Source organism: Euprymna scolopes, chromosome 2 (assembly GCF_053919585.1).
Source record: "Euprymna scolopes isolate OS-2025 chromosome 2, ASM5391958v1, whole genome shotgun sequence".
NCBI lineage: Eukaryota > Metazoa > Mollusca > Cephalopoda > Sepiida > Sepiolidae > Euprymna > Euprymna scolopes.
This window is the reverse complement of record NC_136483.1, coordinates 111,879,495-111,946,698: the sequence shown is the minus strand read 5'-3', so window position 1 is coordinate 111,946,698 and position 67,204 is coordinate 111,879,495. Positions and strand designations below refer to the sequence as shown.

Below are 67,204 nucleotides of genomic sequence, written 5' to 3'. Positions count from 1 at the left end.
AGGTCTTTGATATGTCAAGAGCAATTGCCCTAGAAAGGTAGCATCCGTCAAGAGATTCGCTAATCCTATGAGTTATAACAGAACGGAAACCATAGTGCGTGTCACTAAGAAGGTTATTTTTGCTGAGATAGTTGATTGCTTCTCTATCTAACACAGATTCCAGCAACTTACTCACGACGCACAGCAGATTGTCCTGTACTGAGAGGGGGATGAGCGATCACCTGAATTCTTAAATACAGGGCATACTGATGAGATTTTCCAGGGTGATGGGAAGCAATTCTCCTTAAGACAACGTTTAAACAGTTTTGTAAGTATGGGCGCTTGTTCTGGTTGAAGTTTTTTGAGTACTATAATTGGAATACCGTCAGAGCCGGTTGCTTTACTGGAATCAGGGATTTTGATTAGCTTGGCAACATCACGTACAGATATTTGCATAACACATAGCGTGTTTTCTGACACAAGAGGAATATTGGGGGTTAGCGGCCTTGGTCGCAAAGGGTAGAACTAGCTGCAAAGTTCTTGGCAAAGAGTTTGGCTTTGCTTGATGCTAACGAGATTACCTCAGGTTTATTGATGATAGTTGAGATAGAGCACACGCTTCTGTTCAGGATTCTGTTTGCTATGCCAAAACTGGTGGGAAGCCGCTGCTCATCTACTTTGGACTTAACAGACTGAGCATACTACTCTCTTGTATTCTTTATTACTTTTTACAGTAGTTGCTGGCATTCCTGAAAGCGACTTTAGTCTCAATACATCTATTATGTTGGAAGCAATGGAAAAGGTGATTTCTGTTCGCAATAGCAGTAGCACATTCTGGAGAGAACCACGGCTGGCTATTAGATTTTTGCTGGAACATTTTGGTGGTATGAAACGGTCTATATTTACAATTAACCATTATGTCAGGTTTGATACTATAGGAGACACATCCTTTTTAAACATGGAACGCACAGGTAGATCTGATATAAATGTACGGAAGCTATCCTAGTCAGCCATAGAGTATTGATATACTGTACGATGGTGAGATACATCTGAGGACTTATTACATTTCATTTTTATCTTAATTGATACAACAGAGTGGTCGGAAGATCCAAGTGGAGACAGAACGGAAGCTGAACAGAGTTCGCGGCAAATTGTAAGAAAAAGTCTAGGAGACTTGCATACTACTCGTCAGTATCGGGCACACGAGTGGGTTCATGAACAAAACCTGAGTGAGGTCATAAGCAATGAAGAAATCATGACAGAATCTGCCCTCATCATCGGTCTTGTTTGAGTGAGTTAACCATTCCACATTGTGAACATTGAAGTCTCAACAGATATGAGTATTAGCTGAAGGATAAACAGATAGGATGTGGTCAATTTTCTTAGATATGCTTTTAAAGATAGTAACTCTGCTATTGTGGTGGCGATAGAGAGTATATATAACATGATTACATATGATTCATCTAAAGCTAGTGATGTCACAAACGCCTAATTTCCTTTATTAATAATAGTTATTCAATAGAAAAAATCATACATTTTGTCAGAATATACCACAGGTTTATTTCATCACAAAGTATACTTCTTATATGTAATCATAACATTTAATATTACAGTTTCGCCTTAATATTTGGAATCAGCCGAAAAGTGATCAATTTCGACATTTGTTTCTTTAAAGATTTAATATAGCAATCCTATGATTGCTCTATTACATATTATATTTGAAGCATCAGCTTAAGATTAAAATAAGATGTGATAGGAAAAGAGTGTATTCCACAGAATTGATAAGAGGTAGATACAAACAGCAAGCTTAATAATGCAAAAATGTTAGATAATGGGGGTAACAGCATCCAGAAAAAAGAAAACTGGGTTGGACTCTGACGCAAAGATCATCTTCATCTTTGAACTCTGATGGAAAATAAGACCAAAAAGACGCACCTGGGTTGAACTCTGGCGCAGAAGCAAAGATCAACACAAACTAGACACAGCGAGTGAAACAATAAACAATGCAAACCAAAATTTATGAATCTGAAATCAGGATTCGGAAAGGAATACGAACTCGATCAAAACAAAAGTTTCAACGAAAAGGTCAGTCACTACCCAGGAGACAGACGCATATTAACCGAATTTTGCTGTCAACATTAATCCCGCAAACCCCCATTCTCTCTCTCTCTCTCTCTCTCTCTCTCTCTCTCTCTCTCTCTCTCTCTATCTCTCTATCTATCTATCTATCTATCTTTGCAGCTCCAAACCACACGTCATGTGTCAAATAAAGTCGGTTGTTTTTTTATAAAAACTTATCATTTTATTTGTTAAACCCAACATTACATAACATACGCGATTAAAAGAGAAAAGGAGGTTTACCGATTAAATATACAGCCATATTTAACAGGAATACACATTGGAGTAAAGTATTGTAAGAATGGATCGATGTATTTAGTTATAAGATTAAGCAAATAATCCCTTGATAATACGGTTAACTAGAAGAATACTCGTTCCAGGACAGTAAAACTTAATTTTCCGAATAAAAGAGTTTAAATGTTTCATTACGAAAATCAAAATCAAGAAATAATCAAATATTTAATATTGATTGATCAAGTCTATCAAAATACTCAATCTCGCTTAGTTATCGAAATCAAACTTGAATCAGGAAGAGTCGCTTTGTGAGCCAATCATCTGCGTACATTGACTACATAAGCGACAATACTGACGCACGATCTTTATGATCTATATGCAGAGATTCAACTCGCTAAATAAACAAATGACTTAACTGGTTTAACGTCTGGCTAATTACGAAATGGGTCGGTGTTCCGTAAAATAAAACTAAACCAAACACCCTAAATAAATATTAGAAGATATGAAACACAAGTTGACGTTGATAAATTTACAACTCAAAAAGGTTTATTGAATCACTTAATAAAAAGAGTTTGTTTAAAAGATGCCAGACGCCTGAAAAAGATTCTCAGATTTCAAAGAAAATCTTCAAAATGAGTATGATGAAGCTAAGCTAAAAGCAACAACTGGCAAAGCTGTTGAAATTTCTAGAAACATGAACACTTTAAAGTTGATAGTTTAACCTTTGGTATATAACTAGAATACCCGTCCCATAGTGAGTAAAATTAATCTCCTGAATACAACAGTTTAGCACCATTTTTGCCCCTTTATGAAGGCTATAATTGAAAAATAATGCGTCTAAACCTTATCTCTAAAATCCTTATTCAAATTTTGGTTTTAAGAACATCCATTGCATGATTTGGATTTTAGGTCTACTTCACAAAATCTCGAGCTATGCAATAGCTGGAAATGTCTCCTTAATTATTAAATCATTTCTCTCTGATAGGTTCATAACAGTAGTGGTTGATGGGCAGAAATCAGAAGCTCACAGTATTAATGCTGGGTCCAACTCTCTTCCTGATCTACATTAATGATCTTCCAAATCATATCCTTAGATCTTTTGTAGTCATTTATGCTTACGACACTACCATCTATGACAGCATATCAAAGACCGTAAACGACCAAGTTCTCTCCGATTCTCTCTCCTCTGATCTTGTGCACGTGGTACAATGGGGAAAGAGGTGACTGGTTACTTTTAATGCATCCAAAACTAAGCTTCTATATTTACATCATCAACGTTCTGATCCCTATCTGGCCTCAATTGAAATAAATGGCTCTCATCTTGGGGAGGCTTCATGTTTTGACAAGCTTCTGGGCTTGACCTTTACTCCTGATCTGAAATGAAACACGTACATCAAATCTGTTGCCAAGTCGCTGGAAAAATGGTGGGATCCTTCTATCGATCCAGTAGATATCTCACTGCTGATGTAACTCTCTATTTATATAAGAGCCAGGTACGTCCAAGGATGGAGCACTGTTGCCACATCTGGTCAGGAGCTACTAGAAAAACTTATTCTGTTTTTGTAAAGTTCAAAATAGATAGTAGGAGATGTCCTTTTCTCTTTCCTACAAACTTCTTTCTCACGGAAAAGACGTTGCGAGCCTGTCTCTGCTTTATCGTCATTTTCATGGCACCACCTCGCCAAAATTCTTTCACAAGAAACACTTGTCTAATCTGTGCATAAACCTAACTGCACACCTGTGGAACTTTCTTACGTTTGCCTGCTTAACAGTTGACTACAATATGGTCGTCTTCAAGTCCAACACAAACAAGTTCTTGATGAGCCGTTTCCCTTAAGTAATCCACTTTACCAAATTTCCACTACTACCGATTACTACGATATTGCCCCATTGATTACTGTACACTCTTTAACTTTCATCCTCGAGTGGCCTCTGGGCCTTGATAAGTGGTGGTGGTGTCTATGTAAAAAAAGAAGTATATGGGACCTTCAACAGACATGAATGGTCAGGTTAATTTTTCTCAAATGGGTTTCTGATGAGAATGAATATGATGTTTGTTATGTAGATAACGACACAGATTGACGGTCTGGTTGTGTTGTATCCAGTCAGTTCTATAGTGCTAGTTTCACTTACGAATGTTGGCAACCTTCACACGCTCCTTCCTACAAGAATACACACAACAGAATCAAACTAGTAAACAAAGTTGTACAATGCTGGTATTGCATCTTTGCTATGAAAATATAATAAAATAAAATGAAAGGAAATGATGGGGGTTGTTCTCCAGCAAAGATACGTCACTTAGCTTCTTCCCCATCAAGTGGCAACTTATGAGAGAGTCGGTTCCCACATGATACAAAGCTGTATATAGGCTAGTTTTCTTATATTCCCAAGTCAAAAGTGTTATTAGCGAATTAGTTTTGGCGGGGTAAAAGAAAGACAAAGCATATATCGGAGGTAACGGAAAGATGACGATAACGAAGAAGAATATTTTCTATATTTTTTGGTTGTCAAACACAAGAAAGTCAAACACAGTTTTTAGTAGAATTCTCAGTGCTGTATCAGTTTGAATAGTCACATACATCATTTCTTTCTTTTTTCCTTCTTTCTTTTTGGAATAGGATAACACCCGTAAACTTATTCAAAATTCCAAAGCAAAAACATTAGAAGCGACAAGAAAGCAAGTTATTCAAATCAAATAATATATATTGAATACCGCTTTAAAAACCAAGCTTCTATCTCTACATTATCTACGCTCTGGTGCAAATCTGGCATCAATTGAAATGAATGGCTCTCGTCTTGGGGAGGTTTCAGGTTTTGACAAGCTTCTAGGCTTGAGCTTTACTCCTGATCTGAAATGGAACACCTATTGCCAAGGTTGCTGGAAAAATAGTGCAATCCTACTACCGCTGCTCCAGTAGATATCTCACTCCTGATGCAATTCTATACCTATATAAAAGCCAGGTACAGCCAACGATGGAGTACTGTTGCCACATTTGGGCGGGAGCTGCTAGAAGTAGCGTATCCTGTCTTGATAGAGCTCAAAATAGACTTCGTAACTTAATGGGGGATGCCCTTTTCTTTTCCCTGCAACCTCTTTCCCACAGAAGAGACGTAGCGAGCCTGCCTCTGCTTTATCATTATTTTCATGGCAAGTGATCATCTGAGTTTCAATCTATGGTCTCCCCTCGCCAAACTTTCACGAAAATCACTCGTCTGGCCGAAACCACTATCAATAATTTCCCACACTCCTTGTCTGTGCGTAGACTTAAATGTGGATTCCACGAACAAAGCTTCCTTCTTAGAACTACACGCCTGTGGAATTCTCTTCCGATTGCCTGCTTTCCAGCTGACTACAATCTGATTGTATTTAAGTCTAACGTAAACAAGTTCTTGATGAACCGTCCCCCTACGTAATCCAATTTACTAAATTCTCACTACCTATGTTCACTACGCTATAATCACGTTGATTAATGTATACCCTTATCCTCAAGTGGCCTCCGGGTCTTGATAAGTGGTGATTCCTGTGTAAAAACAAATAACGACAGTATTTTCCTTTAAAAGGAGATTTTTTATTTCTTCTATCTTTTCTCCCCCCTCTCACTCTCTCTCACTCTCTATTTCTCTCTCTTTCTCTCTCTCTTTCTCTCTTTAGATGTAAGAGAAAATTAATTTTACGCCCATTATATTTTAAAAGCATTAGAAAGAAGAATCTATAAAAACAAATTATCGAGTAACCTTTCCTCGTATGTACATGCATATCGTAATCCTTTGCTTCTAGAATGATCGATTTAAAAATGATGGCTTTGTGCTGTTAATTTATCTCTTGTCTCTCTTTCTTTTTATCCAACAATGAAAGCGTCTTCATTTTTCTTCGTTATTGTATAACTTTTTTCAAGACAATTAGAAAATCTGTTTGCTTTCTGTGGATGATTGATGAATAAATGATGGCCTTGTGCTATTCATTTCTTTTTCGTCCTTTTCTTTCTCCAATGGAAAATGAGTTTCCATTTTCTTTCCGTTTCTTTAACGTCTGGCTAATACGATTAGGAATAAAAATCCGCGTTTTATTCCCCACAATTGTCGAATCTTGACCAGAGTAAAAAGTCCAGTTCATCCGCCCCGTATTGACCACTGACTGGTACTAATTTTTTCTTCGCAATCGCGCCACGTGGTGAGTTCTTCATCCACGTTTAACAATCGGCCAATCAGATTTTAGTATTTGTTGCTAAGCGTCATTTCCTAAAATAGCTCCCCTAAAGCCTAGACTACTTGATCATGACATCAGAATTGTCGAATTTGTTTCTATGCGTAAGTTCTTAAAATTACTCAAGCTCGCGCGTCGCACAGCCGATATCACTTATTGGGGTCGTCCGAACAGAGTGTCGTCATAGGTGGTTCATATGAATTTATTTTTTATTATGGATCAAATTTAATGCAAATCTAAAATATCTGAATTTTCAAATGGGAGATTATGACACCTAAAAAACATTTAAAATACTCCAGAGGGTTATATTTAATAATTGTTATCTACCTATACTTACCTACACTTAAAATTTCACAACTTACCTACATTTACCTACATTTAAAATTTCACAACTTACCTACATTTACCTACACTTAAAATTTCACAACTTACCTACATTTACTTATACTTAAAATTTCACAACTTACCTACATTTACCTACACTTAAAATTTCACAACTTACCTACATTTACCTACACTTAAAATTTCAAAACTATTGGAATTATCCAAATTTACACGGAAGGTTTCCATTCCATTCTTGCTCCTTTTGCATGAAAGTAAACTAAATACAGCCCACATTTACATCTAGCAGCTGTATTTTAAAAATATTAGTGATTTAGTTTCGTCTTTAATTCCCCTACTCCCAATGCAATAAAAGCTATGGTGGCTCAATGTGACCCCCCCTAATTAATTGGATGTCTTCAAGTCCAACATAAACAAATTCCTGATAAACCGCCCCTTAAATAAGACACTTTATCAAATTTCCATTACTAACGATTACTACGATATTATCCCATTGATTAGTGTACACGCAATAACTTTTATCCCCAAGTGGCTTCCAGGCCTTGGTAAGTGGTGACTACCATGTAAAATATATATATATATATATATATATATATATATATATATATATATATATATATATATATATTTTATATATATATATATATATATATATATATACGCACCTAAATACAAATAAAATCATAATTATTACTGAATACGCACTATATATGTAATACTTAGCTTTATACGAACAGGGATTAGCTGCAATAGATGCTACTAATCATGATTTAGTTTATTGCAACTCCCCCCAATGTTCCGTTATCCGTTGTCATATTAACATGAAACCTATTTCACGGTTATCCTTAGGTAAATCCAGAGATACAGTTTATAAAGGTTCATGCTAAAATGATCACTTCTGACAATCCTATCTTAAATACAGGGTGTCCCAAAAGAAGCTAATGGTTAAAAAAAATTCATAACTTTCTTAATTTTTCATATTTTTCTTTTATTTTTCCAGATCGTCTAGAGTAACCCTTCCAAGATTATCATGAGTAGTTACACTACCGAGGAGTAGATATTTATCGTAGAGTCCTATTTTCCGTTGAATGAGTCAATATCAGAAACCCAAAGAGAATTTCGTCGAAACTTCAACACAAGAAATTCCTGTACTCCCAATGGAATAAAAGCTATGGTGGCTCGATTTCATGAGCAAGGATCTCCGTGACACTCCTACGGCAAGAAGTGATGAGAATCGGCAGAGAGTGTGGTTGAGAATCCATCCACATCAGTAAAAAGGAGATCAAGTCAAATTGGGGTCTCTCGATCAATGTGGTTCCAGCAGGACGGTGCAACGGCGCATACGGCACGAAAAACATTAAATCTGTTCCAGAAGATATTCGGCAACCGAATAATTTCTCGTGGCTGTGAGATAAATTGGCCACCTCGCTCGCCAGACCTCACATGTGCAGATTTCTTCCTTTGGGATTACCTCAAAGAGCGGGTATACGCAAACAAACCAGCGACAATAAATGCACTTAAAAACAATATAGAGGAGGGAATTAGGGCCATAAGCCCTGAAACATTAAGTGATGTGCTGAACAATGCCCTGCAGAGAGCACAAGAGTGTGAAAATGAAAATGGCGGATATTTGAGTAACATCATTTTTCATAACTAAACTTAAACCTCGTAAAAAATATACCCTAGATTAAGTTGTACAAATAAAATTAGAATAAGTAAACTATGATATCGTACTATATCTCAAAAAATCACGGAGAGGCTCATCTACCTACATATGAAAATTGGTAAGCATAACTTAAATATTGAGGAAGTTGATCAAATTTAAAACCCGTCAGCTTCTTTTGGGATACCTCGTATAACAGCAAATAACGCACAGTAGTGGGGCTTCTATTGTTTTTCGCATTTGATTCTTGGTCGCCATCTTGGTTACTGATCTGAACTACGCCGCCATCTTTGTTCAACACAATGTCTCAAAACTTAACAGTTCGAAAGATGAAGTTAAGTCACGGCGTTGTTTATTTAGCGACTTATTTATGAAAATGATCTAATATAAAAAAAAAATCAATATAAATAATAAGTGACTATGAATAATTTATGATTATAAATAACCCAGTGTAAACAAACCACTCAACTAGATAATTTAGATTATGATTTGCGCCCCGCAGGATTAACAATATAAGCTTAAAGGGTTGGAATTTTCACGGACTGATTAAATAATTTATTCTCTCCAACTTGAATATACGAACTTTGCCTAAATAACAAATTAAAATAAATGAAAGAAAGAAAAAGAAATATAAGAAATCTCCGAGAAAATAATGAAGAGAGAAGGGCATTTATTTTAGTTTGATGAGCCCCTATTCCAATGCAGAAAATAAATAAATGAGAAATTACAGCAAAGAGAGAACGGATAATAATTCTAAGACCCAACGTGGATGATAATCCTTGCGTGTGACACCATCCATCAATAATGAATAAACAAAAGCTTCTATCATCCTATCTTTATAGGATCAATGATGATATATATATGTATATATATTGTGCGTGTGTTACAAGCTGACCCGTGTCCTGGCGTTGCCCAGCGAAGGAAATTAACTCAAGAAACTCAATGGATAAGTGGGACTTAAGTGGATCAAATTAAAGGTTTCTCTTATTGTCTGCTAATTCAAAAATCTTTCTGTTTCTTTCTTTTGGTTTTAGAATGTGCTATTTGTTTACTGGCTAAACTTTTGATGAAAATGTTATCTCATCTGCTTCTGCAGAGAAGAACTTTTTGCTTGGAAAACATCAACAAAAATTGAGGTTGAGGTGAGACATAATGGCCGACCTCACGTTGAAAGAAACACTCATTTGGCTCATTGTTTCAAATATTCAATAATTTGAATAGATTTGGACGAATGTAACATGTAACACCACATCCATCAATAATGAATAAATAAAAGCTTCTATCATCCTATCTTTATAGGTTCAATGATTATATATATATATATATATATATATATATATATATATATATATATATGCATCTGTGCGTATGCATATATATATAGATATATAGATATATGTATATTATTTTTTATTAAAGTTATTATTTATTATTTAATTAGCATTTTCATTAATAATTATTAATATTATTATTAAAGTTATTTCATCGCCATTGTAATTTAGTAGTAGTAGGAGGAGGAGGGTATCTAGTATTAGTATCAGGTATATTATTATTATTATTATTATTATTATTATTATTTCTATTGTTAGCGTTGTTTGTACCTATGATTATTCTTTCAATAAACAAAACAATTATTTCAATCCATCATCCCTGTATCTGTCTGAAAAATACGCTGAATTAAATCATTTAAATAGAAAAAAAAACATAAGGCAGAAATGTATCACGACGCGTGAACTCCCATTTTTACAAAGCGGCGATCTTTTAAAAATTGCTTAACTGAAACTGACGGTATTATACTGGTCAGTGTGTGGGGAGGGGGTGTAGTAATCCACATATGGTACTGTTTCGTTGTATAACAACTTATCGGTGATTAGCACCTTTCCCTAGCAGGGGATTAAACATACAACCATCGCGTAGGTAGCCAGCAGTTCTAATCACTGGACCATGGATCAGTGCTCGTAAACGTTTTATCAAATGCCTATTAAATAAATATTCGCCCATCGCTTTAACATATATGTGTGTGTGTGTGTGTGTGTGTGTGTGTGTGTGTGTGTGTGTGTGTGTGTATCGCTCCCACCTATTTGTGTAATCTGTTTCTTCACAAATTTGACCGTATTTTCCCCGCCTATTTTCGATATTTTCCTCATTTAGACTTCTGTCATTATTTGTAACTATTTTCGCTAATCAAATAAAAGAAAATAACACGTCATTCGCTAGAAAGGAAAAAGGCAGAACGCACTACAAAATGTATGAAAAGAAATTCCCCTAAACCTTTAAAAGGTTTTCAGTTAAAAACAGAAACACAAGTCGTGCCGTTAAGAATATGCTTGAAAATTGTGCTTTTTTTTTCTGATCCAATTTTTTCCACAGAATAACATTCATTTTCAAATGTTAATTCATCAATGCAATCATTTGATTTTAACATTTCACATCTGACCCACTTCTAATTAAACTAGATGTTAAAAAAAAATAAAAATGGATAATTTATAAAGATCGCAGTCATGGAAGAAAGCAAGAGAAAATCTTTTTAAACATTACAAATAGTTTGATGTTGTTTATTTATAATATTTATTAATAATAATATTTGATAATAATACTATTTATTAATAATAATTTTATATTAATAATAATATTTATTAATAATAATATAACTAAACGATAAATTATTTCCATTAAAAATCTAGTATTATGCATTTAAAATTGAGAAAAGCACGTTGGAAAAGTGTCAACGCTCTGCAAAAGAAGTCGAAGTAAAACAAAATGGCTACTGAATTTGAACTGATGTATTTATCTAACAACGAAACTCACGTTTTTATTGGAAATGATGTCTCATTTAATAATATTTATTAATAATAATAATAATAATAATAATAATAATAATAATAATAATAATAATAATAATAATAATGATGATGATATTTAACAAAAACATCATAAAATATACTTTTAATGCCTAAGCAGGTTTTTCTTTGGTTCTTGCATTGTCACGATCTTTATAAATGACCAAAAACTGACAAGAGAAGCAACATGAAAAACATTTTAGCATCCAGTGTTGCATAGCCGGGAGTGTTCTTCGATTCCCACGGTGCATCCACTTCATCGACGAAATACGTTGGTCGAATTTATCTGGTCACAGTGTTGAGGTTCAATCTTCTTAATAACAGCTTTCACAGACGTAATTACCTCCGCCAAAGAAATTATGCTTTCGTGCGAATTTCTTGGTTGGTTTGTATACTACCTAGCACTCACATCACTTGATCATTCGTCCCTAGATTTGATCCAAATATTAGTCTAGCTTAGAAATTATTTAATTTTGAGATATCCAAGTAAAAGTTTATGTTCAAGTTCACGAAAAGGTGAAGGTCAAACTTTTGAGATAGCTTCAGTTTTGTTCATCGTAGAAAATCGCTACTTGGTCAATATTGTAGCCAGAAATGTCCCACATCTGTTATGTCTTTGACCTTTAATCGTGACTTTGAACAGTTTAATCAACATCGAAACTTTGACAGAGTTTCAAGTTATGATATTTCCAAATTTGATACGTGGATCTGATACTCTTTGATAGCATACAACATTTCAGCCTTATCTAATAAATAGTTTTTGATCAATCAATGTTTTTTATGGCATAACTTTGGGATTACAATATGAAGAAGGAAAGTCTATCTAAGACTTTAGCACATAGTAATTGTCTGCATTTTTAAGATGAGGTGTTTTCATTTATTGAGATTGTCGGACTGACTTCCTCATCTTGGTTGTTATAGTTGTATATGGAGTCCGAACACGGTACCCCGTAATAATAATAATGGGTTGGGTTCGAGACTCCTAACAAACGGTTCCTCAGTTCGATACAAAACACCTGATGAAGGCCGGAGGGCAAAACGGCCGAAACGTTGTGACTATAACAACCAAGATGAGGAAGTCAGTCCGACAATCTCAATAAACTTTAGCACATCTTTGCATTTTCAGATTGAGGAGTGCATTCGCACAACTACCGTGTTCTTATTGATAAGGAATCATAAACAAACGGGGAGGTAACTGTGGTTTAGTGAGTAACGACACGGACTGACGACCTGAGTGTCCTAAGTTCGAATCCGGTTCGTTCCGCAAAAATCACGTGATCCCTGCCGCAATCCTTGATGTCTTCCTAGACAGAATTCTGACTAGGAAAATATCGGAGAAACCAATGTCAACGATAGAATTTGCATATTTATACGATATGATAATTAACAAACGAAAGTGGGTTTTTATAATCTCTTTGGAATTTTATTCTTTCTTGATAGCATACATGCATATGCATAAAAGGCCTAATCCCTTCTTCCATGAGAGAAGGCAGCATCTATCCAAACACACACAGAGACACCCACCCCACACACACATATAAAACTTCGATAAAATCTGCATGAAATAAAACTTCCTGAACACTACTAGAATTTACCACCAATAACGCTAAGTTCTTCTAGGAACCCGTTATTGATATGGCGAGTTGGATACAGTGCATAAGTTCAGGACATTGTGTTTCATCTCCAAAGAAAAAATTAACTAAAAGATGTTGCGTAGCGAGCCAGAAACGTGGCTTAGGCCTAAGAGAGCTCTTTAGTCGATGAATCCCAGTAACATTAGCGTGTTTAAGGTAGATGCGTGATTCTTCTGCTGAAATAGAACCCTATCCCAAACTGGCGTCGGATAAAGATGTTAGAGGCTAATTAATTTTTAAAGCATTCCACTAGTCTTCACTCCTAACTTTCATTAATTGCTTGTTTCTTCAACGTTACCAATTTATTTCGCAATTTCTAATTGTTTATCACGTTCATTAATTTTTCCCCGTTTGAAATATTTGAATGTTCAAATAAAAGACAACGCCAATATTATCCGCCCTACTCCAAAGAAACTGAAATTTGGCAAATATTTATTGCTTGATGTTTAGCATTAAAATTTTACAAAAGTCAGAGGTTTTTGAATTTTTAAAAGGGCTTCAATTAACTCCCCTTTTCTCCCGTTAAGTGAAACTAAATTAAACAAAATATAATTCCCATTAATAACCTTTATTCCTAGCAGTTGTGTTCCAAAATTCATAATGATCAATTAATTTGTTTAGGAGCGAATTTTTTACACAGAAATATATATGTGTGTGTGTGTGTGTGTGTGTGTGTGTGTGTGTGTGTGTGTGTGTGTGTGTGTGTGTGTGTGTGTGTGTGTGTGTGTGTGTGTGTGTGTGTGTGTGTGTGTGTGTGTGCGTGCGTGCGTGACAAACTTTATATGACTGGAGATACGTTCTAGATTCAGTAGAAAAAAATGTGCAAAATATATATTTTGTGGTGGCTATTTTGAAATCAAAAATGGTATTTGTGCAAATAGAGTCGATCATACGTTACAATATCATTGTATTTTAACGTAATAAATGTAACATGGATATATAACGTGTGGACCTAGTGTATATTTGAAATGAAAATGAAAAAATATATATAATTGTTTATCAAATGAAAATGTACTAATAGAAGGAAGCAGCAAATCGATCATAAAGAACACAAAATATACATCGTATATTTCGGCGTATAAGACGACCCTTAAAGTTAAAAAAATCATATTTAAAAAACAATATTTCATAAGATACCGGGCGTTGCAATCTCTAGCCTAGGCTAAACAAACATGGTTTTGTGATTTAGCAGTCGTCTTATACAACCGATATATGATAAATTTATTAAAATTTGCTCCAATTTTGTACCTCGTCTTATACGCCGTATATGCGGTATTTAATTATGTATTTTAAGTATGGGTAAAAATGACTAAAAAAACAGACTCCCTTTGCTTCTTAAAAGCGGTTTGTCATAATTATTTTAAGTTTACATCTAAATTTTGATTGTGTGTGAACAACACCAGATTAAAGTTAATCTCTAAATGGAAAAAAATCTATATTTACGTGTTTAAAACAAGTTACAGTGAAAAATGTTGGAAAAAAACACAAAGTTTTGTTCGAATTTCAAATTCGAATAAATCAATCTTAAAGATCTCTGAAAAATGAATTATCAGTTTTCTGAAACCATTTCAACGATGATTATTCAATTAAAATCTTAAAATATCAAATTAAAAAAATGTACATATTTTTTTAATCTAAAAATTACATTAAACCAAAAAAAAGGCGATTTACGATATAAAGAAATTTTCGTTTAAATCCCGATAATTTCCACAAAAGTACGGACCACAGAAAGTGTAATAATTTCGTTTAATTTAATTTTGTTGTGATAGGAAATACATATTTAATTAGAATGTTTTTGTTGTGATAGGAAATACTTATTTAATTAGAATATTTTTGAATTTACACAAGTAAGAATTTATTTATTTTTCTCTAAAAAAACGTTCCATAAGTTATAAGCTATTATTCAATAATCATCTAAAATTAATGATGACGTTTTTTTACCAATGTTTTTCTTTAGACTTTGAAATAAAACGTTTGTAAAATGTTGTTCAAAAAGTCAATTTGGGCAATTACATTAATCGATGTATTCTCAAATTCTATTATTGCTTTAAAAATAAGCTAAAATAATTCTTTATTAATGATTAACTAGAATTCAGTTTTGAAAGAAAATTATTATATATTATATAATGAAAGTTATGACATTACTTTTTTATTTTTTCGACATTCTGTTTATCTATACTTCTTCAAATTAATCGTTAGTAGAAACTATATCGTTTTTATTTTATTTTATTTTTTATTAATGACACGGAATCTTAAATTTTTGCATTTTTTTTTTTTAATTTAGTTTTAAGATTATAAAAACAATACTTACGTTGATGTTTAGACGTTTATGTGTACCAGGGAAATGTAATATTGCATTTATAATTTCTCCGGGAACTGTTATTATTAAAATCAGAGGAACTATTTTTGCAATTATATTATTATTTGTGAAAATATTGAATAAAAAATGTTTAATTCAATGATAATATCATTAGTTCGAGAAATTAATCTTTTTTTTCGAGTGATATTGATTTCATTAACATGGACTTTAAGGGATTTTTCGTAATGTTGCTGAATTTTTTTTTATTGTTAACACTTACGGTGCTTTATTCAATTAAAATAGTAAAATAGCAAAACTGTATTCATGTTATTTTTCAGTATTTAAAGCTGTTGGCATCATGCTCACATCTTTTCTGTAATAAGGTTACAAAAAGATTCATATATCTAACAGGACTAGCAGATATATGCTCCACCTACTTGCATATTTTTGCTAGCATGACGAATATTCATGTAATACATATACTACACGGCCTTCCAGCCAAACAAAAGGGTTATTTTTGGGAAGGATGGTATTATAAAAAAAAAGGACACATACTACACCACCCCAACACATACTACACCACCCCAACACATACTACACCACCCCAACACATACTACACCACCCCAACCGCACATGAGAAGGTAATACCGATGAGTATGATTTCCTAACAATAGAACAGATATTACATCAGCCCGTACAAATGTCAAATATAATATATTAGTTTGAAATAGTAAAGCGAATAGAGTATTAAGATTGTATTAATTGAGCATATAATTTAATATAAGTCATGATAAAGTTTCGCCTTCAGACGGACAGATACCAAATCTCCATTAGTAAGAGATAAGGTAATAGATTGTTTTCAAATTCCTAAAATAATGTTTTCGTTCAAGTAACACGCACACGCACGCACACACACGCACACACACACACACATACACACACACACACACACACATATATATATATATTGTTTTTAAATTCCTCATTTTCTTTGTTTACTCAAACATTTTAAACATGCATGCTTAATTGTATTTAACTTTGATCTTTAAAAATGTGACTGAATTTCTCTCAATGGATTTAAATGCACACCACGTGTATGTTTGTTTGCGTTTTTTATGAATGAATGAGTAGATTTTTAAACACATGCATGCGTCTCCGCACCCAAATACATGCATACATATATACATAAACACACACACACACACATATATATATATATATATATATATATATTTAATGGAAGTACTTGCAATAATGACGACGCATTTGTAAATATATATATATATAAATATGTGTGTGTGTGTGTGTGTGTGTGTGTGTGTGTGTGTGTGTGTGTGTGTGTGTGTGTGTGTGTGTGTGTGTGTGTGTGTGTGTGTTTCTTTGTCTGGCGTTTGGAAATGGTTTAATGTCTATTTAGTTTTATCTGTCAATCAAATTTTTTCATCGTAGCTTGTTTCGTTATATTTTTTTATTTTTGTTTTAATTCAACTTTTTCTTTTATTTTATACTCTTTTTAAGAAATCTCCAAACTTCTTTAATCTTGTCTTCTAGTCTTCTTTTCGTGCATTTTGATGATGCGGATCCTTTTTCCCGAAAAAAAAACGACATGGAATTCACCATGGTCCACACCCCAGTCTCAATCCTAAAAAATACAAATCCCCTCCTCCCCCACCACCACCAAAAAAACAATTTAAGAAAAGTGATTGAAAGTGAGGAGATAAGAACTAAAGATGGTTCGCCGTTTTAAAAGACAGACTCAAAAGTTTCTTGGTTTTATTTCGGTTTTTCAATGTTTGTTAACATTTTGTTTTCGTTTATTTCGCGTGTAATTGGAGGTGAGTTCATATTACTGATTCTGGTGGGGTCCATTATTTACTTCTGTGCATGTTTGGAGGCATCTCAGTATTTGCACACACACACACATACATATACAAATAACACGCGATATATATATATATATATATATATATATATATATATATATATATATACTGCAATAGAAAGATGCGAGCATGAAAAAGTAATATGGTTAAGCTTGAACATGGAAAAGAAAAGGCTAAGATATTCTAGTAAAAAATATACTAAATTTATAACTTAAAATATTTCAGCATTAAGAATTTTTTTAATAAGTTCAATTTATTTAATCAATTCTTAATGCTGCAATATTTTAAGTTATAAATTTATCATATTTTTTACTAGAATATCTTGTCCTTTTTTTTTTTTTTGCATGTTTAAATTTAACCATATTACTTTTCATGCTCGAATGTTTCTATTGTAATCCATGATTTCTGCAGGCTTCCAGTAAATTCAGTTGTTCTTTGTTTAAATTCAGTCTTTTTTTTTTGCCCCCATAAACATAGCATGCATATATGTAAAACAATGTACGGCACTCGTCTGCTTTCATTCTCTCTGTTTCACTTATTACTTCTCTAGTAGCAGCACTAGTCGGTGAAGTGACGGGGTTGATATGGAAACCAGTCAGAAAAAAAACGTCGCTCACCTTCTTATGTTTTTTTTACGATTTTGAACACCAGTAAATTCATCATAACTTTTGTTTTACTGAACGAAAATTAAAAAAAAATTCATAATAATGCTGAGAAGGTGATCTATAGATTGTAATAATTATTTGAAATTTGGTCGAAAAATGAGTGAGCGGTGAAGCTTTAAAGCAGTTCTAAATGACTAAAACTGCCACTTAACTATATATTCCAGCACTACCGTGTTTGAATTATATATATATATATATATATATATATATATATATATATATATATATATATATATATAGAGAGAGAGAGAGAGAGAGAGAGAGAGAGAGAGAGAGAGAGAGATAAAGTTGAGTTTTGTGTCGTACTGACATTAATATTAAAAGTCTACATTTTCTATTTAAAAATTATTTAAACAAACTTTTTAATATGCGTAAGCAGTCATGGATATGCGAGTGATTTCACAAAATTCAACTTATTTGCATATTGCTTTGAAAAACGAACTTTCATTAATTAATTATACATTTTGTGGTTCTTATTGGATCATCGGTTTCATTTACCGATTACGCTCACTTCTATTGATGCATATTTTCTACAGTGTGCACAATTCCGTAGTACTTATGATGAAATAGTTCTAGCACATGCACACACACACACACACAAACACACACAAACACACACGCACACACACACACATATATATATATATATATATATATATAGAGAGAGAGAGAGAGAGAGTGAGTGAGAGAGAGAAAGGGCGAGAGAGAGAGAGCAGTGTCTCTGATTATTCTCTTTTTGATTGTTTCTAATTTTCTTATCTAAAACATAGCACTACATGTATTGTTCAAAATACCTTAATTTTTGCTGCAAAACATTTCGCATTTTGGGATTTGTGAGGAAGGAGGAGTGGCGCGATTATGCGTATATTTCGTGCTCGAGGTTGTGAAGGCTTATTAACCGAAGGTCATCGGTAAAATAAACAAAAAACAATGCACACGCCAACGATAAGTTCAATCAGACCAAAGCGTTCGATGGTAAAGCGGTCGTAAACGGTCTGGCAAGCAGAATACACTTACTAACAATAAATGTAATCAAATCTATTAAATGTCTTTTTTCCTCTATAGACATCTACGATAGACCGCACAAATCTCAATGCACTTTTGCTAGCCTTTTTTAATGCCTCGATGGTAAAAGTACTGAGCATGCTTTGTCATTCACATCTGTCGCCACTCTGAAATCGACGAACCCATAACCTAACTGTTGACATCAACTGTATCGGCTTCATAAAAGTTCAAGAGGCGCCGTTGAATCTTGATCAATTCAATTTTTCTGCATGGCGAAATTCAATGACACATCTTTGATTTTGTCCCACGTCCATGACAGGGGTTGTTTTGCTTAGAGTCTCACACTGTCAATATCTGCAACAGAGGGATTAAACTTTCAGGTCATGAATGCATAAGTTCAGCCATCATAACAACGCAATTTGCAATCCCCTCTGATCCATTAAGGAGGAGTAGAACAATAAGAGGCACTTCTTTCTGAATGTCCCTCGTATAAGTTATTAATTCACAGAATTTTCCAACATATCATTTTTCCCGACTATATTAAGAAGCGAAACGGGGGGGGGGGCAGTAAAACCAAGGGCAGTAAAATATTATGAGCATAGTGAAACAGTACATGGTAGTAATCCTCATTCAATTCCGAACATTGCCAGGTCTTCCGGCTAGTTAATTGAAAAATGGTCAAGCAGTTTCTGTATTTTTTAATGTTTGAAAAATAAAATCTTTAATTCAAAAAAAAATATTATTTTAATTCAATTTCTTTCCTCAACCGTCACTCTATTTTACATTTTTAATTTTTGTGGGTCACTTTTATAAGGTAAGATTTGTTAAATACTAGTATATATATATATATATATATATATATATATATATATATATATATATATATATATATACCACTATGTAACCTCTGCAGCCAGAGGAATGACTGCAAAGATACAACGACTAACGATAATGAAAACGGCTGAAATATTAAGGAAACCCCTTGAATGCGGAGAATAATACACATGAACCAGATGCGTGAGCCAGACAAACTGCTGCAGAGGCAAAACATGAAGAAGCGTTACAGGGAACGAACACTGAAGCTGCATATTAACAAGTTCTACATCCTCATCACGCATCCCCTCCCATTGTCCCATCACCGCCCCCCCCCACAAAAAGTGTGATACCAAATAAGGGTCAAGGAGAATGGAAAGACCGAGGAGAGAGCGCTGACAAGACCTCAGCTGGACAAGCGCGAAGAGAACTGGGACGTTGGAGAGGCTTAGTGCCACTCAAATTCCAGTATAGACCAATGGCCACTGCCAGCGAGAAATAAATAGTGAGAGGCTGTTGCGATAACGCAAATTGATTTGCAAATGCTATCGAAAGTGGTGGAAAGTGCTGGACGTCTGGAGAGACTTGCTGTCACTTAGCTTCCAGGGAATACCACAGGTTTTCAATCAGATCTTTGATGGCCTGTGTGAAAGCTCCATGTGTGCCAATAATAATAATAATAATAATAATAATAATAATAATAATAATAATAATAATAATAATGCTTGTGCGATTATTATAATGTATAATATGTCGTGAATTTCAATTTCATCTTTAATAAACACTGATTTTATCATTTGTTTATAATAAATTGAAGCATACACTTCCTTAACAATACTACTAACCCGAAGTCCAGGTGACAAAGTCCTTCCCACTATCAAGAAAACACTCCGAACAAACCAAGGAAAAAAGAAACGTTTTCTTAAAGGCAAAACATGGTCTCTAAAAGTTCTGAAAACAAGGATATAACATATTGATCCAGCCGATTATGTATGCAGTACAGAAGTGGAATTCAGTCCAGGACTTTCATCTTGTCTAGCTAAGTGGCCTGTGTGATTTGTGTGACTCGGAGCTAAAACTGGTGATATATGCATGGTTCTAGCATCCAGTGAATGTCTTTGAGGGGTCTTCAACTAGACGATGTTATATTTGTGATTTAGCAATTGGTGATCGCATTTAACCAATAATTCACCCTGATTGTGGATCACATCTTGTGGGAGTGGTAGGGGTACACTGTAAAGTTTAGATGTCTAGTAAGATAAACAGAAACAGTATCAGACAGGCATTTCACATCTCATATTCGGCTGGAAGAATCTAACTGAAATAAGTTGAACGGCGGTAGAAATCTCCAGGTGAACCAGTTCGTGCAAAGAAAGACATTTTTACATCTTCAGTAAGGAAGAGGTGAGGTGAATTCAAGGAAGTATTGTACAAGATTCGTTCATCCGCTGCAGAGATAGGAATTTACTGAAATTTGTAAGTAGCAAATTCTGGGGCTGATGGAGTTAAAATAAAGATGGTTGGTCCAAAACCAGTTCAAAGACAATATATATATATATATATATATATATATATATATATATATATATATATATATATATATATATATATATATATATATATATATATATATAAACGTGAAATTATCTGTCTTTCTACCAAACTATTTTATCAATTTTCATTCTACAGACTCGGGATTTGACATAAGTGTATTGAGATTTAGGAAAATCTTTTTAATCGGTTTTCGGCCATAAATTTGGCTGTCAAGGGATCAAAGTTCAACGACTTGATCTTTGAAATCTCTACCAAACTCTTTCACCAATTTTGGGTCTGAACGCTTGAAATTTTAGATGTAGGTTATTTGGACATGGATTAAACTTTGTACTTACATTTGAGTCCATAACAATAAATTATAAAAGGTCAAAATTGGGGTCAAATTTTAAAAAGTTTGACTTTTGCGGTCTCTACCAAATTATTCAGCCAAATTTTGGTCTAAACATTTGAAATTTTACATAAAGTGTATTCAGACATAGGGTAAGCGGTTTTATGCCTAAAATTTGGCTACAAGAAGTCAACGTTCAAAAGATTTTAACTTTGCGGTCTCCAGCAAACTATTCGGATAATTTTGTGTCTAAACATTTAAAATTTTACATAAAGGATACTCAGATTGCAGCAAGCCTTTTAATCAGTTTTTGGGCGAAAATTTGGCTGCCAAGAGGTCAAAATTGCAAGAGTTGACCTTTGTATACTCTACTTAACTCCTCCGCCAATTCTTGGTCTATACTCTTGAAATTTTAGATGTAGGTTACCTGGACATGAGTCATTATTAAATGCACATAAAGTTAGTGCCTGAGCAAAGCCAAGCTGAACTTCTAGCGTTGGAATAAAAGTATCTAAACTAACATAAGAACAAATTCTGAGAGTTAATATAGAAGACAAAAATTTTACAATTAAAAAAGTAAATTTCAAATTTCGATAAGAATGATTCTCTGAGAAGCAATGCATGAGAAATGTTTTTTATATATGCTTAAAACCACTTTTATTTGCAAAAGACAAAAAAGAAAAACAACAACTTCTTATTAAAATAAAACACTTTATTTGTACATTTATAAAAAAAATACATGAAGATAAAAAAAATATTTACATTTCAGAATTTATAAAATAAGCAGAACGTATTTACAAATTGATCAATGGATGCAAAACAGAAACATTTTTTCTGTAGATTCAACAAAATTTAAACAGAAAAGAAACGAATTGGAATCTACAGAAAATAAACCATCTACCCATAATTGGGTACAAAAGAAGTAGTTTGATGGTAAAATGAAAATTAAATAAAATATTAAATAAGTATTAGTTTAGCCAAATAAATGGGAATAGCAGAGTTGAATATGATAGAACAATGAAAGATTTCAATCCATTCATTCTTCAGACATGGCCAGAACAAATGAAGAGAAAGTTTAAGCCTGGGAATTTCTGAGATCATTTTAAACATACTTTTCTCAAATCAAAGAAATTAAATAAAATCTAATAATTAAGTTGTTTTTTATTCATTTAAATTATAAATTAGGAAAGAATAATTTAGTTCCTATCTTTCAAGTCTGGGAAGGACAATCCCAAACAGTTTTCTTTTTATTTTAATAAAGTGTAAGTTTTTTAATCTCAAATTTTTTTTTTAAAGTATTTTTCAGCTAATGAGATATTTCGAATTTAGTAAGTGCATTATGTTGTTTTCATAATTCTAAAACAATGATAAATGAAAAAAAAAATCAAAATCTCTTCAGAATATTCTAGAAACTAAAGAAAGCATCAGAAAAAATGATATACCTAAGTGAAATATCGTCACCTCTAAAAAAAAAATTCTAATAGATTAATATATTGTAATTATAAACGCTTAAATAAAATTAAAAGATAAATACAAACGTGTACACCAAAAATTAATAAGATCTTTAAGAAAATAAAACAACCCTCCCATAACACAAGAAATAGTGAAAGGTTCTCCGTAAATGATATAAACATTGAAATACATTTACATAAAAGACATTATACATACACAGAAATGAAGATCTTGAACTTTAAATAAAAACTACCCCTAACTCACCCAACAATAAAATGAAAGGTATAAAATTAATCAAATGATCTTATTAGCAAAAACAACTAAAGATGTACGAAAATCATTGTAAATTTTTAAGGAATGTAAAGAACTCCATGTACACGGAAACGATAAAGACAAGTATATTCTGAACTGCCATGGTTGCTGGAAATCCGAACTTCAACATATTGTGTGGGGTTTGCATTATTCACCTGAAATAAAATAATAAAAACTAATTTAGCATTTCACATGGGAACAATATTGAATTACAAAGAAAATCTTTAGTGAAAATTGGTTAAAAACAAAGAAAACACAGAAACATTACCTGTGTAATAAACTGCTGAATAGGTCGCCCATCATCTTTGTAAGTATAGCTGCCTAAATAGACACCTTCATGATCATCTGGACCGGATAAACTCTATAAGGAGAGGTGGAAAAAGATGGACCAAGTTTGAAAATCAGGAGATTCAGTAAATACTTGCCCATGCATTTTTATTTTTGTATATATATACTGTAACTTTTTTTATAAAGATTTTAGATGTAATATTTGTTATTTTAATGACAGAAAAATGTTATAAACTATCATTTTATTTTTAAACACTTAACATGAATTAATTACAAAATGAACATTTAATAATTTTTTAAATATTCATTTTGGTATGAAATTTTACAATTACGAATAGGAATTGGTTTCAGTAAACTTTAAATCCTAATAAAATAATTTAACGGTTATATTTTAGTTTAATGTCTAAAGTAATTTTATCGCTTTTATAGACATTAAAAAATCATGAAAATCGAATTTAAAACATTATTTTCTTATATAGCAACATCTCTTTTTGTATTAGTTTATTAAATTATTAATTTACTTGTCCGACGTCCGGTGGAAAATGTCATCATAGCAAACATTGATTAATGAGAAACGAATTATCTCCCTTTATAGTCGCTTTTCATCAGTTAAGCATCATTAAAACTATTTTTTCTCCAAAGCTTTCTAAACAGCATAAAATGGAGCTGTCTGTTTCAGGTTTCAAATTGATTATTTTATAATTCATAATTTAAAGAAAATACTGTTGTAAAGAGACTGTGATTTTTTATAATCGATATTTGTTTTAAATTGTTTAAAAACTGGGCAAGTTAATTGACATCTGTTCCTTTAAAATTTATGTTAAAATTATTCATAACAAAAAAGCAAAAAAATGTTCATTGAAAAATGTGATTTTTGAAAACTAATTATTTTAGCCTTAAAGGTTGAAAACAATCAATTACGATATGTTTTAAATTCGTCCTATTTTGTTTTATTTTAGTTTTTTAATTTAATTTTGTTTTATGATGTGTTTTTAAATTTTCAACTTTTATTTATTTGGTTTAAGCATCATAATCAGTTCTTTAAAACCAAATTCACACATTTCTAAGTGAAACATGAAGCAGAAAAGTGATTCACATTTTCATCTTTTATTTTCTTGTATGTGAATTGAAAAGCAAATAATTTCAAGCAAGCCAAGCTATGTTTTATTAAATTCTTAAAAGATTACATTTTTACTTATGTTGATACATTAAAAAATGAAACTCCATGTACATATAAGGATATATTAAATATTAGAAAAACAATAAAGCAGCTGCACTTACATAAACTGAAAAATCCTTCGGTGCACTCTTAATATGTCCAAAGGGAGAGATGGCTTTCGGAATATGTTCCATTGTGAAGGCAGTAATTCTAACCTTGTGTGATAATTGAATCACCAACGTTCCTTTACTGCCTTTTAAGGGCCAACATTCACCGACATTGACATCAGGCTAAATCAAGAAACAAAGAAAAAAACAAAATAAAAATACAAACAAGTTACTTTTCTTATTGCGAATATTTTAGTCAATGTAATCTCTAACGTTTGTGTGAATATTTTCAAACATGGAAATCTTTATGTTCCCAATTTTTCAAAAATGCCCTTAAACGTCATAGATTACATCTTTATGTAATACAATAAAGAAAAGTTAAGTTTTCATTAAAAAAAATAGTCATTTTACCTGAATTACAGTTCTGGGAGAATTGAATTTATGTCTAACATCGATAATCCGACGTCATAAATAAAATTTGATTATCAGAAAATCTATCCATAAGATATGATATATAATTCTGGGAAATCGGATTAAATACACATTACTTAGATTTTTAATGCATTAAAGAAAACAATTTTTTAAAAAGTTATTTTACCTGAATTACAGTTCTGGGGGAATTTGATGTATAATAGAGAGGAAGACCAAAGATACTGATGAGGGCAGAATTTTTTGTGAAAGTCTCTGAACAACGATTAATGATCACGCTGCCGCCTGAAATAAGAGGGAAAAGGATTTTTCAAAAGTACATTAAAAAGATTCTTTAAATGAATACAAACCATAATAAAATGTCAGCTTTAAGTGGATTATTATTTTGAATGAAAATTAACACTTGGAAAGATAAATTTATCAAATTTTGAGAAAGGCGGCGCCTTAAACATAATCGTTTACATGTTTTTTGTTAGGAGGCAGGTTGGTTTTAAATTTGTTTAGTCAAGAATAAGTTTATTGGCTTTAATTATTGTATTTATGGTATTTTCTTTAGCTATTGTTAAATTATTTTATCACATAACTTACTGAAAGTTTCAATATTATCTATGGAGACAGGAACATGGAAAATCAAAAACGCACCTCCAGATTCCAAAGCAAAATCCGCCATTTCAGTTTTATCAGCATTAAACTTCATCAGAGCTTCGTCTATCAAAGATCGTAGAAACTGGAAAATTAAAAATGAACATTATGAAAGTTGTACGCATAATGAAGTTTCATGTTTTACCGAATCGAGGGGGGGTTAGTGTAGTGTATATTTAATCGTTATATATACTAGTCTAGCAAAACTGTAACGAAAGGGAGAAATGAAGAAATAGAATTTTTCTTTAAAAATATGATGACTACATATGATTTTCAAAACTAAAAATTCAATTATTTTAGTAAAAGATTATTTTTTTTAATAATTGATGATTTTTATAAAGTGAATATAAAGGGGGTGAAATGTTTTTATTTCTGTATTAATGGAAGAAACGATTGGGATTTTTTTACGGCACATCAACACTTTGGTGGTAATTTTGTGTGACACAATGTATTTACAATAATTTGATGAGTTCTAAAAAGTTATTTAATTGAATCTTTGGTTTACATATAATTACTGGGAATGATTTGTTCTTGTTCAGGTCATTTATCATTTGTAAAATAATATAGCATAATAATAAAAATATATAAATAGAAGACTATATGCATATGTACTAATTGTCCCTAGCCGGGCTTGCCTCGAACTCACATTACTTACGTCTTTGGTTTCCTTTTCCTGTAACAATAGAGCTTCCTCTATCAAGGGTCGTACAAACTGGAAAGTAGAAATTTACCATTGCATTATCAGTCACATTTGGTATCTTTAATCCTGTAGGTTGAGTTTCCAATGTTTTAGTGAAACATAAAGAAGATTAAATTAATTAATACTGTCCATTGAATACTAATATATATGTTCTTGTATAAATAAATGATAAAATTACGCATACACACACATGTATGTTTTGCTGTCTTATTTTTTTGGAGATTCTAATCTTCGTGTGGTTAATATCATTAAACAAATGGTTTACTAAGTCACTGGGGCTGTGAATAAATAAAGAATACAACAAAGTGAAAAGTGAAACTCGTGCCAGATTTGAACCTGTGGCTCACCTGTACATATGCACAGGAACGATTTTCAGTAAGTTTTTCATACACATAAAAATAATTCTAGAAGGATATATATATATATATATATATATATATATATATATATATATATATATATATATATATATATATATATATATAAATCTGTGTGTGAGTAAATCATATGTATCAATTTTTTTTAATCCTAAATTACCTTAGAGAAAATTTAGAGTAATTGGTTGCAAATCCAATTTTACACATTTCGAATTCACAGGACATAAAAAAATGCAACACAAGCAAAATATCTGCCCCTCCTCACATCTCTATCCCGATATACGACTTTTAAAATCAGTTTATAACAACTGTTTTTTTTTTGTTGTTTTTTTTTTGTTTTGTTTTTTTTTGCATTGTTACCATTCCAACATCAAAAATGACCAAAAAATAAACCAAATGGAATTCTGATTAAATTTACCTTTACCAAACTTGCATGAATTTTCTCTTTGACATTAGAACGAATGTGACTGAATCCAGCGAAATAATTTTTAAGAGATTTTTTAATTGGCATTTCATATTTGTTTTCGCATCTTATTGAACTTTGTCTGCAAAAGAAAAATTATTCAAGTTGAAGTTAATCGTTGTCAAAAAAGTGGAATTTTTATTCTTGGAAAATGTTACAATTGATAACATAATTTAGTTTAAAAGAAAATATAGTTGGAAAATCAGGAAACAATTTATTTTGGTTCATCTACTCATTTGTGATGTACTTGCATTAAAATTGCCACAATATGAAAAAATAAATAAATAAAAATAAATCTGTATTATGTATGTATGTGTGATAGAAAGGAAATATTGTAAAAAAAAAAACATGTAAATTGATCACATAGTTTTATTTTTGAATAAAAAATTAAATTCAGTGGCTAAACTACGAGAATCAATCTCACGATGTCATGTGTAAACCAGTTTGAAGGACCAAAGGATATAACTCCAAATAATTCAAACTATTTCGGGAAGTAAATTTCAATCTATATATGCACAAATAAAATAAACACATCAGTATAAGAGGTACTTAATATGTAGAAAGAATATAGACGGTACATCATAAAAACTTGATAAAAATGTAAAAAATCAAACGCACCTGTTTAATGATTTTCCTAAATTTGTATTCAAAGACTGAAAAAAAAATTATAAATCGGTGAATTTGAATGTTTACTAAATAAATAGAAAATAATTTTAAAAATGGAGAAAAGAGGGAAAGCACAGCGAGTGTCGAAGGGTCCGAAGAAAGAGATTTACGTGTTCTTACCTCAGATTTTCCAGGAAATTGCGACATATATGATAGGCCAGCTGCAAAAGGGAGAAACAAAAATATCAAGATGGACAAAAACATGTACATAATCCTCTTCTTCATAAAGAGGATGTTATACCAAAGGAAGCAGTTCATCCATAACTGGGCGTAATCCGCCCATAATTTAATTGAGGTAATTCACCCATAACCTAGGTAGTTCATTTATTACTGGATGTAATTCACCCATAACTGGAGGTAGTTCACTCATAACTGGAGGTAATTCACTCGTAACTGGAGGTAATTCACCTATAACTGAAGGTAGTTCACTCATAACTGGAGGTAATTCACCCATAACTGGTGGTAGTTCACTCATAACTGGAGATAATTCACTCATAACTGGAGGTAATTCACCCATAACTGAAGGTAGTTCACTCATAACTGGTGGTAATTCACCCATAACTGAAGGTAGTTCACTCATAACTGGAGGTAATTCACCTATAACTGGAGGTAATTCACTCATAACTGGAGATAATTCACTCATAACTGGGGGCAATTCACCCATAACTGGAGGTAATTCACTCATAACTGGAGGTAATTCACCCATAACTGGAGGTAATTCACTCATAACTGGAGGTAATTCACCTATAACTGGAGGTAATTCACTCATAGCTGGAGATAATTCACTCATAACTGGAGGTAATTCACTCATAACTGGAGGTAATTCACTCATAACTGGATGTAATTCACTCATAACTGGAGGTAATTCACCCATAACTGGAGGTAATTCACTCATAACTGAAGGTAGTTCACTCATAACTGGAGGTAATTCACCCATAACTGGATGTAATTCACTCATAACTGGATGTAATTCACCCATAACTGAAGATAATTCACTCATAACTGGAGGTAATTCACCCATAACTGGAGGTAATTCACCCATAACTGGAGGTAGTTCACCCATAACTGAAGGTAGTTCACTCATAACTGGAGGTAATTCACTCATAACTGGAGATAATTCACTCATAACTGGAGGTAATTCACTCATAACTGGAGGTAATTCACTCATAACTGGAGATAATTCACTCATAACTGGAGGTAATTCACCCATAACTGAAGGTAGTTCACTCATAACTGGAGGTAATTCACTCATAACTGGAGATAATTAACTCATAACTGGAGGTAATTCACTCATAACTGGAGGTAATTCACTCATAACGAGGTAATTCACCCATAACTGGAGGTTGTTTACTAGTAATTAGAGGAAAATAACGTATAAGTTGAGGTAACTCACCCATAACCTAATGTGAAACGTTTTCATTTGCTACTAAGATCTAGAAGTTCATCTCACAATTCTATATAATGTCAAAAATTATAGATTTTTATGATGTAAAATTCCTGAAACAAATGTTCAAAACTAAAAATATGCTAATCAACGAAATTGATAAATATTTCGACAGATTTGCTAAATTGTGATTCTTGGTTTTTAATTTACAATCATGTTAGTAAGATTTTTCTCACTATGTCCACTTTTGCTCCAAGCTAACTTTTATAATGACTCGATGAATGGTAAAACGTGTCATGAGAAAAAAAAACAATACTTACAAATGATCCACAATCCAGTGAGCAGCAGCAAAATAAATATAGGTAGACGATGGGTAAGTCGACCAGAAGTAACACTGTCAACAAGATGAGAGACATGATTAGAACTGGAAAGTAGACGTTTGTAATATTTAACATTGATTTATATATATGTATATATATATATATATATATATATATATATATATATATATATATATATATATATATAAGCGGAGTGCTTGTATATATATATATATATATATATACATATGTATATATATATATATATATATATATATATACAAACATTCCGCTAGCTAAAAAGAAAAACTGTATATATACATACATATAATGAAGAAAAATTATATATATATATATATATATACATGCATATATCTATATGTGTGTGTATGTATGTGAAACTAGCGTTCCTTCAAGTATAATCGAAACCGAAACCAAAACTTAATAAAATTATTTATTACAAGCAATGGAAAGTCATAACACTTAAACGACAGTTATTCCGAAGAAAAAATTATAAGCGTGACACAGAAAATAACGCACGCAATCGTATTAATATACAGATGAATCTTAACCAAAAGCAGTAAACGCTTTAGTTTTAACACGCTGTACACTGATTTTTAGCTCACACACAATAAGTTATCATGAAAATGTTAAAATTCAAACTGTGTATCAACTGTTTCGAGCCAAAGGAAGTATTTATCCCTAGAGTTAAGAAAAAATAAAGAAACGGGAAAAATGTTGCGTCGATTTGGGGATGGGCATGGCTCTAACAGATTACTAGACTTTTTCTTCTCTGATGAAATCCCATTAAAGATCTTTCTCTAAAATTAAATGCAGGATTCCTTTTTAGGGACAAAAAAGGAGCAGTTTATTTAACAAAACCTGTTTTGTTTTAATACTTACATTAAAGTCAAGTTTTTGCAGAATCGTTTTGCTCTTGCCATAAAGGTTTCTTGGGATGAGGAGATGCTCCTCACATTTCTATGAGGCCTGTTTTCTGAAGAAATTTAAAAATATAAACATTTCAGTTCAAAATCAATTTTATCAAAATCAAGGAATTGTTAGCAGGACATTTACTATGGAAACAAAAGTTGTAAATTTCTACAAAAATCAATTTTATCTGTCGTTTTAATAAATCTGTCAATAGATAGATACATAAGTCATTAAAGTTTGTTTTAAAGTGATTTAATAAAGCAACTGCATTTTTTTTAAATAACTGCATGAGAAAGAAAGTTTAAATGTTGTTTAAAGATTTTTTGATACATCTAAGGATCTTTCGTATTTCGTGACCTAAATCTCGAGTATTTTGGTAGCGTCTAAATAGAAATGCAATATAAATTGCTGACTTTTTCAGCCACTTACCAATTATGTTTAATCTATATGCAGTGTTCATTAGATATTCACCAGTTAATTCTAACTTAGCTGCAGCAGACACCATCCTTTGAGCCATGAAGCTTTCTTTCGATGAGGGGATGCTCCTCACATTTCTCTGAGGTCTGTTTTCTGAAGAGATTTAAAAATATAAACATTTCAGTTCAAAAGCAATTTTGTAAGAATGTACATGTTACGCCCTAACCAGTTTGTTCTAAAAAAAGATTTCAAAGAGCATAATGGCATGTTTTCTTTCTATCTTGTCCTAAATTCGCTGTTAAGTTTGCCTTATTCTTTGTTTATAGAATCTGATGTTGGAAGAATGGGTTTGGCATAAGGATGTATTTGTAGACACCTTTCGTGGAAGACATGTCAATCTAATACAATCTATTATCGCTTTTCTTAGAAATAAATTCTTGAATAACGCTGTGGAATACTGTCCAAACATAGAAAAGAAGCTATTTTTTTTTAGAAGTTAATAATCTGATAAACCGAACTAATGATAGAATTTAAGTTTTCAAATTAATTTTTAAGGTATGCGAACTTTTGGCTAAGCATTAACATTGTGTCCAAAGCAGAATGCGGAAAAAAAATTGTATAAACATTAAAACTGTTTCATGTTGTTTTTATTGGATTTTAATAAAAAGGAAATCATTTTGAGTTAAAACCTATTTACCATTACGCATGTAACTTTAGAAAAATATGCTTGGAATGTGTCACAATTATGGTGAATCGAATTAAATTCACTCGCCATTTTGTTTTGATTTTGCTTTAACGCTTATCCTTTAATTAACTACCATTTTTTATGTTGACTTTTATTTAATCAACACAAGTTACTGAAAATGTTTATTATTATTATAGTTAGTACTATAGTACTAGGAGTAGTAGTAGAACTAGTTGTAGTAGTGTTTATGTCATTCATTATATTTAAAAAATACTTATTAAAAAACTATTATTTTCACATAATGTTTTCTTTATTTGTTACTTGTTAACAGGAATCAACTCTTTTCAAAAATTTACATGAATAAACAATCGTTTGCCTTCGAGGTCTTAACCAATAGGAATGAGGCATGTTGGGTCTTGATCCCTAAAAACTGAAAAATAAGGAGAAACAAACTACATTATTAATAAAGAAAAGCAAAATCTATATATATAAAGTTGACTTTTTATCGCTCTAATATTGATATTAAAAGACTACATTTTCTATTTAAAAAATTAATAAAAAAAACTTCTTAATATACCCAGCAATCTATTTTTAAGGTATGCGAACTTTATTTTGGACATGAAGAAGGGAAAAACATCAGCATTTGAAGAAAAAACAGGTACCAATGTTACAGTCAGACAACAGAAACCATTTCTTCAGAATACTGATTACATAGAATTCTGCTAAACTGTCTTTCATATTTATCTTCATCAACAATCTTGAGAACAGTGTTTCTTAATTGGAGGGAGGGTGTAGTACAAGGTTTTAATTTGTAGTCATGACTAAGGACACGGATATTGATATATAATAATAAATGTTAATAAAAACAATAACAAGATATAGTAGTACCCACCACTTAGGTGAGTGCCAGTGTTAGAGATGTACGCAAGGAGGTAGGGAAAGGAGCCAGGCTACCAGGCACAAACACACACACAAACACACACACAAACACACACACAGACACACACGCACACATGCAATATGGTAACTAAAAAGAGATAAGATTATGCACAATTTTAAAAACGTGCAATGTGTTTTACTAAATGTTTATATTTAAGTCTTAATGTACCTATTTACTATGCCTCCCCAGGGTCGTTTTTTAACGTGGAGAAAAGGTACAAAAATAAAAATTGTCTCGGTCGTGAAGGATTTCTCCTCCACCGAAAGAGAACCAGAAATAGAAGTGCAGCACCTGAAGAACAGATGGTATTTATTTGCTCCCCCACTGAGCAAATTAGGCACAAGGCCGTTTTTAATGTGAGGTAAAAACCAGCTCCCCTAAAAGGGGTCACTCTGGTTACCAAAAATAATAATTCTCCCAGTATAGAGGGTTTCCCCTCCATTGACTGGTACAAATTATCTTAAGTGCAGTATCTGCCGGAACAGATACTACACTTTGATCTTGACCAAAAGGCCAAATGTAACAAACAAACAAAAAATAAAGAATAAAATTGGATAAACGTGGATGAATCCTGTCTGTCCCCTAAAAACTATTTCTAGACCTTTGGAGAAATACAAACAATTTGTCAGGGGGAACTCAACTCCGTCACTCTCTTTCTCTCCTTGATCTGCTCAGTAGACGCACCAGCGTATCAACACAAGAGAGGGAATAGATAGATAGATAGTTTATTTAAGAGAAAAATAAGTTGGAGAGTAAGAGAGAAAAAGGTGAAAAGAGGATTAAAGAGGGGTATAGTTAAGACAGATCTCTCTATCTCTATCTCTCTATCTCTCTTTATCTCTCTCTCTTTCTCTCTCTCTCTCTCCGTCTCTCTCTTTCTCTCCTTGATCTGCTCAGTAGACGCACCAGCGTATCAACACAAGAGAGAGAGTAGATAGATAGATAAATAGCTGGAGAGAGAGAGAGAGAAAAGTTTATAAGAATGATGCAATCCCCTACGCCAGGGACGCCCTTAAATGGAGCACTGTTACCACATCTGGGCAGGAGCTTCTCGGCGTGCCCTATCCAGCCTTGACATAGTATGTGGTGCCATTTTCTTTTCCCTGCGGCCTCTTTCACACAGAAGAAATGTTGCAAGCATGTCTCTGTCTCACTATTATTTTCATGACAAGTGCTTGTTTGAACTACAATCTATGCTCCCCTCTTGCCAAACTTTAAAAAAAACACTCGACTAGCTACAACCATTATATACGATATGCCTTATATAGTGTTATAGCAGCAAAAACCCTCAAGAAGTATTTTCTTCTGCGAAGTGATGCTAAGCGATTCAGGTACAACTTATCAATCTCTCTTCTTCCGGTCAACTAGGCGCAATAGCTTATCAACTCAAAAGAGACAGTCGATAGAAATATATATATATATATATATATATATATATATATATATATATAGAGAGAGAGAGAGAGAGAGAGAGAGAGAGAGAGAGAGAGAGCAGTTTATAAGAACTCTTCTATTTTGTTTTTATGGCTCTGTGCAACGCCAGATATATCATGTTTGTATCAAATAAAATACACTTTAAATATAGGGAAAAAATCCTTACCTGTAGATCCTTATTTATTGTTTCTGTGTGATGACAGGATGTGACACAAGGTCGTCAAGAAAGAATTCAGCTTCTCAAAAAGGGTTACTTGTCGATCTATATCTATTAGTATGTCACTAAAACTTTGTTTTACGTTGTTGACTTGTTATCATGCGCAAGCAAGAATGAGTGGTAATTGTTAAAAGCTTTTCCTTTATATAAAGAATTGTAGTTGCCAAAATTCTTTTATGACGTCACAGAAAGATGCCGTTCTCTATTGACATAAAAGGTGAGGAAAAATCCTTTATGACGTCACAATAGGATAACGTTCTCCATTTAGATAGATAACAAAAATCTTTTATGACGTCACAAAACGATATTGTAATCTATTAAAATAGCTGATAGATAACCCATGACACAAAAGGTCAAAGGTCGTGGCTTGAATGATTATATAATGTCAGCCCCTTTAAGAACTCGGTTCTTATTGTTGAGAACTCTAAAGTTGAAATGATTTTCGGTCACTTAAGCTCGCATGCATAGATGATGATGTTATAATCATTATTAGATCACTCTGAACGGTTGTTACGACATTAAAAAATAAATGTTTAAATTTCAATGATATTTCTCGCAGTTGAGGTTGGCCGTGGGGTTAGTTCCTTGCTAATGGAGTCAGATATGATTTCGTGGCTTGGTTCTAATCTCCTTACTCGCATTAATCGTGTCGTACCGCACTGATGTAATATACAGCATGGAACCATAAATTTGTTGCTCTAATGAATACAACACTACAGCTTTATTTTAAACTTTTTATTGAATCTTGTGAGCTGGCACCGAGTCCTGCTGCCACATACAGGATCTGCCAGCGGCGACCTGATTGCAAAGGATCACCACACTCTTTAATACATCAAGGTACACTTTGGTGTTGACTTTCTCACTGACCTCGAAGATGTGGAGTAGCATGATGTGGCCCTCACTTGAAAACACACCAAATATCATAACCATGGCCGGGAACTTCGTTGAGTTCTGCCGGGAACTTCGTTGAGTTCTGCCGGGAACTTCGTTGAGTTCTGCCGGAAACTTCATTGAGCTTTGTCGGAACTGATGAAAAGTCTCCCTTGATATCTAGGAAGACATTTTCATTGGGCCACATGTTATATTTTAGGTATCGGGCCACTATGCAAATGATGGGTATTTAACTGAATGATGGGAGAGCATAAGTGATAATAGAGTTTATTTAAGAGAAAAATAAGTTGGAGAGTAGAAGAGAGAGAAAAAGGTGAAAAGAGAGTTAAAGAGGGATATAGTTAAGATAGAGAAAGAAAAGGAGATTCAGAAGAAAAGAGAAAAGAAAAACGATCGAGAAAGGAAAGAGTCATCTCTTGAGGAGAAAATAGTGATCTCCAATAGATGGTAGTTGTAATTAGAGTTTAATAATAAAAAAAAAAATTTTGGCCCTAAACAACCGGTGGTGGAACCTGTATTTTCCTCGGTTATATTTCTTATGAAAATATGTTGTTTTGTCTATTTCCACATGCTTGGGAATCCAATCTTCCGAAATGTCCCCAATTCAATATCTGATTATTTGCTTAAAGGCCTGTCATGTGTTACAAACTCCAGCATTGACTCATTTACCATTTTGAGACGTGCTCATTCAGATTTTCATCTGAAGATCTTCGAAACCATTCACATTCATTGGAGGAGACCTTTTTGTAAAGAGAAGAAATATCTCATAGGTTTGAACGTGATTAGCCTCGGGGACATTCTATCATTGTACATAGATCACACATAGCTTTATTTTAGATATATAGTGTTATAGCAGCAAACAAAATAAAGAATTATTTTCTTCTGTGAATTTATGCCTCTATGTTCAGTGATTCAGCCACAACTGATCAATCGGTTGGCAGAGTTGATAAATCCTATATGTCCCCTAGGTGGTCCCTTGACGGTGGTTGTAACAGCAAAGACATCACGTTTTTTTTTTCACATTCTTATCCTCCTTCGCAGTACGGGTTCAAGCCTGCCTTCCTACTACCACTTTTTTTTTTTGCTCAACAAACACTTCCAAACACTGGCAACGCCGGGCAACCATGCTAGTATATATATATATATATATATATATATATATATATATATATGTATATATATATACTAGTGTTTCATGCTAACGAAATAATCAGTGTAAGAAGTGATGATTACAGCCTGTCAGCGGATTCGAACCCGGTTACAAAGTGACTTTTTCAGCCCGCTATTACAATACTAGGCCAAGAATTATCATGGAAAATTAAAGAGTATTAAGTCTTCTATATGTAATGTCGTAGTTAATAGACGAATGCACAAGGCTAATCAGATAGTGTTCAACAGTAAACGATGGAACATTGCATTAAGCTAAGGTTAACAGCTTATAACTCTCTTAAATAGGCCCAATTATAGTTAAAGGGGGTTTATAATGATATTTTTATAAATAAATATTAAATAATTTTTTATGCAAACATTAGTCTTCAAGTTACGCAATCATTAGTGTAAGAATAAATTATAGTTACTCTCTATGACTCTGCAGCCCGTAATTCAACTAAAGATATATATATATATATATATATATATATATATATATATATATATATATATATATATATATATATATATATATATACACTCTGGGTGTGGTAGCAGGACTCGGTGTCAGCTCACAAGTTTCAATAAAAAATTTTAAATAAAGCTGTAGTGTTGCTTTCTTTAGGGCAGCAAATTTATATATATATACAGTAAGTTATAAAAACTATATGATTTTAGTTATAAAAAATATGTGGTTTCATCCTCGTAAGGACTCGTCAGGATAAAAGACCCACAAAGCTTCCTAATTATAAATGTACGGACTGCCTGGGAGGATATATATCTCTAGGTTTATGCGACTTTTTGTTGTTTAGTTTTACGTATTATATTTTTAACGCTAATAAGCTGCCCGTACTGGAATAGATATAATTGCATACATGTAGAGAATAACATATAAAAATATTAATGTGGTTTGAATCAAAAATACGTTTGTATAGTAAATTAACTGAACTATTTTTGGACGAAAATAAAATGAGCCTGTTCCAAGAGAAGCAGTAAAATATTAACAAATACACACACACACACACACACACACACACACACATATATATATATATATATATATATATATATATATATATATATACTAGTAGGGCGTCCGGCATTGCCCGGTCGTAAAATACGGTTAAATATGATATTTTGATTAATGCAATTTCGTATGTATTATTATATTATATTGGACCCAACATATAGTAATGATTTAAAAATCTAAAAAAAAGAAAAGAAAAATGACCTGTGCGACACCACCGAGAATCGAAACCGAAACGTTTAGCTCACGATTTATCCATTAACTCATTAGCTCAGTCATTAACGGCCTCTGACTGGGCTATGAAGACATGTTTGCTGCAAAGCTAAAAATTAAAACATGATCCAATAGCTACTACGTTATGCATGCATATTCGTAATGCTGGCGTTCGACTCCACCCGGCAAATTTTATTTCTTTTTTAATTTTCACACCTCTGTAACCTCTGTACCAATTTTCCCGAGCTAAACCCCAAATATAAAGTTTCGCATAGGTTCAGATACTTTATATATGACGTTTCATGTCTGTAGACCAAAAACTCTTGGAGAAGTTTGGTAAGAAACATTTTAAACAAAAATATATGCGTATACATAAATGTATATGGAAAGAGTGTTATGTTTACTATAACCATTTTTACGCAAATATTATGCAAATATGAATCGTGTAGAATCTAATGATGCATGAATATAATTACATATAATAGTTAACTAAAGATGATTATCCTATAAGAACCCCGAAAAAAAACTAATAGGGAATTAATTAAAATGAATGTTTACATTAATATTCAAATTAGCTAAATCTTTTGCTAGTAATTCAATTCTACGACCCGTATATAATAAAGTAATATTTTCTTTTTTTTAATGAATAGAAAAAAAGTTCGCCTTTTTTCTTCTTGGTCTTCGGGCTAATATCCTTTTCTCTTATCAAAGTGTAGTATCTGTCGGAACAGATACTGCAATCAAAGTTATATATGACGGCAAACTCACATATCAGACCATTGCTTTTGTAGCAATCAGTTGTCAGCCAATGTAAGGAAACCCCTTCATACCAATGGTCCCCCTCCTCTTCACTCTCTACATTAAAAAACGGCCTTGTGCCTAATGTGCTCAGTGGAGAACAAAATAAACAAACTGCTGTTCTTGGCCTTCGGGTTGGGATCAAAGTGTAGTATCTGTTCTGCAGATGCTGCACTTAAGGTAATTTGTCTCGGTCAATGGAGGGGAACCCCTCTATATTGAGAGAATTATTATTTTTGGTCCCTACCAGAGTGCCCATTTTGCCTTTTTTTCGGGGAGCTGGTTTAACCCCACATTAAAAACGACCTTGTGTCACATTTTGCTTTCGTGGGAAAGCAAATAAATACTAATAGGAAAAAGGATTTTTAATATGAATATCAATACACAATATATATATATATATATATATATATATATATATATATATATATATATATATATGAGTATAGATTGCTCCCTTCTTCTTTATCATTCACTTTCTTTATTTTATCTCCCCATAAATCATTCTTTTACATTCTCGTCGCTGTTTGTAACAAGTGTTAACGTCTTATTCAAACTCCCGCCATTAACGACCATTTTTGCAATTATTAGTCAAAGCATAAATAACAAGGCAGATTGTCAGAATGCAGCCATTTCCCCGCCATAAGCCGATCGATTGCGCAGAGTACAATCCTCAGCTAAAAGCGCTTTTCTTCGGGTTTAAACACCACAAAAACTAATTTCTAGCATCACGTTTGGCCCTTTGTTCGGTTGAGAGTTAATGCCTTTTCGTACGGATTAAATCTGCCGGGCGATAATAGTTGGGCAAAATGAACGTTTATACCAAATACCTGCTCGGTTTTACTTTACAGAAATGCGAGAGGCAACATATTTGGGCGTATGCGAAACTGAGAATATCCAAAAGATGGCCTGGGGCGCAAACACATAGAGGCGTCACTGACTAAGGACACACTTGATCAGAAAGAAAGGCAGGACTCGGTGTTTAGTTGAAACAAAATATATGCAACAAAAAAAAAAAAAAAATTAATAAATACAAAATGTGGTTATACGTCAGACTGACTGCCAAGTGTATCTAACTTGTGTACGACGCCGAGAGACATATTCTTCCGATCTTTATTGTAATTGAAAGAGTGCATTATTATCCGTAAGGTGAACACTACAACAATAACATTAAAAAGCTAGCAAAAATCTATGATGGATAGTGTATTTGTGAGGGGTTAAAGAATAACTTCTCTCAAACTCCTAGGGTTAACATTCAGAGAAACATAAATTGGAACAAATACATTGAAGCAATTGCCAAGGCTGCTGCGAGGAAGGTGGGTTCTCTCTGCCATGCTAAAAGGCTGATCCTACCTGAGAGCGTCCTATATCTCTACAAGGCCACGATTCGTCCATGCATGGAGTATTGTTACCAAATCTGGGCTGGTGCATTTGCCATTAGTGTCTCGCTCCTGGACAAGATTAAAAAACAAAGAATCGCTAACCTAATAGATTCTGAACTATCAACTAAATCTCAACCTCTGTCTCATCGCCGAAGAGTGGCATCCTTGTGCCTGTTTTACAAATATTTCAATAGGAAGTGCTCTGGCGAATTCCGAGCACTAGTACCCCTACGACGACAATACCCTCGACAAACCCAACAAGCAGCAAAATCCCACCCCTATACTATACAGATTCCTAGATGTCATAAAGTCTTCTACTCGAATAGCTTTTTCCCTCGGACTGCTGCACTTTGGAGTTCCCTATCGAGCCCCTGCTTCCCTGACTATACTGGCATGCAGGAATTCAAGTGTAATGTGAACAGATATCTCGCTGCCCAACTCCATAAATAGTATCCCTGTAAACCTGGTCCCAAATAGTAGCCCCTCACCACTAAGTTGCCCTGTGCCTTGTTTGGAGTGAAACGCCAATAAAAAAAAAAGTATTCAAGAAAACAGGGTTTGAAGTAAAGGTAGGTCGATAATAATAATAATAATAATAATAATAATAATAATAATAATAATAATAATAATAATAATAATAATAATAATTGGTTACTTGCATTTAACATATAAAGTTGTCTTGTCGGATTTTCAAATTTTTTAATAACATTCCAGTTAACAAATAATATTTTACTTCTGACTAACCAATTTTGATACGTTATCGCTGTACCATGTTATTAGCAATATCATATCATACTTTGCTGCGATTTATTTTTTAGTTAGTCTAACCCAGGTGATTGCTGATATGAAACACGTTTTCTTAACGGGATTATTTAAAAGTAACCGCCTCTCAAAGCCCGAAGTTCACCTGCTACAATGTTTGTTTATCTGATTATTAAAATATTTGATTATATGTCCTTAGAAACGCTATATTATCTGGAAGTGAGTGATCATTACTGCTTAGTTATTTTACGTTAAATTTATATGCGAATCTGATGCTTCACACTAAAAACTGCTTCTTTGTCTTTTCTTTTTATTTCATCGCTAATCGCCTAAAAAAGTAGAATTGCATGAGAGGGAATGTACTGTTGTGGTTTAACCTTCTTTTTACATTTTATATCATCTTTAATTTGTTTTTGTTTCTTTTCATTAACCAGTGTTGCTAAGTAGGAATTATTCAATAGAAAGAAATGTACATAGCAATAGAAAGTAAGAAACGAAAAATAATAGCATTAAGAAGAATAAAAAAGATTTTAAAAATTATTAAAGGAATGTAAAAGAACGACAAAAAGTAAGATAGAAAGAGAAATACAGAATGAAAACGGAAGAATAAACAATGTATAAGTAAAAACAAAAAAAAAATGGCTGCTTCTTCACTCCATGGTAAATATACTAAATTACATAAATATGATAAATAAAATCAATATGTTTAATAAAATAAATATTCTAAATAAAATTTATACGTTAAATAAAATAAATACAATTAATAACATAAATACGCTAAGATAAAATAAAAATTGCTAAATAAATACACAAAATAACACAAATATTCTAAATAAAAAAATACACAAAATAACACAAATATTCTAAATAAAATAAATACACAAAATAACACTAATATTTTAAATAAAATAAATACACAAAATGACACAAATATTCTAAATGAAATAAATACACAAAATAACACAAATATTCTAAATAAATACACAAAATAACACAACTATTCTAAATAAAATAAATACACAAAATAACACAAATATTCTAGATGAAATAAATACACAAAATAACACAAATATTCTAAATAAATACACAAAATAACACAAATATTCTAAATAAAATAAATACACAAAATAACACTAATATTTTAAATAAAATAACTACACAAAATGACACAAATATTCTAAATAAAATAAATACACAAAATAACACAAATATTCTAAATAAATACACAAAATAACACAAATATTCTAAATAAAATAAATACACAAAATAACACAAATATTCTAAATAAAATAAATACACAAAATAACACAAATATTCTAAATAAATACACAAAATAACACAAATATTCTAAATAAAATAAATACACAAAATAACACAAATATTCTAAATAAAATAAATACACAAAATAACACTAATATTCTAAATAAAATAAATACACAAAATAACACAAATATTCTAAATAAAATAAATACACAAAATAACACAAATATTCTAAATAAAATAAATACACAAAATAACACAAATATTCTAAATAAAATAAATACACAAAATAACACAAATATTCTAAATAAAATAAATACACAAAATAACACAAATATTCTAAATAAAATAAATACACAAAATAACACAAATATTCTAAATAAAATAAATACACAAAATAACACAAATATTCTAAATAAAATAAATACACAAAATAACACTAATATTCTAAATAAAATAAATACACAAAATAACACAAATATTCTAAATAAAATAAATACACAAAATAACACTAATATTCTAAATAAAATAAATACACAAAATAACACAAATATTCTAAATAAAATAAATACACAAAATAACACAAATATTCTAAATAAAATAAATACACAAAATAACACAAATATTCTAAATAAAATAAATACACAAAATAACACTAATATTCTAAATAAAATAAATACACAAAATAACACAAATATTCTAAATAAAATAAATACACAAAATAACACAAATATTCTAAATAAAATAAATACACAAAATAACACAAATATTCTAAATAAAATAAATACACAAAATAACACTAATATTTTAAATAAAATAAATACACAAAATGACACAAATATTCTAAATGAAATAAATACACAAAATAACACAAATATTTTAAATAAAATAAATACACAAAATAACACAAATATTCTAAATAAAATAAATACACAAAATAACACTAATATTTTAAATAAAATAAATACACAAAATGACACAAATATTCTAAATGAAATAAATACACAAAATAACACAAATATTCTAAATAAATACACAAAATAACACAAATATTCTAAATAAAATAAATACACAAAATAACACAAATATTCTAAATAAAATAAATACACAAAATAACACAAATATTCTAAATAAAATAAATACACAAAATAACACTAATATTTTAAATAAAATAAATACACAAAATGACACAAATATTCTAAATGAAATAAATACACAAAATAACACAAATATTCTAAATAAATACACAAAATGACACAAATATTCTAAATAAAATAACTACACAAAATGACACAAATATTCTAAATGAAATAAATACACAAAATAACACAAATATTCTAAATAAATACACAAAATAACACAACTATTCTAAATAAATACACAAAATAACACAAATATTCTAAATAAAATAAATACACAAAATAACACAAATATTCTAAATAAAATAAATACACAAAATAACACAAATATTCTAAATAAAATAAATACACAAAATAACACTAATATTTTAAATAAAATAAATACACAAAATGACACAAATATTCTAAATGAAATAAATACACAAAATAACACAAATATTCTAAATAAATACACAAAATGACACAAATATTCTAAATAAAATAACTACACAAAATGACACAAATATTCTAAATGAAATAAATACACAAAATAACACAAATATTCTAAATAAATACACAAAATAACACAAATATTCTAAATAAAATAAATACGCAAAATAACACAAATATTCTAAATAGTATAAATACACAAAATAACAGAAATATTCTAAACAAAATAAATACGCTAAATAAAATAAATACGCTAAATAATTTTTTTCATGGAGGTCACCACTTATCAAGGCCCAAAAGCCACTCGGAGATAAGGGTTATGTTTGTGTACAGTAATCAATGGGATAGTGTTGCAGTATTCATTAGTATTGGAGATTTGATAAAGTGTCATTACTTAAGGGGACAGTTCATCCGGAATTTGTTTATGTTGGATTTGAAGACATCCATGTTGAAGTCGGGAGGGAAACAGGCAAGCAGTAAAGAGTTCCACAGGCGTGCAGTTCTAAGAAAGAAGCTTTGTTCATGGAAGCTATGTTTTGATTTAGGCACAGATAAAGAGTGGGGAAAATTATTAACAGTGGTTTCAGATAGACGAGTGTTTATCATGAAAGATTGGCTGGGGGGACCAGAGATTGGAGCTCAGACGAGCACCTGCCATGGAAATAACGATAAACAAAGATAGTGTCGCATCTTCGCTTCTGGGGGAGAGAGGTTGCAGGGAAGAGAAAAGGGCATCCCGCACTAAACCACGAAGTCTATTTTGTACTCTGTCAAGGCAGGATAGGCTGTTTTTAGCAGCTCCTGCCCAGGTGTGGCAGCAGTATTCCATCCGTGAACGTACTTGGCTTTTATACAGATAGAGAATTGCATCAGCTGTGAGATATCTTCTGGAGCGGCTTGATGTACGTGTTCCGTTTCAGATCATGAGTAAAGGTCAAACCCAGAAGCTTTTTAAAACATGGAGCCTCCCCTAGACGAAAGCCATCCATTTCAATTGATGCCAGATGTAGATCAGAGCGTTGATGATGCAAAGATAGAAGCTTGGTTTTAGGTGCATTAAAGGTAACCAGCCACCTCTTTCCCCACTGTACCACGCGCTCGAGATCAGAGGAGAGAAAATCAGAGAAAACTTTGTCGTTTACGGCCTTTGATGTGTTGCCGTAGATAGTCATGTCATCAGCATAGATGTCAACGAATGATTTAAGTATGTGTTTTGGGAGATCATTGATGTAGATCAGGAAGAGAGTTGGGCCCAGAATGGACCTCTGAGGGACTCCAGCATTAATACTGTGGGCCTCTGATTTTTGCCTATCAACCACTACTCTTATGAGCCTGTCAGAGAGAAATGATTTAATGATTGAGAAAACATTTCCAGTTATACCGTAGCTGGAAATCTTATGAAGTAGGCCTTTATGCCATACTTTATTGAAGGCCTTTAATATGTCAAGAGCAATTGCCCTAGAAAGGAAGCCTTTGTCGAGAGATTCTCTAATCCAATGAGTTAGCACATCTGCTGTAGATCTTGTAGAACGGAAACCATATTGCGTGTAAGAAGGTTATTTCTGCTGAGGTGGTTGACTACTTCTCTATTTAATATGGATTCTAGCCACTTACTCATGACACACAGGAGACTTATTGGTCTGTACTGAGAGGGAGATGACTTATCACCTGAATTCTTAAATACAGGTCATACTGGTCAGGTTTTCGAAGGTGTTGGAAAGCACTTCTTAAGGAAACGCTGAAACAGTTTCGTAAGTATGGGGGCAAGTTCTGGTTGAAGCTTTTTCAACACTATAATTGAAATGTCGTCAGAGCCAGTTGCTTTACTGGAATCAAGGTTCTTGATTAGCTTAGCGACCTCAGGCACAGGTATTTGTATGTTGCATAGCGTGTTGTGTGTTATAGAAGGAAATACGGGGAGTTGATGGCCTTCGTCGCACAGGGTAGAATTAGCTGCAAAGTTCTTGGCAAAAGTTTGGCTAAATAAATACGCTAAATAACATGCATGCGCTAAATAAAATACATTTTCTAAATAAAATAAATACACTAAATAAAATAAATATAGTAAAAAGCATCTTATTAAATGCTGTCGGTTACTATTTTTTATCACTACAAATGTACACTTGTTAAAGTGTTCATTTCCTAAAATTCTAATGACATTTTGGCGTATTTACCGGGGAGTTGCAAAAAAAATGTTACTGATCTAAAGAATGGAAGAAAGTAATACAAAAAGATATTGAGTGATTCTGAGTAGACAGAAAACTATAAAGAGTAAACGAATTATTAAACAGAAATTTAAATTACCTACAAAATACGAGGTGAAAAATAACAAAAACGCCGCAATATATCAAATAAAAAAGAAGAAAACATAAACTATATAAAACGAAATCTTTCTGCCAAAATGCGTGAGGAGACAATATCGTCAAAATGGCGGCTCCACGCAAGCAGACAAAGCCTTATGGCATTTTCGATTGGAAAACGCTATCTGAACGAACACATTTACCAGTGAAAGAATTGCAGCGTTATGCGGCGTCATTGTGGCGTTCAGAATTGTGTCGATAACAGGGACAAGAGAAGCTTTCATTATTCCTTTAGCCATTGTGTCGTACTACAAAAACAGAGCCAACATACCCGAACTCATACTACACGATCTCCGGCCAAACACTGACACCTTGTTCGACCATCCATTGCATTTCCCTAAACCAATAACGGTCAATCTTTTTTCGTATATGGATTTAATGATCCAACGTAATGAAAGGCACAAGGAAATATTTCGGCTTTTCTTTTTTCATGTGTGTGTGTGTGTGTGTGTGTGTGTGTGTGTGTGTGTGTGTGTGTGTGTGTGTGTGTGTGTGTGTGTGTGTGTGTGTGTGTGTGTGCAAATATATTTATAAATGTGTATAAAAATTATAATAAACAGATATAGATACCTTCGATAGCAGTTCAACAAACGGCACGAAATATATTTTTACAACCAGTTCCTCTAAATAAAGAATAAACATCTTTCTGGTGAGTTATATTCAATCCAAGAAGAAGGGCAGGAGGGGGGAGATATCTCTTCCATCGATGGGTCTTGATTGACCGCACTGCAAAAGCTGCAATGATATTTCCTAAAGTACCACAACTGACACTTGGTCTATTGTTTGCAACTTTTATTCCTGGCGCGCCCTACGTTTCCAGAGTTGCACTTTTCCCCTGCTCACATATCCTGCGATGCGTCCGTCCTCCACTCGGCTAACTTTTCTGTGTCGAACCCGTTTGTTCAACTCTGATAAAACTAAACTTTCTACGTGTATCAAAGCTACCTTTGCTTAACTCTCTGAACACGTGACCAACAATAAATCGACGTGGTACAAACTAGCAATAATCCTATCTTTGTCACATACTTTTGTATATGTTATTCATGCAAACTAAAATTCCGAACTTATTTCTAAAATTCCATTTTGTCAAGTTAACATACCTAGTACATGTTAGTTGACAAAACATCTAGACAACGAAACAACAATCATAATGATACTCATCTAGTTTATTTTCCGGTTTTGTCCCGGGACCAACAATACAACACGTCTATAATATGAATAACATTGTTTTCGGGGTTTTTTCTCTCAAGTTTACTGATTTAAAGAAAACATAAGCAGAAGTCAATATTTAAAAATACGTGGTACGTCTATCATGGAAAAATAATGTCTTTTCTTTTTTTTACAACGAAACATGATATATGGTGTGTCCATGACGTGAAAAGATTTTTTCTTTCTTTTTTTTTCGAACAAAACATGGACGTTAGACTTCAAAACATATAGTGTGCCTATAAATTGGAATTCGTGTTTTTTTATGTCGATGATACGTACAACGTTTTATTGAGAATGGCAGCTCTAGATCTAAATTTTATTTTCAGCTATTAACTTCTATGGGTTTCGCCAAAATTAAACACACTGAGAAATTCTTGAAATAAAGAGGAAAGGTGTATGAATATATATACAATTTTCAATTTTCCTATATTCATTTGCCATATATATATATATATATATATATATATATATATATATATATATATACTAGACTACCCGTGACCCATTGGGTCAGTATGTTATATTAGCTATGGAATTCATGTATGAGCGTGACACTTGTGACGTAAAGAAAATAGTTTTTTTTTTGGGAGGGGGGGTTAACATAACAGAAACATTTCTATGAAAGCATATTAAAATGAAAAATCACGGACGGATCACTCAAACATGAAAAAAAAATCCTCCCTATTCGTGTAAAGTTATCTATTTTTCGGAATATCCCAAAATCCCAAAATCCCAAAATCGAAAATTAAACATGATTTTCCTACGAATCGAACGCCGACGAAAGTTATTTAGCAGCAAAAACGCACATAGAACCTGCCGATGAGAAATATAAGAATGAAAAACCCATATTGGAATCCTTCAACCAAATTATAGAACCTTAAAATCTAAAAAAAAAAATTATAAAACCTGAGCAAAAAAATGAAACCAAAATAAATAAAATAAAATAAAACTAATATTGAAACAGATTAGTAAATGTTTCAACAAATTCACCGTTCTCACACAACTATTTTGTATCTAGAAATATAAACAAAGAATTAAAAAAGAAGGAAAGAAAGGAAAAGTGACGGATAGAGAGTAGTAGTAGTAGTAGTAGTAGTAGTAGTAGTAGTAGTAGTAGTCTTGGCTTTACTACAATTGTTCTTATGTTTGTCAACGGGTTAAAGTTGTTTAGTTGTAAGAAAATAACGACAGTATAGTTGTAATAAAGAATAGTTGAAAACATCCCCACTCTTCCCATGTTAAATAATAATTTCGAAATAATAACGTTAATATTTCAGTGCGCAGGTCAAAATCTGCAAAAGAAGCGATTTGTGTTTATTTGTTTACGTTGTTATGGGTTAATGTTTATGCGCGCATACGCAACCGGATGTCGTAAACCGGAAAGTGGTTTTCATCACTTGTTACAAGCTCATTTGAGTTTTATAGTTATATAGATATATTCAATAAAAGATGAGTAATTAAAGTTATATATAACTATATTATATCATCAAAACAATAAGGAAAATAAAGAAACCCCTCGTTAGGCCAGAGTTGAGCTCTAGAATTGAGCTTATATATATATATATATATATATATATATATATATATATATATGTGTGTGTGTGTGTGTGTGTGTGTGTGTGTGTGTGTGTGTGTGTGTAAGACCTAAATATAGGCGGTTACAACTTTAGATGACATCATTGTTTATAGATGCAAGTTGTAATAACAAACTTGAACGACATAACCACATGCATGCATATATATATATATATATATATATATATATACATATATATATATAAGAGAGAGAGCGTTATTGCTATAGAGCTCGACATGGGAATATTATTGAAACTGCGTATGCAAAATGTGTTCAGTTTAATAGAAGTTCATTTGTCAGAAGTAGAACAAGTTGCATTTTAAATTTGTCTTTACATAAGCAGTAGTTTGTTGGTACACAGTCATGAGCATGTTTCGGTCTACTAGTATTTACTAACTAGAAACCTCTTTAGGCAACAACCCTTATTTTCGAAAACGGAATCCTAAAATAAGGGTTGTTGCCTAAAGAGGTTTCTAGTTAGTAAATACTAGTAGACCGAAACATGCTCATGACTGTGTAGCAACCAACTACTGTTTATGTAAAGACAAACTTAATATATAAATATGTGTGTGTGTGTAGATGTATACAGAAACCGTGTTCAAATAATGTTTAGTAGTAGTATAAAGACATGTATGATATATATATATATATATATATATATATATATATATATATATGTATATATATATATATATATATATATATATATATATATATATACCAGGTTAACGGTAATCAAGGGTGATAACTAATGAATTCAACGAGATTATTAAGAGTGCTCAATAAAAGAAGTGTAAAATATATTTTTATTAATATAAGCAAATTGACATGGTCGCGACAATGGACGTGCTAATGTTTCGGACAAATGGTCAGTTAAAACCAGAAGTCCTCGTCAGGCGACTTAATAAATGGGTGCTTTCCACAGAAGAAACGAGATATAAAAGAATCTAAAGTAAATGTATGTATATGTGTGTGTGTGTAATATATGTATCTGTTTGTTTGTGTACTGTAATTTCCTAATATCAATACATATAGATTGATTACTTTATTTTTCTCCTTTCTTCTTTTATTAATGAATTTTCTTTTCGTCGTGTGTGCGGAGATAATGAAAACATGAATCATTTTTGGAGAAGTCATTTTTTCTTCTGATTCCATCTTTATTAAATGTGTCCCTTTTGGGTAAGATACTTTATGTCTGTATGATCCCTCATACTTAGTCCTTGATGACCCATCGATCCCAATAAATTCGTTCCGTGCGTCACATATACACACAAGAAAACACACCCTTTCACCCAAACACACTGGCTTTCTTCGGAGCGCGGACATCAATATTATCAATATTTCCTGTAACCATTTAGATTTACGTCTTTAATTCAATGTTGTTTTTTATGCATATTGATAAAACACATATGCGCCCTCCGCATGCAAATATTCGGTAGGTTTACGGCTTTATATAAGAAGATCACGATTCTTTCTTATTCTTTCTCGAATGATTTCTACTTAAATAATCTAAAAAATGAAATCGATCTGTCGTCACCGTCCAAGATTATTAGATAGCTAGCCGGTCCTCGGCTTATAAAGTCATCTCTACTTGAACAAAGACCTCCTTTCCCAGTGCACAAAATACTAAACATGTGCACCGAGGCCGACCAAACAAGTCAATGGCCATACCTCCCCTCCCCCTGTTAATTTCACTACGAAATTAAATTCCATCGTAATGCATTTCAGCTCATTGTAAGCAAGTCAGACATTCTCTTGAGTTGGAAGCCATGTTTCGATTTAGAACAGTTTCCGATGGTTAGTTGTTCTATACAAGCAGTCCTGGATATGACCTTAAACTATATCCAGTGGTGCGGCCCCAACTTGCGGGCTTTTGGGGAGTGTGGAGCCACCCTTTAATTGCCATTGCTCCCAAGTCCACTCTGACCCGGAGTGGTAGTACCTGTTAAGGTCCCAGCTATGGGTTAAATAGAAACTGACTTGAAAACAGCAAATATATTCTATTAAAAAGATTTTCTTCAAAATCTTTGGATTCGGCATTTAATAACCTAAAAAGGGTTGATATGCCGTAAAACAAAAACAACCAACCAACCAATCTATACAAGTCCTGCAGATGACGAGTTCTCAGTAGACAGCTGTTCTGTAAAGGTTCCTGACTTTATAATTTTGTAGCGAGAGAGCAAAAGATTCTTCCTGTGTTGACATGAAGAAAACATATGCAAGGTTGCTAAAGAAAAAGGTTTCATTTTTCTGGAGCAATTCTGGTTTCTGATTGGTTGGTAGCAGAACGTAAACTAATTTGATTTGTCAGTTTCTAGCAGCAGCGTTTATAAATAGAATCTCCCAACTTTGAGTTTCAATGCCCCCACACTCGTGGTGGGGATAAGTCTCCTAGCGGCTTCGGCTGCAGGGAGACTGAGTAGAGTACTCATCAAGGATCCGTTCTTGATATTCAGCCCGACAGGTGCAGGGCCGGGAACCGGCCCTGTACCTGTCGGACTGAGATACACCGCTTGGGTATCACCCAGGAGGTCCACCCTCCCAGGCCTTGCCACCCGGCTTTTGGGTGGGGCAAGTTTATTGCTTGTCGCCTGAGGCACTCCGACCGGAGAATGCCTAGGCAATTTTTGCTGAAACAAGAGTGCCCCTCCTTTAGGGGAGCTTGCCTATCTCCCACTTTTTTTCTTAACTTTGTGTTTGGTGGGGAGAAATCAGTGTGAGTCAAAAATATTGCAAAACATTCTATTCTTTTGTTAAATTGTAAATTAAAATCAAGACACCCACCTCGAAACTCACGCACACTGCAGCCAAGCAAACAATTCAATTCGTACTCCCCCCCTTTTTTATATCGTCGATAAAGACTTAGTATTTTGTATGAAAAGAGTTTCTATGTACTTGCTTTCACAGGAGGGCAGACTTCCAAACGCCAGCACTCTATAAGTATTCACTTCAACATTTACGTCTTATACTAATGTCATATAAAGCACTGCCGAGGGATGCGAAACAACCAAAACGATTATTATTTTTAACGTTTTTGATGTCTAGAATATATGTATCAAGACGAAAAAAATATTTTTAGAGCGAAAACATTATGGTAAAAATGTAGCAGGAATGTTAACGTAGAAATATTAAAACAAACAAGAATGCAAGAACATAAACAATGGAGATTATTTTAGTGAAGACATCACTTGATCTTAATGTTACGTGAGTTATTGACGTAACAAAATAGATTTTGAGACATGTGCATTTTTGTTTAGAGTTTGGAGTCAGACTGGGAAAGTCGGATAAGTTAGACGAAAGATATCGTCTCCGCGTTTTGGAAGCTGAGAGCAACGCGACTTTAGAATAATGTAGAAATTACAGCGTCTTGTAACTCCGATGGAAAATAACGAGTCGTGAATAAAGTTATATAAAAGTATGGCTTCGATTTGGTGTTTTCTTCAGGAGAAACCTTCAATTACAGACCAATCGAGAGAAACAAGGTATGTGTCCCAGCGTATGTTATGTATTGCCTCGTAGTAAATGAACAGTCTTTATACGTGTAACCATTCTTCCGCAGTCGGCCACTTAATGGAAAAAAACATTACAATAATATTAACTGAATGTGTGTATGTGTGTATGTGTGTATACACATTATATCCACTAGAAGATAACAGAGACCTGTATTAATATGTATGTATATACATTATACAAGCATGTTCTACAGACTTACACTATATAAATCAGTAAAAACACTAATATGAGACGTGTGTCTGTGTGCGTGTCTGTCTGTCTGTCTGTCTGTCTTTCCCAATTTACTTGCCTCCTCACAAGAGCAGGTAACCGGTTTTTAATGTGAGGGAAAAATCATTTCCCAAAAAAAGAGACTCTGGATTGAAAATTAATATTGCTTCAGTCTAGACAGGTTTCTCCTTCAATGGCCGGAGACAGAACAGATGAAGTGCAGTATCTTTGCTCCTAGCCAAAAAAATTTTTTTCCGGTTCTTTTCAGTTCATTTATTTCTGAGATCCGAGATCGTGACTTCAATTTTCCCAGGCAAAGCCGGCACACAAGCCTGCTTGTCATAAATACATTCACTATGCACTGAGGATTACTTATAGCAGAAGATTATGAGTATTGTGTCCCGTCTTGATAGTGACAGATCTTAACGCTGCTCTCTTTACAAACAATTAAGAGATATAATTCTCTCTTTTAAACTGCACACGTAGTTATATGTACCAAATCCCTTTTTAGCATTGTACACTAGCTAACTTAAAAGCCAACATCATTCCTACCTAACCTCGCATTCATGAATTTGATTGTCGAAATCTATTTAGTGGACAAACAAACAAACAGGAAGACTTTGGGTTTAGAGCAAAGCGTAGTATCTGTTCTGATAATGAACTTCATCTTTTCTGTCATAGATTGAAGGAGTCCTTATCTTTCTTCAAATCTAGAGTGGTATAATTGGGGAGCTGATTTTCCCCCAAATTAAAAACCGACCTTGCTCTGCTCTCGAGAGGGGCTACTAATTAGCGAAAGACAGAAAGACAGAAAGACAGACAGATAGGTGATTATATCTCATATTAGTATAGATATGTATGTTTATGTAAATACAGATTTCGAGCGTTCGTAATACCACATTTACATATATTTACATATATGGATGTGTCTGTTGTGCTTTTCGTCCGAGATCCGAATTTCCCCCACCCCACCCCTCTTCACCCACCATACACGACAGCCTCCTGATCCGCCACGTTTGTCCTGTCCCCAAAGAACTTTAATTTCTAATTCTGCCTCCACCTGCGAAAAACATTAGCTCTCACCACGCCTCTTCCCTATGGAAAAGGCATCCGTTGCTATCGACCTCGGACAATCTACTTAGTCTCGAAGTATCTCTGGCAATATGCTCAACCCTTTCCAGCCGCCCTACTCAAAAGATCTGACTGTGCGACGGCATGCTTCACTGGATTCTCAAAGAAGAAATAAACAAAGAACTCCCCTCCAACAGTTATTATTAAGAAATGTCTATAAAAGAATATCCAACAGAGGCTTCAGTAGGAAATGTCTTTCTTCATAATTATTCCTAGCTGGTGATATTGAACGTTTCTGTATATATATATATATATATATATATATATATATATATATATATATATATATATATATATATAAGTGAAAATTATGTGTGTGCGTATATGTGTCTGTGTGTGTCTGTGTGTGTCTGTGTAAATTTCCTTAACAAATAACTCTGTCAATTTTCGGTCTAGAAATTCGAGATTTGACATAAAAAGTATTGAGATCCAGGAAAATCTTTTTAATCCGTTTTCGGTCAGAAATTTGGCTATCAAGGGGTCAAAGTTCAACGATTTGATTTTTGAAAAGTCTACTAAACTCCTCCGCCAATTTTGGGTCTAAATACTTGGAATTTTAGATGTAGGTTACTTGGACATGGATCAAACTTTTTAATTTGATTTATCACCCAAAAAAATAAATATTAAGGCGTCAAAATTGGGGTCAATGTTTTAAAAAGATTGACCTCTGCGGTCTCTACCAAATTACTCAGCCAAGTTCTGGTCTAAACATTTGAAATTTTACATAAAGGGTATTCAGAGACAGGGCAAGCTTTTTAATAGGTTTAGGTCGAAAATTTGGGTCAAAGTTAACAAGTTAATAAGTTTTGGAGCGAGAATTTGGCTGCGAAAAGGTCAAAGTTCAAAGAGTTGCCCTTTGCAGATTCTACCAAATTCCTCCGCCAATATTGTGTCTAAAGACTTGAAATTTTAGATGTAGGTAACTTGGACATGGGTAACACTTTATATTTTGATTTGAGCCCAAAATAATAAATGTTAACGCGTCAAAATTGAGGTCAAACTTAAAAATATTGGCCTCTGCGGTCTCTACGAAATTACTCAGACAATATTTGGTGTAAACATTCTTACATAAAGTGTATTCACACGCAGGGCAAGTTATGAACAGTACATAGGGCTCGAGCAAAGCCGGGCTGAACTGCTAGTATATATATATATATATATATATATATATATATATATATATATATATATATGTATATATATATATTGTATCGGAATCGAGAAAAATTATGGAATCGTCCCATCATTAATATATATTAGTGATGGGACGATTCCGATATTTTTCTCGATTCCGATACAATAGCGCCAAATCAACGCATGTTACATTGTTGGGTTCAGTTCATATGTATACGTCGTGTAATTGCGTGTCATGTAGCTAATGTCTATAGTGGCCTCTTCACCTAGAAATTTCATCTGTTCTTGGAGGGAAGCTGAAACCTGTTTGAACGAATGTATTTCACAATGGTTGGTTTTATATAGTTTTTATTGACTTTCAATGTGTGTATCGCAGAAGAATGGAAAATGAATATCTTTGCTTGGGTGGTTAATTCTAGTCTCCAATTTTGAGACACATCAGCTCCCTCTCAAGGAGGAGACAACCATTAACCTATCCGCTATTCTCAACGTCCAAATTCAAACTTGGCTTTATGTCCAGCCAACCTGAACACGTGGCAACAAACACGTTTTTCTGGTCTGCTACATTTAGAGCTTCCTGTGCAATTTTTTTTTTCTTTTTTTACATTTTCACCCCAAACAAGGAAAATTTCCACTTTGGTGTAGGGGGCTACTATCAGGGGCAACAACTACTGGGGTACTATGTAGGGATTTGGGCAGCAAGATGTCGGTTCACGTTACACTTGAACTTCTGCACGTCAGTACTGTTGGGGAAGCAGGGACCTGGAATGGAATTCCAGAGTCTAGCGGTTCTGGGGAAGAAACTATTGGAGTAAAAAGATCTTTTACATCTAGGGATCTCTACAGTGTGGGGGTGGGATTTAGCAGCCTGTCGGGTTTGTCGAGGGTGCTCACGTCGCGGGGGCACAAGTGATTGCAGTTCGTCAGAGCATTCGCCACTAAAATACTTGTAGAAAAGGCAGAGGGATGCAACATTTCGTCGATGGGACAGAGGCTGAAGCTTAGATGCCAGTTCAGGGCCTATCAGGTTTGCGACTCTCTTTTGAACCTTGTCAAAGAGCGAGAGACTAGTAGCAGATGCACCAGCCCAGATGTGACAGCAATACTCCATACATAGGCGAATGGTGGCCTTATAGAGGTACAGGATACTTTCGGGTGTTAGTAGTTTTCTAGCGCGGTAGAGAGAGCCCACCTTTCTTGCAGCAGCCCTGGCAATGCTTTCAATGTAATTGTTCCAACTCGTGTTTCCTGTGAACGTTAGGCCAAGGAGTTTGAAAGATGTACTCTCAGATAAAGAGTCGTTGGCCATTGCTATAGGTGGTAGAGAGGGTTTCTTGTAATTATTGAATGAAACTAGTTTAGTCTTGGCAGCATTGAACGCGACCAACCACTTTTGTCCCCATTCCACCACAGATTGGAGGTCTTCCTCTAGTGTTTCTGCCATTTCTTTAGAAAAGTGTTCATTCGTCTTCCTGTCGTGCCTGCCATAGAGTGTAGTGTCATCAGAATATATACCCATTTCAGAGGCAATTTTGTCGGGGAGGTCATTTATGAATATCAGGAACAATAGAGGTCCAAGGATAGACCCCTGGGGCACCCCCGCATTTATATCATATTGTTTAGATGTACGACCGTCGAGGACAACCTGGATTTTTCTCTTATCTAAGAAGGATTTAATTATGTTAAGTATTCTACCAGTGATACCGTATGATCTAATTTTCCTGAGGAGACCCTCATGCCATACCCTGTCAAAAGCCTTAGATATATCTAGAGCTACCGCTCTGCCCTCCCCCGCATTGTCCAGTGAATGGTATATACGTTCAGAGATCACAGTTAGGATGTCTGCTGTGGAATGGGCTTGTCTAAATCCATATTGTTTGTCAGTCAGAAGTTTAGCATCTGTAAGATGATGGACTAGAGCATGGTTAATTAAGGTCTCACATATTTTAGCAAAAAGTGGGAGGAGGCTAATGGGGTGATAATTTGATGGGTCAGTCCTTTCGCCAGAATTCTTGAATACTGGTACAACAGAAGCAGTTTTCCAACAGATCGAAAAGCAAGCTTCATTAAGGCATTTGTTGTAGAGTTTGGAGAGAACTGGAGCTACTTCGGCTGAGCACTTTTTTAATAGCACAGCTAGGATAAGATCGGGTCAACATGCTTTTGAAGTGTCAAGGTTTTTTATGATAGCATGCACCTGAGCAGGGGTGGTTTTCAGATCGTCTAGAGTGGCGTCTGTCCGCATAGGAAAGTCAGGTAGGGGGTGGTTGGAAGGGTCCAGTGTGGAGTTTGAGGCAAACCGACTGGCAAGCATGTTAGCCTTGTCGGTTGCTGAGGAGACAACCTCGTGATTGTTGGTTAGTGGGGGGATTATTGATTGACCATTATTTACTACACTGTTGTAGATTTTCCAGAAGTCTCGAGTTCCTAGCTTTTGTGCTTCGATGCGCTTTTTAGTGGTTTCCGTAAATTCTCTCTTAACTGTCGCTATTTCTTTCTTAACGTTATTTCTAGCTTCTATATACTTCAGTTGTGGTGTTTTATCTTAGAACAGAAGACAGAGCAAAACCTCTTTACTAGGCTTTACCGAACTAATTTCACAGCCAATAATAAACGTAAGAGCAAATAGTAAACGTAAGAGCAAATAGCAGGTAGCAGCAGTAAACGCAAGAGCTGTTAGTAACGAAATGTTGAAGAAGAAAAAACTTAGGCCTTTTAAAAAGGAAAAGGAACGTGGGCAAAATCACGTGCCATAGAAACTTTTACTTTAACGGAAATATAACAATCACCCCTTCCCTACTAGTAAGAGAGATTGCAAGGTGTAGATTTTTTTTTCAAAGTACAGAGTTATCTTTGAAAGTGGTGATGTGTTTTATTTATAAGTCCACTCGCTGGACTGGTTTACGGATTCGGCTAGACCGGCGTGGAAGCTGTTCAACATTCGAAGGACTGGCAGGTCTCTGCGAATTCTCTATATTTTCTGCATTAGGTGTATTGTCAATTGGATTTGTTTCAGTCAAATGGGCCGGGTCTGCATTTGCAAGGTTGGGTCGAGTATTCTCAGCAGGACTCTGAGGTCCATCAGAGCGCGGAAAACGAGCCAAATGTCTTAGCGCCACTGAATCCTCCTGGGCATCATTATGCCGTATTCTCGCATGCGTAGGGTTGGCCTCGAGGAGTTCCACTACCTCGACGATCGGGTCGTACTTGCTCCTGTTGCCAAACCGTTTCAATAGTACCTCCCCAGGTTCGCAGAGTCAAACAGGTTAGGCAGTGCCGGTAGAAGAGCGCCTTTCAAATTTGAACAATCGTTCGTGGGGAGTTGCATTCGTACTAGTGCATAGTAAGGAGCGAATAGAATTTAAAACATCAGGCAGAACGTCCTGCAAAGCACTAGGGGGTAACTGTTTAGATTCCAGGGCCAATAATACTGAGTGCCAAATAACGCCGTTATAGCGCTCGCATTGACTGTTTCCTCTTGGGTTGTATGCAGTAGTGTTACTTTACCCCACCCCAACTCGCGACAGGAAATTTCTGAACTCCTCCCACACGTACAATGTTCCTCTATCAGAATGGATGAAAGCGGGAGTCCAAAAATAGAAAAAATATTCGTCAGGCACTTGATTGCGATCTGCAAAGAAAAATTACGGCAAGGGAACACAAAGGGAAATCGACTGTACTCATCCACGATAGTAAATAGGTAACGACATCCTTTTGAAAATGCCAGGACAGGCCCCTTGAAGTCTACGGAGAGGCGCTGAAAGGGAGCAGTAGCGCGGATCAGTGTATTGTTAGTAGGGCTGAAGAATTGAGGCTTTATTTTTGCGCACGTTGTACACTTGGATGTCACACGCCGAACTTCATCAATTGAGTACGGCATATTTTGTGATCGTATAAAGTGCCAAAAACGCTGTACAGCAGGGTGTATTAATGAACTGTGTATGGCCCTTAGCTCCTCCAAGGAGGAAGCAGCGGCACCACACACTCTCGATAAAGCATCGGCAACGATGTTTTCAGTTCCGGGACGTGTTTTATATCGTACGAGAACGGGAGAAGCTCCATTTTCCACCGAATGAGTTTATCAGTTTTTATTTTTCCTCGGTTAGCTGGCTTATGCATAAAAGATACGGCTTGCTGGTCTGTTACGATAGTGAAGTGCTTCCCATCAAGGAGGTCCCTCCATTTTCGGACACATTCAACTATCGCGTAAGCCTCTTTTTCAACTATGTATAGTCGTATTTCCGATGGGTTTAGTGAGCGGGAAAAGAACGCTACAGGCCTATCAGCCTGTAAAGAAGGTGCCTCCGATAGCCTTTTCTAAGGCAGCGATTTCGATAATTGGTAGTTCGCCGTCAATAACCTTTACAGATGATTCGGCGACGTCTTTCTTAAGTTTCTCGAAAGAATTCACAACTATAGGCGGCATGGGAAATTGTTTATTTTCAACCAGGGGACGAATTTTGTATGAATACTTAGGTATCCATTTCGCGTAGTAAGAAAACATACCAAGGCACCTTTTTAACGAATTTGAATCCGAAGGAGGAGGCATTTGCAAAAGGGGTTTCAACCGTTCAGGATCAGGTTGGATAGTTCTGTCAAAGATCTGGTATCCAAGCAAATTGATAGAGCGAAGCGAAAACTGATTTTACTTGGTTTATTTCGAGGTTGTATGTTGAGGCAGCCTTTAAGAAACGTTCCAAGTTAGCGTCATGCTCCTCTTGAGTTTTACCGCAAATGGTAATATCATCAATGTAAGAAAAAGTTCCGAATAAATTATTTTCAGAAATAAAGGAATTCATAAATTGTTGAAAGGCAGAAACCCCATTAGTGACACCCATGGGTATTCGTTTGAATTGATACAAACGATTTCCAGCTTGAAAAGCCGTGTAGGGCCGATCTTCGGGACAAATTTCAATTTGGTAGTAAGCCTTAGACAAATCAATCGTACTAAAAATATGATACTGGGCAATTTGGTTTATGAGATCCTCAATCCGAGGCAATGGGTACGTGTCAAGTTGGGTGAAACGGTTAATAGTTTGGGAAAAATCAACCACTAATCGTTTCTTTCTATTAGGCGACGAAGTTACGACAATTTGAGCATGCCACGGTAAATAGCTGGTTTCAATGACGTCGTCCTTAAGCAGTTGAAGAATTTCCTTTTCAATAAATCGGGCATCCTCCGCACGGTAGTTTCGGGATTTTGTAGCAATGGGTCTGCAATCAGGGGTCAGGTTTCGGAACAATTCGGGACACAACTGATCTGTGTTAGCGCGCAGATTTTTAAGGCATCCTGAGATCCACCAAAAGAAATAGTAACGCCCCGGTGTAGTTTCAAAAACGGCACCCCGAGTATAATGTCCATACAGGAGTCAGGAAGCACAGTAAGGTCAATCCCTTTATATTCGCAACTATTGAAGAAAATGTTCTCGGTGCAATATTCAGACAGTTTAAGGGAAACGGCGGATGATGCCATAGAAATATCCGTTTTAAAGTGGGCAGTCTCATTGTTTTGACAATGCGGCCACTGATAAAATTATCAGAAATGCCAGTCTCTATAAGGGCAGTTAACCTTTTTCCTTTTAACTCCACAGATACGGTGATAGGAGGACAACTATCACTACCTTTAGCGCGGGCTCTTGTGATAGCAGAAGAACAATGTGAATGTGTCGTTAGAGTAGAACGGCAAACTTTAGAAAAATGCCTTCGACATACCTTATCGCGGGCAGGGCAAAGGCGGCGGTCATACTTAAGGTGACGTCGCCCTCCACGGTTGTAGCACTTGCCACGAACAGGAAGCGCAGCAGAGAACTGTACAGAGTCACACTCTATTCGAGAATCAGTTGAAACACAATTTTTAGAAATACAAGTGGCCTCCTCGGCAGAATCGGTCAGCGCATTTTTAGTTTTCGTAGTAGAAGTAACAGTGACTGCTCCAATCTGAGAGGCATACGATTCCACGCGAAAGTAAGCTTGTTCTAAAGTTCTAGCACATGGAGTAGCTTCTGTGAGAATTAGAGTGTCTGTTTCAAGGAGCCTAGCACGTATTAATGAGGACCGGAGACCACGAATGGATGCATCACGGACAGATTCATCCCTGTAAATGGTGGCCGTTACGTCTTTAAAACAACAGTCAGCGGCAAGTCGATTCAAGGCCTGAAGGTATTGGTCGACAGACTCGCTTTCTTGTTGCAAACGCGTGGAAAGCAGATGTCTAGCGTGAATAACGCTTGGAGACTTGTCGTAAACGCCTTTCAATAATCCCACGGCATGTTCAAAACCAGAGCAACCTTCGATAACGTCAGCAACAGAGGGGCCGATGTTTAAATATAGAACTTCTAGCTTATCAGTGTTTAACGAAGCAATAGTTGATAAGTAGTAATTAAAGTTGCGGAACTATAATTTCCAAAGCTTGCTGGCCTGAGGGTCTGCCGAGGAAACATCAAATTTATCCAGCCGAATTATCTTCTCCGTGAGGAAAATAAAAAATTATTCCAGTAAATTGTGGTGTTTTATCATAGAACGGAGGACAGAGCAAAACCTCTTTACTAGGCTTTACAGAACTAATTTCACAGCCAATAATAAACGTAAGAGCAAATAGTAAACGTAAGAGAAAATAGCAGGTAGCAGCAGTAAACGCAAGAACTGTTAGTAACGAAATGTTGAAGAAGAAAAAAAAACTCAGCCCTTTTAAAAAGGAAAAGGAACGTGTGCAAAATCACGTGCCATAGAAACTTTTACTTTAACGGAAATATAACAAATATCAAAACATAGCTTCACATTTCATCTCTGTTTACTTCGCCAGTTAGATAGATAGCTAGATCGAGATAGATACACATAGATATATAGATAGATCAACAGACAGATAAATAACTGATAATTTCTCGTGTTCCAGAACTATATAACATACCGATTCCGTACTAAGTTCCCGATTCCGATACAATTACGGTTCCCGATTCCGATTCCTTATAAATCTCTTCATATTAAACTATTTAATTTTTTTTTTTTTTTTTTTTTTTTATTACATTTTCACCCCAAACAAGGCAAATTGCCACTTTGGTGTAGGGGGCTACTATCAGGGGCAACAACTACTGGGGTACTATGTAGGGATTTGGGCAGCAAGGTGTCGGTGTCGGTTCACGTTACACTTGAACTTCTGCACGTCAGTACTGTTGGGGAAGCAGGGACCTGGAATGGAATTCCAGAGTCTTTCGGTTCTGGGGAAGAAACTATTAGAGTAAAAAGATCTTTTACATCTAGGGACCTCTACAGTGTGGGGGTGGGATCTAGTAGCCTGTCGGGTTTGTCGAGGGTGCTCGCGTCGTGGGGGCACAAGTGATTGCAGTTCATCAGAGCATTCACCACTAAAATACTTGTAGAACAGGCAGAGGGATGCAACATTTCGTCGATGGGACAGAGGCTGAAGCTTAGATGCCAGTTCAGGGCCTATCAGATTTGCGACTCTCTTTTGAACCTTGTCAAGGAGCGAGAGACTAGTAGCAGATGCACCAGCCCAGATGTGGCAGCAATACTCCATACATGGGCGAATGGTGGCCTTATAGAGGTACAGGATACTTTCGGGTGTTAGTAGTTTTCTAGCACGGTAGAGAGAGCCCACCTTTCTTGCAGCGGCCCTGGCAATGCCTTCAATGTAATTGTTCCAACTCATGTTTCCTGTGAACGTTAGGCCAAGGAGTTTGAAAGATGGACTCTCAGATAAAGAGTCGTTGGCCATTGCTATTGGTGGTAGAGAGGGTTTCTTGTAATTATTGAATGAAACTAGTTTAGTCTTGGCAGCATTGAACGCGACCAACCACTTTTGTCCCCATTCCACTACAGATTGGAGGTCTTCCTCTAGTGTTTCTGCCATTTCTTTAGAAATGTGTTCATTCGTCTTCCTGTCGTGTCTGCCATAGAGTGTAGTGTCATCAGCATATATACCCATCTCAGAGGCAATGTTGTCGGGGAGGTCATTTATGAATATCAGGAACAATAGAGGTCCAAGGATAGAACCCTGGGGCACTCCCGCATTTATATCATATTGTTTAGATGTGCGACCGTCGAGGACTACCTGGATTTTTCTCCTATCTAAGAAGGATTTAATTATGTTAAGTATTCTACCAGTGATACCGTATGATCTGATTTTACTGAGGAGACCCTCATGCCATACCCTGTCAAAAGCCTTAGATATATCTAGAGCTACCGCTCTGCCTTCCCCCGCTTTGTCCAGTGATTGGTATATACGTTCAGAGATCACGGTGAGGATGTCTGCTGTGGAACGGGCTTGTCTAAATCCATATTGTTTGTCAGTCAGTAGTTTAGCATCTGTAAGATGATGGATTAGAGCGTGGTTAATTATGGTCTCAAATATTTTGGCAAAAAGTGGAAGGAGGCTAATGGGGCGATAATTTGATGGGTCTGTCCTTTCACCAGAATTCTTGAATACTGGTACAACAGAAGCAGTTTTCCAACAGCCCGGAAAGCAAGCTTCATTAAGACATTTGTTGTAGAGTTTGGAGAGAACTGGAGCTACTTCGGCTGAGCACTTTTTTAATAGCACAGCTGGGATAAGATCGGGTCCACATGCTTTTGAGGTGTCAAGGTTTTTTATGATAGCATGCACCTGAGCAGGGGTGGTTTTCAGATCGTCTAGTGTGGCGTCTGTCCGCATAGGAAAGTCAGGTAGGGGGTGGTTGGAAGGGTCCAGTGTGGAGTTTGAGGCAAACCGACTGGCAAGCATGTTAGCCTTGTCGGTTGCTGAGGAGACAACCTCGTGATTGTTGGTTAGTGGGGGAATTGTCGATTGCCCATTATTTACTACACTGTTGTAGATTTTCCAGAAGTCTCGAGTTCCTAGTTTTTGTGCTTCGATGCGCTTTTTAGTGGTTTCCGTAAATTCTCTCTTAGCTGTCGCTATTTCTTTCTTAACGTTATTTCTAGCTTCTATATACTTCAGTCTGTTTGAACTGGACTTATGTCGGTTAAACCTACGGTATGCATGCTGCTTTTGAGTAATGGCAGTTGCACAAGTCGACGTAAACCATTGGGGAGAGTGGGGCTTACTATAAAATTTCCGCATGGGAACATGCGCTTCGATTGCAGTTTTGAACCAGTCAGTGGTCTCGTTTGCACACTGTTCAGCAGGGAGAGAGAAAATATTTTTCCATGGAGCATCTCTAATTAGTTCCCTGATGGCTTCCCAGTCAGCCTTATTATAATATCTCGTTGTTTTGAGCACTGGCTCTTCAGTTTTGGGTCTAGAGTTTAGGGCGATTTCAACCATTATCACTGCATGATCAGCGTTCCCGAGTGGGCTGTGGGCCTTCGCTATGCAGTCATCGGGAACTGTGGTCAAAAACAGATCTAGAAGTGATGCATGTTGTTCTTCCTGGTCAGGGAAACGGGTTGGAAACGTAACAATTTGTGATAGGGAGTGAGATATAGCGAAGCTATGGGTTGTGCTGCCCGCTGCATCTGTGTGAGCAGAGAATCCAAGCCAGTTTTTATGGTGGACATTAAAGTCACCAAACACATGTATTTGTGCGCTAGTGTCGAGGGACAGTGCCGTGTCTATGCTGTCAGATACTTTGTTTATTATGGAGCAGTCCTGAGTCGAGGGAGAGCGGTAGAGAAAATAATAGTAGCTAATACTGTGTTGCACGTTTAGTCTAAAGCACATAAAGGCTTGATCATCTGTTTCTAGGTTTGTTTCTCTAGTCAAGGGAAGGGTATTACGAATGTAAACTCCAAGTCCGTGCATATGTCTGTCAGAGTCCTTACGGCAGAGTGGGAGATATCCAGGCATGTTAAAGTGGTTAGAGGGAATGGAGGAGTGTAGGTTAGTCTCACTTAGTGCTAAGATATCCGGGGTATTTGTTAAGAGAAATGCTTCAACATCAGCTAAGTTAGTTCTAAGCCCACGGATATTTGTGAATGAGAGCCTCAAGGGAGGAGGCAAGTTGAATTTGTTTGTCCCTAATCCTGGTTTAAGCTTATTTTTAGATTGTACTGTCGTCATATTTTTTTTTAAGAGTTTCGGTAAGGGGGAGCTAAGCAAGAGGTTATGCGGAGCTTCAGACATGCATCACAAGTAGACCATCAGCTGACCTTTCTCCAATTAGGATTGTGGCCTCAGGAAAGCCCACCGGGGATGAGTGCAGGGTCCCTTTCCATGCGCGTCATGGCACTGCAAACAACCCGATATTATTCAACTGTTGATGGAGCAGCCGCTCTAAGCGCTACCAAAGAGTTAGGGCTCCTGTACTACCAGTCGGGAACAGCAGCCAGGAACTGTCAATCCGGTACCCTCAACCCTTTAGGAGAAGGTCAACCCAATCTAACTGCTCAGGCATATCTTATACTCAAGCACTCCCAAATGTTCAGTTTTAGGGGTGGGGCATGCTGGGAATGGGGAAGAACGGCGTTCATTGCCCTAGCCAGGAAACAAGATCTACCGCTGGGTGTTTCTGTCGAATCACTGAGATAGTGTCTCTGCGCTTGTCTAATAGGCAAAGAAGGAGTATGGAAGCCGGGCGATAGACAGAGCCTATCTACTCCTTAAGATAATGGTTATTTTGTCCGATTACTGTAAAAACATGTTATATTTCCGTTAAAGTAAAAGTTTCTATAGCACTGAGAATACTCGACCCAACCTTGCAAATGCAGACCCGGCCCATTTGATTGAAACAAATCCAGTTGACAATGCACCTAATGCAGAAAATATAGAGAATTCGCAGAGACCGGCCAGTCCTTCGAATATTGAACTGCTTCCACGCCGGTCAAGCCGAATCCGTAAACCAGTCCAGCGACTGGACTTATAAATAAAACACATCGCCACTTTCAAAGATAACTTTGTACTTTGAAAAAAAATCTACACCTTGCAATCTCTCTTACTAGTGGGGGGAGATTGTTATATTTCCATTAAAGTAAAAGTTTCTATGGCACGTGATTTTGCACACGTTCTTTTTCCTTTTTAAAAGGGCTGAGTTTTTTTTTCTTCTTCAACATTTCGTTACTAACAGTTCTTGCGTTTACTGCTGCTACCTGCTATTTGCTCTTACGTTTACTATTTTCTCTTACGTTTATTATTGGCTGTGAAATTAGTTCTGTAAAGCCTAGTAAAGAGGTTTTGCTCTGTCTTCCGTTCTATGATAAAACACATGTTACATGTGCATATATTTCCTCAAACGTAAAAACACACTTGGGGAGGAGGAGTGATCTATAGATTTTAGTTTTACTGGAAGTTTAATTTGTATAAATATTTATTTTTTTATTATTTCTACCAGCAGATATTAGTATAGATCGTTTTTGTAAGAAAATACTGAAATAATAAAGCTTTTTTGTTGGGTTTATTCGGTTATTTTTTAGTCCCTGTCTTTTTCTTTTCCTCTTTTTTTTCTTATTTCTTTATGATTTCTTTTGTCTTTTCCTCCTTATATTTCAATTAACACTGAATTAACCATATCATATTTAAAATATCTGACAAGGCAGTTAATTCGCTAAATGACGGTTCTACAAGTCATTATTTATTCATATACATATATAGAGACAAACGTGATTGAACAACACGGAAAGCATCTGCTTAATTAAGTCGGGGTTTTTTTCTTTCTTTCTTTCTTTCTTTTGTATTTTTCGGGTGGTTTAGCGAGCATTTTTGTCAAATTGTCATCCGTAGGATTTGTAATATTGATGTTCCATTCTTTTTTTAGTACCGTTGATTGATTCATTTCAGATGGGGTATTAGTTTCTGGGGACTGAAGATGCGAAAGATTTGCGCGAAGTTTGTACCAAGCGGCTCCATCTTTGTCCCAAACTATTTGACCAAGCATCAAGACAGTTCTTCATCCTCCCTATAGTGCAGACCTTGCTTCCTGTGACATTTGATTATTCTTTAAGCTCAAGGAAATCCTTAGTGGCTGTCATTATGAGGCAATTAAGGAGATGAAAGAGGCTGTGATGAGGGTCATTGACACGTTCACCCAAGAGGATTTCCATGGGGCCTTCCAGAAGTTGTTGGAACGGTACAACAAGTGCATTGCAGCCAGAGGAGATTACTTCGAAGGGAAGTAGAGTTTCACGTGTACTATCAATAAAAGTGACCATGCAAAAATGTCTGGAAACTTATCTAAGGCACCTCGTATACTGGGCCAAATGGAACTATTCTGTGTCTGAGATGTGAAAGGTTAATATTCAAGAAACTATAAAAATTTCAAAATATTAGGGTCCAAATTAGTGAACTGATAAGGGCAAAGCTGGGTAAATCAGATGAACCTATGCATTATCTGAAAAGGTACGTTTAAAAAATGGATCACTCGAGTGATAACGGTTAAAGACAGCTTCAGTTGGATGATATTCATCGTCATGGGATGACCAGAAACAATGGGTGCGATAGGTAAAATATTATTTATTTATTATCCAAGAAATATTTGTTTAGTTGAGATTTGATGACGACCGTACTGTAGTGGGTTAGGAAGCAGACTTGTGGTATCTTGTTCAACGAATAAGATATACTAAGAAAGAAACTTTGTTCATGGAATT

General features: G+C 34.5%; 1 protein-coding gene across 2 annotated transcripts; it reads right to left on the bottom strand.

The window, feature by feature from the left end:
* Positions 1 to 22,277: 22,277 nt before the first annotated feature.
* Positions 22,278 to 34,603, bottom strand: LOC145294222 (SUN domain-containing protein 1-like). 2 transcript variants are annotated; one of them, XM_080141332.1, is made up of 14 exons: positions 34,437 to 34,603; positions 32,253 to 32,326; positions 31,224 to 31,364; positions 30,765 to 30,858; positions 29,862 to 29,935; positions 28,278 to 28,318; positions 28,110 to 28,144; positions 27,447 to 27,573; positions 26,607 to 26,663; positions 25,898 to 26,036; positions 25,479 to 25,594; positions 24,896 to 25,063; positions 23,595 to 23,687; positions 22,278 to 23,481 (listed from the first exon to the last, which is right to left on the bottom strand). In XM_080141332.1, exons 3-14 carry the CDS (start codon positions 31,309 to 31,311, stop codon positions 23,365 to 23,367), a joined length of 1,149 nt encoding a protein of 382 aa, XP_079997458.1. In that variant the 5' UTR covers positions 31,312 to 31,364; positions 32,253 to 32,326; positions 34,437 to 34,603; the 3' UTR covers positions 22,278 to 23,364. The 2 variants fall into 2 exon arrangements, with proteins under 2 accessions (XP_079997458.1, XP_079997464.1); XM_080141338.1 differs by having other exon boundaries at positions 22,279 to 23,481; positions 25,952 to 26,036.
* Positions 34,604 to 67,204: the final 32,601 nt, after the last annotated feature.

Bases quoted from the DNA above. Each gene is read 5' to 3' on its own strand.
- LOC145294222 (XM_080141332.1), bottom strand. From the start codon at position 31,311: ATGGCTCAAAGGATGGTGTCTGCTGCAGCTAAGTTAGAATTAACTGGT. The intron at 28,145-28,277 runs GTAAGAACACGT...TTTTTTTTTCAG, and splicing joins AATTTCCTGGAAAATCTGAG to TCTTTGAATACAAATTTAGG. The intron at 26,664-27,446 runs GTAAATTTAATC...TCTACTTTCCAG, and splicing joins TTCATGCAAGTTTGGTAAAG to TTTGTACGACCCTTGATAGA.